This window comes from Triticum aestivum, chromosome 2D (genome assembly GCF_018294505.1).
Source record: "Triticum aestivum cultivar Chinese Spring chromosome 2D, IWGSC CS RefSeq v2.1, whole genome shotgun sequence".
In the NCBI taxonomy this organism is placed as follows: domain Eukaryota; kingdom Viridiplantae; phylum Streptophyta; class Magnoliopsida; order Poales; family Poaceae; genus Triticum; species Triticum aestivum.
In genome coordinates this window covers 453222610-453294698 of record NC_057799.1, presented here as the reverse complement: position 1 = coordinate 453294698, position 72089 = coordinate 453222610, and the positions used below count along the sequence as shown (strand labels likewise).

Genomic DNA, 72089 nt, shown 5'->3' with positions numbered 1-72089 from the left:
GAATCTATCACACCCGATCATCACGTGGTGCTTCGAAACAACGAACCTAGGCAACGGTGCACAGTTAGGGAGAACACTTTTCTTGAAATTTTAGTGAGGGATCATCTTATTTAAGCTACCATCGTTCTAAGCAAATAAGATGTAAAACATGATAAACATCACATGCAATCTAATAGTGACATGATATGGCCAATATCATTTTGCTCCTTTTTGATCTCCATCTTCGGGGCGCCATGATCATCGTCGTCACCGGCATGACACCATGATCTCCATCATCGTGTCTTCATGAAGTTGTCTCGTCATCTATTACTTCTACTACTATGGCTAACGGTTTAGCAATAAAGTAAAGTAATTACATGACGTTTATGTTGACACGCAGGTCATAAATAAATTAAGACAACTCCTATGGCTCCTGCCGATTGTCATACTCATCGACATGCAAGTCGTGATTCCTATTACAAGAACATGATCAATCTCATACATCACATATATCATTCATCACATCCTTTTGGCCATATCACATCACACGGCATATCCTGCAAAAACAAGTTAGGCGTCCTCTAATTGTTGTTGCAAATTTTTACGTGGCTGCTATAGGTTTCTTAGCAAGAACGTTTCTTACCTACGCCAAAACCACAACGTGATATGCCAATTTCTATTTACCCTTCATAAGGAACCTTTTCATCGAATCTGATCCGACTAAAGTGGGAGAGACAGACACCCGCTAGCCACCTTATGCAACTAGTGCATGTCAGTCGGTGGAACCTGTCTCACGTAAGTGTACGTGTAAGGTCGGTCCGGGCCGCTTCATCCCACGATGCCGCCGAATCAAGATAAGACTAGTAACGGCAAGTAAATTGACAAAATCGACGCCCACGACTACTTTGTGTTCTACTCGTGCATAGAAACTAACCATAGACCTAGCTCATGATGCCACTGTTGGGGTTCGTAGCAGAAATTTAAAATTTTCTACGCATCACCAAGATCAATCTATGGAGTAATCTAGCACCGAGGGGAAGGGGAGTGCATCTACATACCATTGTAGATCACTAAGCGGAAGCGTTGCAAGAACGCGGATGAAGGAGTCGTACTCGTAGCGATTCAGATCGCGGTTGATTCCGATCTAAGCGCCGAACCACGGCGCCTCTGTGTTCAACACACGTGCAGCCCGGTGACGTCTCCCACGCCTTAATCCAGCAAGGGGAGAAGGAGAAGTTGGGGAAGACTCCGTCCAGCAGCAGCACGACGGCGTGGTGGTGGTGGAGGAGCGCGGAACTCCAGCAGGGCTTCGCCAAGCACTACGAGAGACGAGGAGGGAGAGAGGTATGGCTGCGCCTGGGAGAGAATAACTCGTGTATCGGGCAGCCCCTAGATCTCAAATATATATAGGGGGAGGGGAGGGGGCTGCGCCCCCTGTAGGGTTCCCACCCCAAGGGGTGCGGCAGCCCCAGATCCCATCTAGGGTGGCGGCCAAAGGGGGGAGAGGGGGAGGCTCACCTGGGGTGGGCCTTAGGGCCCATCTGCCCTAGGGTTTGCCCCCATCTTCTCTTGAGGCGCCTTGGGCCTTGGTGGGGGGCGCCCCAGCCCACCTAGGGGCTGGTCCCTTCCCACTATTGGCCCACGCAAGCCTCTGGGGCTGGTGGACCCTTCCGGTGGTCCCAGTACATTACCGGTGATGCCCGGAACACTTCCGGTGGCCAAATCCTCACTTCCTATATATCAATCTTTACCTCCGGACCATTACGGAACTCCTCGTGACGTCCGGGATCTCATCTGGGACTCCGAACGACATTCGGTAACCGCATACATACTTTCCCTATAACCCTAGTGTCATCGAACCTTAAGTGTGTAGACCCTACGGGCTCGGGAACCATGCAGTCATGACCGAGACATATCTCCGGCCAATAACCAACAGCGGGATCTGGATACCCATGTTGGCTCCCACATGTTCGACGATGATCTCATCGGATGAACCACGATGTCAAGGATTCAATCAATCCCGTATACAATTCCCTTTGTCTACCGGTATAGTACTTGCCCGAGATTCGATCGTCGGTATCCCGATACCTTGTTCAATCTCGTTACCGGCAAGTCTCTTTACTCGTTCCGTAACACATCATCCCGTGATCAACTCCTTGGTCACATTGTGCATATTATGATGATGTCCTACCGAGTGGGCCCAGAGATACCTCTCCGTTTACACGGGGTGACAAATCCCAGTCTCGATTCGTGCCAACCCAACAGACACTTTCGGAGATACCTGTAGTGCACCTTTATAGCCACCCAGTTACGTTGTGACGTTTGGTACACCCAAAGCATTCCTACGGTATCCAGGAGTTGCACAATCTCATGGTATAAGGAAATGATACTTGACATTAGAAAAGCTTTAGCAGACGAACTACACGATCTTGTGCTAGGCTTAGGATTGGGTCTTGTCCATCACATCATTCTCCTAATGATGTGACCCCGTTATCAACGACATCCAATGTCCATGGTCAGGAAACCGTAACCATCTATTGATCAACGAGCTAGTCAACTAGAGGCTTACTAGGGACATGGTGTTGTCTATGTATCCACACATGTATCTGAGTTTCCTATCAATACAATTTTAGCATGGATAATAAACGATTATCATGAACAAGGAAATATAATAATAACCAATTTATTATTGCCTCTAGGGCATATTTCTAATAAGGCTGCCCTTTAGTCCCGGTTCATACCACGAACCGGGACCAATGAGGTGCCTATATATACCCCTCGCCCGCGAGCAGAGCACTCCAGTGCTCTGTTTTTCTCTGGCCGGCGAGGGGAGGGCTTTGTGGTGCTCTACCTCACCTCCTATGCACATGAGGTGTTCGATGAAATGCCCGAGCCACACTAGTTAAGCTTTTTCGTCTCGAAGCTCGACCTCAAAGCTCCATTTTCCTCGAGATTTGTCTAGGTTTAGCGGCCCGTCACGTCCCATTCCCGTCTTCACCGCCGTCGATCGCCGCCGATCTCGTCGCCGGCACCACCGTGGCGAGCCTCTTGTTCTTATGTTCTTTCTGAAAGAAAGAAAATTCTTACTTTAGATAGATACTTGTCTAATTTTCTTACTATTTTATTGCTTGTTATTATATAGTCCGATGGTTTTGGTATCCGCCCCCGTCGGCCCTCGTCCTGTCTATGATTCGAATGTGGTATATATTATCTTTATAACTATTGGTTCATTTATTGTTTATGAAAATTATGCCGACCAACGTGACATAGATTTTATTTATCTAGGAGGTATGTGAACCGGAAATTCCAACCGACCCTATTGTCGAGAGGTTAAATTTAGTTGAATAAGAAAACAATTTCTTGAAGGAAAAAATAAAAAAAATGAGGAGGAGAAGATGATATTGGAGTTGCATGTTGCGGATGTCGTCGATGATCACAAGATCAAGATGGATGCAATGCGCTTGCAGATTAGAAAGATTAGAAAATATGCCATTCATACCGAGGCTTGGTATCATTATGCCGCTGGATCAATTGTTACCTTGGTTGCGATTATGATCGCATTTGTTTTCGCATTGAAATGTTTTACATAGTTTCAATGTATGGTTCAATTAATTAGATGCTCTGGAGAGCTATATGTTGTTAGATGAGAACTATGTATGTACTTTGGTTTTAATGTGATGATGAACTTCTATTAATTTGGTCACTTAATTATCTTTTCATGATGTTCTGTAATGGTTTTTGACACACTTAATTATATATAATGCACGCAGATGAACCGGCAATGGATGTACGGTGACAGACACACCTCCGAGTACATTAAGGGCGTGCATGATTTTCTCGAAGTGGCTGAGGCAAACAAGCAGAATGGTTTTATATGTTGTTCATGCCCTAAATGTGGGAATACGAAGTCTTACTCTGACCGGAAATCCTTCACACCCACCTGCTTTACAAGGGTTTCATGCCACACTATAATGTTTGGACGAGGCACAGAGAAATAGGGGTTATGATGGAAGACGGCGAAGAAGAAGAGGACGATGACAACTATGTGCCCCCTGAATACGGTGATGCTGCAACGGGGGAAGCTGCTGAAGATCAAGAGGAACCAGGCGATGTGCCCAATGATGCTGCAACGGGGGAAGCTGCTGAAGATCAAGAGGAACCAGTGGCCGATGATGATGATCTCCGCCGGGTCATTGTCGATGCAAGGACGCAATGCGAAAGTCAAAAGGAGAAGCTGAAGTTCGATCGCATGTTAGAGGATCACAAAAAAGGGTTGTACCCCAATTGCGAAGATGGCAACACAAAGCTCGGTACCGTACTGGAATTGCTGCAGTGGAAGGCAGAGAATGGTGTGCCTGACAAAGGATTTGAGAAGCTATTGAAAATATTGAAGAAGAAGCTTCCAAAGGATAACGAATTGCCCGACAGTACATACGCAGCAAAGAAGGTCGTATGCCCTCTAGGATTGGAGGTGCAGAAGATACATGCATGCCCTAATGACTGCATCCTCTACCGCGGTGCGTACAAGGACCTGAACGCATGCCCGGTATGCGGTGCATTACGGTATAAGATCAGACGAGATGACCCTGGTGATGTTGACGGCGAGCCCCCCAGGAAGAGGGTTCCTGCGAAGGTGATGTGGTATGCTCCTATAATACCACGGTTGAAACGTCTGTTCAGAAACGAAGAGCATGCCAAGTTGATGCGATGGCACAGTGAGGACCGTAAGAAAGACGGGAAGTTGAGAGCACCCGCTGACGGGTCGCAGTGGAGAAAAATCAAGAGAAAGTACTGGACTGAGTTTGCAGCTGACCCAAGGAACGTATGGTTTGGTTTAAGCGCGGATGGCATTATTCCTTTCGGGGAGCAGAGCAACAATCACAACACCTGGCCCGTGACTCTATGTATGTATAACCTTCCTCCTTGGATGTGCATGAAGCGGAAGTTCATTATGATGCCAGTTCTCATCCAAGGCCCTAAGCAACCCGGCAACGACATTGATGTGTACCTAAGGCCATTAGTTGAAGAAGTTTTACAGCTGTGGAATGGAAACGATGTACGTACGTGGGATGAGCACAAACAGGAGGAGTTTAACCTGCACGCATTGCTGTTTCTAACCATCAACGATTGGCCCGCTCTCAGTAACCTTTCAGGACAGACAAACAAGGGATACCACGCATGCACGCTCTATTTAGATGACACTAAAAGTATATACCTGGACAAATGCAGGAAGAATGTGTACTTGGGCCATCGTCGATTTCCTCCGACCAACCATCAATGTCGACAGCAAGGCAAGCATTTCAAAGGCGAGGCAGATCACCGGAAGAAGCCCGCCATGCGTACCGGTGATCACGTACTTGCTATGGTCAATGATTTACACGTAATCTTTGGAAAGGGTCCCGGCGGACTAGCTATTCCAAATGACGCTGAGGGACACGCATCCATGTGGAAGAAGAAATCTATATTTTGGGACCTATCCTACTGGAAAGACCTAGAGGTCCGCTCTTCAATCGATGTGATGCACGTGACGAAGAACCTTTGCGTGAACCTGCTAGGTTTCTTGGGCGTGTATGGGAAGAAAAAGATGCACCTGAGGCACGGGAGGACCTGCAACGTTTGCACGAAAAAGACGGCATGCCTCCGAAGCAGTATGAAGGTCCTGCCAGCTACGCTCTTACGAAAGAAGAGAAAGAAATCTTCTTTGAATGCCTGCTCAGTATGAAGGTCCCGACTGGCTTCTCGTCGAATATAAAGGGAATAATAAATATGCCAGAGAAAAAGTTCCAGAACCTAAAGTCTCATGACTGCCACGTGATTATGACGCAACTGCTTCCGGTTGCATTGAGGGTGCTTCTACCGGAAAACGTCCGATTAGCCATTGTGAAGCTATGTGCATTCCTCAATGCAATCTCTCAGAAGGTGATCGATCCAGAAATCATACCAAGGCTAAGGAGTGATGTGGCGCAATGTCTTGTCAGTTTCGAGCTGGTGTTCCCACCATCCTTCTTCAATATCATGACGCACGTCCTAGTTCATCTAGTCGACGAGATTGTCATTCTGGGGCCCGTATTTCTACACAATATGTTCCCCTTTGAGAGGTTCATGGGAGTCCTAAAGAAATATGTCCGTAACCGCGCTAGGCCAGAAGGAAGCATCTCCATGGGCCATCAAACAGAGGATGTCATTGGGTTTTGTGTTGACTTCATTCCTGGCCTTAAGAAGATAGGTCTCCCTAAATCGCGGTATGAGGGGAGACTGACTGGAAAAGGCACGCTAGGAGCGGACTCAATAATATGCAGGGACGGGCATTCTTGGTCTCAAGCGCACTACACAGTTCTACAGAACTCTACCTTGGTGACCCCGTATGTCGATGAACACAAGAACAGTCTGCGCTCCAAACACCCGGAGCAGTGCGACGACTGGATTACATGTGAACACATCAGGACTTTCAGCAGTTGGTTGGAAACACGTCTCAGAGGTGACAACACTGTTTGTGATGAGCTGTACTCGTTGTCTAGGGGACCATCTTTGACTGTATTGACTTACAAAGGATACGAGATAAATGGGAATACATTTTACACGATCGCCCAAGATTAAAAGAGCACCAACCAAAACAGCGGTGTCCGCTTTGATGCAGCAACCGAGAGGGGAAAGGACACGTATTATGGTTACATAGTGGACATATGGAAACTTGACTACGGACATGATTTTAAGATCCCTTTGTTTAAGTGCAAATGGGTCAATCTGTCAGGAGGCGGGGTGCAGGTAGACCCACAGTACGGAATGACAACAGTGGATCTGAAAAATCTTGGGTACACTGACGAACCGTTCGTCCTAGCCAATGATGTGGCACAGGTTATCTATGTGAAGGACATGTCTACCAAACCGAGAAAAAGAAAAGTTAAGGAAGCGAATACATCATACGATGAGCCAAAGCGCCACATAGTTCTTTCAGGAAAAAGGGACATCGTGGGAGTGGAGGGCAAGACAGACATGTCTGAAGATTATGAAAAGTTTCATGAAATTCCTCCCTTCAAAGTCAAGGCTGACCCAAGCACCCTGATAAACGATGAAGATTATCCATGGTTACGGCGCAATAAGCAAATGACACAAGCGAAGAAAAAGTGAAGACTTTCTCCCGCAACTATTATGATGATACCATGCCAACTTTGTAACAGACGAGTATGATACCATTGTCCGTTTTGTACACGAAGTGCATCCAGTTTTTGCCGTAACCCTCTCAACTTTCTTGCACATGCTATGTGGATGAAATGATGATACCATGCCAACTTTCAACCTTTTCAGAGTTCATTTGAAATGCTTTTCAATTTCAGGGTCTTATAGCTCAAAATAATCAATAAATGCATGAAAAATAACAAATGAGGTCAGAAAGGGTTGAAAATTGATGAGGTGGCTTTGAATGGTGCATTTTGAATACACACAAAGTCAGCAGTTCAAATAAGTTTTAAAAAATGAAATCCCTTTATAACATACGAGTTTCCGTATGAAATCCTGATATTTCGAAAGAGATTGTCCGTTTTGTACACGAAGTGCATCCAGTTTTTGCCGTAACCCTCTCAACTTTCTTGCACATGCTATGTGGATGAAATGATGATACCATGCCAACTTTCAACCTTTTCAGAGTTCATTTGAAATGCTTTTCAATTTTAGGGTCTTATAGCTCAAAATAATCAGTAAATGCATGAAAAATAACAAATAAAATAAATAAGTAATTAGAAACAAAATAATATAAACTTTAATAAAATATATAAGTAGAAACAAAATAAAAAAAAAACTTTAATGACATAAATAAAATTTATGAAACTAAAATTATCAAAGTATTTTCTGTTCAAAACATTATAAGCAACCTCTAGTATTATTGAAACTAAAATTATATAAAATTGATGCAACTAAAATTATCGAAGTATTTTCTGTTCAAAATCATTGAAAGCAAAAAGAATTTTCATAAGAACTTTTTTTGTTAGAAACTTTAATAGCAAAAGGAATTATCATAAAGTAAAATAAATAAGTAATTAGAAACAAAATAAAATAAAATAAATAAGTTTTTTGTTGTAAGTAGAAACAAAACAAAATAAATAAAGAAAAAAAGAAAACAAAAACAGGCAAAAAATAAAAAATATGCCACCTACTGGGCCACCACGGCCTGAATACGACTAGAAACCCATCGATGGGCCAAGATTCAGGCCCGCAGAAGGCCCACTAGGCCCATCAGGCATAGCAGTGACAATTAGGCCCGTAAGCCTGCAATGGAGAGGAGCTCGAGAGGGGAGCGGCAGTGGGGCTTATAAACCACTGCGCGCCCCTCTCAACTAGCGAGGTGGGACTAAACTTTCGACGCGGGCGCAACAGCACAAGGCCTTTGGTCCCGGTTGGTGGCACCAACCGGGACTAAAGGGGTGCATTGGTACCGGTTCGTGGCACTAACCGGTACCAACTCCCCCCCCTTTAGTCCCGGTTGGTGCCACCAACCGGGACCAAAGGCCGCCGCTTCCCGCCCTTTGGGCTGCTGAAAAGAGACCTTTGGTCCCGGTTGGTGGCACCAACCGGGACTAAAAGGGGCATTGGTCTCGGTTGCTGCCATGAACCGGTACCAATGCTCTCCGTATATAAGCAGGACTTGTAAATTTTTCAGTTTCATCGACCATTTGCCCCCCGACGACACCGAACTCATCGACGCCGCCAGGCTGCCCGTGCTCGCCGTCGCCGCCCCGCGCCCTTGCTGCCCGTGCTCGCCGACGCCACCAGGCTGCCCGTGCTCGCCGTCGCCGCCCCGCCGCCCGCTCCTCGTCACCGCCCACTCCTCGTCGCCGTCGCCCCGCGCTGTTGCCCTGCCCCGACGCGCCGCCCCTGTTGGGGAACGTAGTAATTTCAAAAAAATTCCTACGCACACGCAAGATCATGGTGATGCATAGCAACGAGAGGGGAGAGTGTTGTCCACGTACCCTCGTAGACCGACAGCGGAAGCGTTATCACAACGCGGTTGATGTAGTCGTACGTCTTCACGATCCGACCGATCAAGTACCGAACGTACGGCACCTCCGAGTTCTACACACATTCAGCTCGATGACGTCCCTCGAACTCCGATCCAGCCGAGTGTTGAGGGAGAGTTTCGTCAGCACGACGGCGTGGTGACGATGATGATGTTCCACCGACGCAGGGCTTCGCCTAAGCTCCGCAACGGTATTATCGAGGTGTAATATGGTGGAGGGGGGCACCGCACACGGCTAAGAGATCTCAAGGATCAATTGTTGTGTTTCTGGGGTGCCCCCCTGCCCCCGTATATAAAGGAGCAAGGGGGAGGCAGCCGGCCAAGGGGAGAGGCGCGCCATAGGGGGGGGGGTCCTACTCCCACCGGGAGTAGGACTCCTCCTTTCCTTGTGGGAGTAGGAGAAGGGAAGGGGGAAGGAGAAAGAAGGAAGGGTGCGCCCCCCTTACCTAGTCCAATTCGGACCAGACCATGGGGAGGGGTGCGGCCACCTTTTGAGGCCTTTCTCTCCTTTCCCGTATGGCCCATTAAGGCCCAATACGAATTCCCTAACTCTCCGGTACTCCGAAAAATACCTGAATCACTCGGAACCTTTCCGAAGTCCGAATATAGTCGTCCAATATATCGATCTTTACGTCTCGACCATTTCGAGACTCCTCGTCATATCCCCGATCTCATCCGGGACTCCTAACTCCTTCGGTACATCAAAACTCAATAAAACTGTCATCGTAACGTTAAGCGTGCGGACCCTACGGGTTCGAGAACTATGTAGACATGACCGAGACACGTCTCCGGTCAATAACCAATAGCGGGACCTGGATGCCCATATTGGCTGCCACATATTCTACGAAGATCTTTATCGGTCAGACCGCATAACAACATACGTTGTTCCCTTTGTCACCGGTATGTTACTTGCCCGAGATTTGATCGTCGGTATCTCGATACCTAGTTCAATATCATTACCGGCAAGTCTCTTTACTCGTTCCGTAACACATCATCCCGCAACTAACTCATTAGTCACAATGCTTGCAAGGCTTATAGTAATGTGCATTACCGAGTGGGCCCAGAGATACCTCTCCGACAATTGGAGTGACAAATCCTAATCTCGAAATACGCCAACCCAACAAGTACCTTTGGAGACACCTGTAGAGCATCTTTATAATCACCCATTTACGTTGTGACGTTTGGTAGCACACAAAGTGTTCCTCCGGTAAATGGGAGTTGCATAATCTCATAGTCATAGGAACATGTATAAGTCATGAAGAAAGCAATAGCAACATACTAAACGATCGAGTGCTAAGCTAACGGAATGGGTCAAGTCAATCACGTCATTCTCCTAATGAGGTGATCCCGTTAATCAAATGACAACTCATGTCTATGGCTAGGAAACATAACCATCTTTGATTAACGAGCTAGTCAAGTAGAGGCATACTAGTGACACTCTGTTTGTCTATGTATTCACACATGTATTATGTTTCCGGTTAATACAATTCTAGCATGAATAATAAACATTTATCATGATATAAGGAAATAAATAATACTTTATTATTGCCTCTAGGGCATATTTCCTTCAGTCTCCCACTTGCACTAGAGTCAATAATCTAGTTCACATCGCCATGTGATTTAACATCAATAATTCACATCACCATGTGATTAACACCCATAGTTCACATCTCTATGTGACCAACACTCAAAGGGTTTACTAGAGTCAATAATCTAGTTCACATCGCTATGTGATTAACACCCAAAGAGTACTAAGGTGTGATCATGTTTTGATTGTGAGATAATTTTAGTCAACGGGTCTGTCACATTCAGATCCGTAAGTATTTTGCAAATTTCTATGTCTACAATGCTCTGCACGGAGCTACTCTAGCTAATTGCTCCCACTTTCAATATGTATCTAGACCGAGACTTAGAGTCATCTAGATTTAGTGTCAAAACTTGCATCGACGTAACCCTTTACGACGAACCTTTTGTCACTTCCATAATCGAGAAACATTTCCTTATTCCACTAAGGATAATTTTGACCGCTGTCCAGTGATCTACTCCTAGATCACTATTGTACTCCCTTGCCAAAATCAGTGTAGGGTATACAATAGATCTGGTACACAGCATGGCATACTTTATAGAACCTATGGCCAAGGCATAGGGAATGACTTTCATTCTCTTTCTATCTTCTGCCGTGGTCGGGCTTTGAGTCTTTACTCAATTTCACACCTTGTAACACAGGCAAGAACTCTTTCTTTGACTGTTCTATTTTGAACTACTTCAAAATCTTGTTAAGGTATGTACTCATTGAAAAACTTATCAAGCGTCTTCATCTATCTCTATAGATCTTGATGCTCAATATGTAAGCAGCTTCACCGAGGTCTTTCTTTGAAAAACTCCTTTCAAACACTCCTTTATGCTTTGCAGAATAATTCTACATTATTTCTGATCAACAATATGTCATTCACATATACTTATCAGAAATGTTGTAGTGCTCCCACTCACTTTCTTGTAAATACAGGCTTCACCGCAAGTCTGTATAAAACTATATCCTTTGATCAACTTATCAAAGCGTATATTCCAACTCCGAGATGCTTGCACCAGTCCATAGATGGATCGCTGGAGCTTGCATATTTTGTTAGCACCTTTAGGATTGACAAAACCTTCTGGTTGCATCATATACAACTCTTCTTTAATAAATCCATTAAGGAATGCAGTTTTGTTTATCCCTTTGCCATATTTCATAAAATGCGGCAATTGCTAACATGATTCGGACAGACTTAAGCATAGATACGAGTGAGAAACTCTCATCGTAGTCAACATCTTGAACTTGTCGAAAACCTTTTGCGACAATTCTAGCTTTGTAGATAGTGACACTACTATCAGCGTCCGTCTTCCTCTTGAAGATCCATTTAATCTCAATGGCTCGCCGATCATTGGGCAAGTCAATCAAAGTCCATACTTTGTTCTCATACATGGATCCCATCTCAGATTTCATGGCCTCAAGCCATTTTGCGGAATCTGGGCTCACCATCGCTTCTTCATAGTTCGTAGGTTCGTCATGGTCTAGTAACATAACTTCCAAAACAGGATTACCGTACCACTCTGGTGCGGATCTTACTCTGGTTGACCTACGAGGTTCAGTAATAACTTGATCTGAAGTTTCATGATCATCATCATTAACTTCCTCACTAATTGGTGTAGGTGTCACAGAAACTGGTTTCTGTGATGAACTACTTTCCAATAAGGGAGCAGGTACAGTTACCTCATCAAGTTCTACTTTCCTCCCACTCACTTCTTTCGAGAGAAACTCCTTCTCTAGAAAGGATCCATTCTTAGCAACGAATGTCTTGCCTTCGGATCTGTGATAGAAGGTGTACCCAACTGTCTCCTTTGGGTATCCTATGAAGACACATTTCTCCGATTTGGGTTTGAGCTTATCAGGATGAAACTTTTTCACATAAGCATCGCAACCCCAAAATTTTAAGAAACGACAACTTCGGTTTCTTGCTAAACCTCAGTTCATAAGGCGTCGTCTCAACGGATTTTGATGGTGCCCTATTTAACGTGAATGCAGCTGTCTCTAATGCATAACCCCAAAACGATAGTGGTAAATTGGTAAGAGACATCATAGATTGCACTATATCCAATAAAGTACGGTTATGACGTTTGGACACACCATTATGCTGTGGTGTTCCAGGTGGCATGAATTTGTGAAACTATTCCACATTGTTTTAACTGAAGGCCAAACTCGTAACTCAAATACTCTTCTCTATGATCAGATCGTAGAAACTTTATTTTCTTGTTACGATGATTTTCCACTTCACTCTGAAATTATATGAACTTTTCAAATGTTTCAGACTTATGTTTCATTAAGAAGATATACCCATATCTGCTCAAATCATCCGTGAAGGTGAGAAAATAACGATATCCGCCACGAGCCTCAATATTCATTGGACCACATACATCTGTATGTATGACTTCCAACAAATCTGTTGCTCTCTCCATAGATCCGGAGAATGGCGTTTTAGTCATCTTGCCCATGAGGCACGGTTCGCAAGTATCAAGTGATTCATTATCAAGTGATTCCAAAATCCCATCAGTATGGAGTTTCTTCATGCGCTTTACACCAATATGACCTAAACGGCAGTGCCACAAATAAGTTGCACTATCATTATTAACTTTAGATCTTTTGGCTTCAATATTATAAATATGTGTATCACTACGATCGAGATCCAACAAAACATTTTCGTTGGTGTGTATGACCATAGAAGGTTTTTATTCATGTAAACAGAACAACAATTGTTCTCTAACTTAAATGAATAACCGTATTGCAATAAACATGATCAAATCATATTCATGCTCAATGCAAACACCAAATAACATTTATTTAGTCTCAACACTAATCCCGAAAGTATAGGGAGTGTGCGATGATGATCATATCATTCTTGGAACTACTTCCAACACACATCGTCACCTTGCCTTTTACTAGTCTCTGTTTATACTGCAACTCCCGTTTCGAGTTACTACTCTTTAGCAACTGAACCAGTATCAAATACCGAGGTGTTGCTATAAACACTAGTAAAGTACACATCAATAACATGTATATCCAATATACCTTTGTTCACTTTGCCATCCTTCTTATCCACCAAATAGTTGGGGTAGTTCCACTTCCAGTGACCAGTCCCTTTGCAGTAGAAGCACTTAGTCTCAGGCTTAGGATCAGACTTAGGATTCTTCACTTGAGCAGCAACTTGCTTGCCGTTCTTCTTGAAGTTCCCCTTCTTCCCTTTGCCCTTTTCTTGAAACTAGTGGTCTTGTTAACCATCAACACTTGATGTTTTTCTTGATTTCTACCTTCGCCGATTTCAGCATCACGAAGAGCTCAGGAATTACTTTCGTCATCCCTTGCATACTATAGTTCATCACGAAGTTCTACTAACTTGGTGATGGTGACTAGAGAATTCTGTCAATCACTATTTTATCTAGAAGATTAACTCCCACTTGATTCAAGCGATTGTAGTACCCAGACAATCTGAGCACATGCTCACTAGTTGAGCGATTCTCCTCCATCTTTTAGCTATAGAACTTGTTGGAGACTTCATATCTCTCAACTCGGGTATTTGCTTGAAATATTAACTTCAACTCCTGGAACATCTCATATGGTCCATGACGTTCAAAACGTCTTTGAAGTCCCGATTCTAAGCCGTTAAGCATGGTGCACTAAACTATCAAGTAGTCATCATATTGAGCTAGCCAAACGTTCATAACGTCTGCATCTGCTCCTGCAATAGGTCTGTCACCTAGCGGTGCATCAAGGACATAATTTTCTGTGCAGCAATGAGGATAATCCTCAGATCACGGATCCAATCCGCATCTTTGCTACTAACATCTTTCAACATAATTTTTCTCTAGGAACATATCAAAAATAAACACAGGGAAGCAACAACGCGAGCTATTGATCTACAACATAATTTGCAAAATACTATCAGGACTAAGTTCATGATAAATTTAAGTTCAATTAATCATATTACTTAAGAACTCCCACTTAGATAGACATCCCTCTAATCCTCTAAGTGATCACGTGATCCATATCAACTAAACCATGTCCGATCATCACGTGAGATGGAGTAGTTTCAATGGTGAACATCACTATGTTGATCATATCTACTATATGATTCACGCTCGACCTTTCGGTCTCCGTGTTCCGAGGCCATATCTGTTATATGCTAGGCTCGTCAAGTTTAACCTGAGTATTCCGCGTGTGCAACTGTTTTGCACCCGTTGTATTTGAACGTAGAGCCTATCACACCCGATCATCACGTGGTGTCTCAGCACGAAGAACTTTCGCAACGGTGCATACTCAGGGAGAACACTTATACTTTGATAATTTAGTGAAGGATCATCTTATAATGCTACCGTCAAACAAAGCAAGATAAGATGCATAAAGGATTAACATCACATGCAATCAATATAAGTGATATGATATGGCCATCATCATCTTGTGCTTGTGATCTCCATCTCCGAAGCACCGTGCTTGTGATCTCCATCTCCGAAGCACCGTCATGATCACCATCGTCACCGGCGCGACACCTTGATCTCCATCGTAGCATCGTTGTCGTCTCGCCAACTTATTGCTTTTACGACTATCGCTACCGCTTAGTGATAAAGTAAAACTATTACATGGCGATTGCATCTCATACAATAAAGCGACAACCATATGGCTCCTGCCAGTTGCCGATAACTCGGTTACAAAACATGATCATCTCATACAACACATTATATCACATCATGTCTTGACCATATCACATCACAACATGCCCTGCAAAAACAAGTTAGACGTCCTCTACTTTGTTGTTGCATATTTTACGTGGCTGCTACGGGCTTAGCAAGAACCGTTCTTACCTACGCATCAAAACCACAACGATAGTTTGTCAAGTTGGTGTTGTTTTAACCTTCGCAAGGACCGGGCGTAGCCACACTCGGTTCAACTAAAGTGAGAGAGACAGACACCCGCCGGTCACCTTTAAGCAACGAGTGCTCGCAACGGTGAAACCAGTCTCGCGTAAGCGTACGCGTAATGTCGGTCCGGGCCGCTTCATCTCACAATACCGCTGAACCAAAGTATGACATGCTGGTAAGCAGTATGACTTATATCGCCCACAACTCACTTGTGTTCTACTCGTGCATAGCATCAACGCATAAAACCAGGCTCTGATACCACTGTTGGGGAACGTAGTAATTTCAAAAAAATTCCTACGCACACGCAAGATCATGGTGATGCATAGCAACGAGAGGGGAGAGTGTTGTCCACGTACCCTCGTAGACCGACAGCGGAAGCGTTATCACAACGCGGTTGATGTAGTCGTACGTCTTCACGATCCGACCAATCAAGTACCGAACGTACGGCACCTCCGAGTTCTACACACGTTCAGCTCGATGACGTCCCTCGAACTCCGATCCAGTCGAGTGTTGAGGGAGAGTTTCGTCAGCACGACGGCGTGGTGACGATGATGATGTTCCACCGACGCAGGGCTTCGCCTAAGCTCCGCAACGGTATTATCGAGGTGTAATATGGTGGAGGGAGGCACCGCACACGGCTAAGAGATCTCAAGGATCAATTGTTGTGTCTCTGGGGTGCCCCCCTGCCCCCATATATAAAGGAGCAAGGGGGAGGCAGCCGGCCAAGGGGAGAGGCGCGCCATAGGGGGGAGTCCTACTTCCACCGGGAGTAGGACTCCTCCTTTCCTTGTGGGAGTAGGAGAAGGGAAGGGGGGAGGAGAAAGAAGGAAGGGTGCGCCCCCCTTCCCTAGTCCAATTCGGACCAGACCATGGGGAGGGGTGCGGCCACCTTTTGAGGCCTTTCTCTCCTTTCCCGTATGGCCCATTAAGGCCCAATACGAATTCCCGTAACTCTCCGGTACTCCGAAAAATAGCCGAATCACACGGAACCTTTCCGAAGTCCGAATATAGTCATCCAATATATCGATCTTTACGTCTCGACCATTTCGAGACTCCTCGTCATATCCCTGATCTCATCCGGGACTCCGAACTCCTTCGGTACATCAAAACTCAATAAAACTGTCATCGTAACGTTAAGCGTGCGGACCCTACGGGTTCGAGAACTATGTAGACATGACCGAGACACGTCTCCGGTCAATAACCAATAGCGGGACCTGGATGCCCATATTGGCTCCCACATATTCTACGAAGATCTTTATCGGTCAGACCGCATAACAACATACGTTGTTCCCTTTGTCACCGGTATGTTACTTGCCCGAGATTTGATCGTCGGTATCTCGATACCTAGTTCAATCTCGTTACCGGCAAGTCTCTTTACTCGTTCCGTAACACATCATCCCGCAACTAACTCATTAGTCACAATGCTTGCAAGGCTTATAGTGATGTGCATTACCGAGTGGGCCCAGAGATACCTCTCCGACAATTGGAGTGACAAATCCTAATCTCGAAATACGCCAACCCAACAAGTACCTTTGGAGACACCTGTAGAGCACCTTTATAATCACCCATTTACGTTGTGACGTTTGGTAGCACACAAAGTGTTCCTCCGGTAAACGGGAGTTGCATAATCTCATAGTCATAGGAACATGTATAAGTCATGAAGAAAGCAATAGCAACATACTAAACGATCGGGTGCTAAGCTAACGGAATGGGTCAAGTCAATCACGTCATTCTCCTAATGAGGTGATCTTGTTAATCAAATGACAACTCATGTCTATGGCTAGGAAACATAACCATCTTTGATTAACGAGCTAGTCAAGTAGAGGCATACTAGTGACACTCTGTTTGTCTATGTATTCACACATGTATTATGTTTCCGGTTAATACAATTCTAGCATGAATAATAAACATTTATCATGATATAAGGAAATATATATAATACTTTATTATTGCCTCTAGGGCATATTTCCTTCAGCCCCGGCCCGTGTCCCTGCCCCGACGCGCCGTCCCGGCCCGCGCGCCCCTGCCCCGACGCGCCGCCCCGGCCCGACCCTGCCCCGACGCCGCCCCACGCCCCCGGCCTGCCCCGACCACACGCCGCCGCCACGTTCGGTCCGGCCGCCGGCCTTCCTCTCTGTTTTTTCATATATATGATATATTTTTTCAGATTATGTGCATATGTGTGTATATATGATTATATGTCTTGTTTTTTTTTAGATTTTTTGTTCATATATATGATGATTTGTTTTTTGCATTTTTATAAAAATGTATATATGTATATATGTTCTCTGTGCATATAAAAGTTAGATTTTTAGTACATTTGGGTACATTTTAGGTTAGTTTATCTATATATGTTCTCTGATTTAGTACATTTTAGGTTAGTGTCATTTTTAGAAAAGTTTTATATATTTAGGAAAAGAAGGAAGAGAAGGAAGAAGGAAGAAGAAGAAAAAGTTTTATATATGCAAAAGTTACATTTTTAGAAAAGTATTATATATCTAGCTAGGAAGATAATGAAGAAGAAGAAAAAGAAGGAGAGGAAAAAGGAAAATAAGAAGAAGAAAAAAGAAGAAAAAAAAGGAGAAGAAGAGAAAATAGAATATTTTATTTTCTCTTCTTCTCCTCTATTCCTTTCTTCTTCTCCTCTTTTTTTTCTTCTTTTTTTTCTTCAATCTTCTCCTCTTTTTATTTCTTCTTCGTCTTCTTATTTTTTATCGGATATGTCGTTGTCAATATACCCCGTGTCCCGATAACTTCAACACGAGGGGGGGTTCGACCTACCCCCTCCCCGATAACATTATTTTCCCATGTATGTATGTCGTCGTTGTCGATATAACCCCCTCCCGGATAACTTCGACTGTGATAACTTATACCACGGGACCCCCCGGCCCTCTCGTTCGACGAAAACTCTCGAGGACACCCAAACCCTATAAAAAACGATGTCGGTCTCCTATCCCCTCCCGCCGCGCCCCTACCCTTGAAGCGTTGCCGAGGCCACCCCAAACCCGGAATAAGCTAGGTCTACGTTTGCACTAATATATCCACCTGCTGTCATGTTGGTGTAATAATTGCCATGTTGTAATATTCACAGAAACAATGGAGCACAGACGAGACGAGGAAGCAGAAGAGGTGTTGGGGGACATAATCTTAGCCGGAGGTGATGTCTTGTTGTATCTTAACGACAATGATGGTCTGAAAGAACATGGTGAAGAAGCATGCTACGGTGATCGAAGAGTGGAGGAGGAAAGACATGATTATGATGGCTCCGGTGACCCAATGCTGGTGCAAGAAGGAGCCCGTGGTGACGGCTCCGGTGACCGAACAGAGTCCGGCCAGGTAAATATATTAGTTAAGCCTGTGCTGACTAGCTAATTGATGCATTCATTGTTTTGGTATGTACACATATTAATTAACTCTCGTCTTTCTTCTTTTTTCTAGCCCTCCGGATCGAGCACAACTTCGGTAAAGAGACGAGGCCCGAAGAGAAAGTTGCGCTCGGATGAAAGGTTTGAGACCACAGCAATCGCGCGCGTCGGCCAACCGATTGAACCCATCCGGACAAAGGAAGCATTTGCTGCTTAGTGCGGGGTTCTTGTTAGGGACAAGATCCCGATCAGCATCCACCAATGGTATAAGCCTAAGAAGGAAGACCCTGAGGTGTCTTATGTCAATGATATGCAGAAAGATGATCTTTGGACTGAGCTGAAGGCAAATTTCACCCTACCGCCAGAGGAGGATCCGGAGAAGCCAGTTAAAAGAGCAATTAGTCAAGTCTCATGCTCTTAAGAAGATGGCAGACCTATTCAGGAGGTGGAAGAATGAGCTGAAAACGTTTGTCGACAAAGAAGAGACACCAGAATTCATCGGCAAATATGAGAAGATCAGAGATCACTGGCCCGCATTTGTGGCCCACAAGACATCGGAAAAGAGTAAGAAGTTGTCAGTGACAAACAAGAAAAATGCTGCGAAGAAGAAGCTTCACCATCGCACGGGGTCAGGTGGCTACCTCAAAGCCCGGCCTAAGTGGGCCAAGGCTGAGAATGATCTGCTTGATAAAGGGATCGAACCAGAGACAATGAACTGGCCAGACCGTTGCCGGACTTGGTTCTTCGGGGCTGGCGGAACCTTGGACCCTGTATCAAGGAAGTGCGTTTGGACGGACGAGCTTTTGAGAATACCAGTCAAGAGGATTCAGCACTATATCGATGCAGCGCAGCAAGGGACGTTCGTTCCAGACAGAGAGAACGACGAGCTCACAATGGCCCTCAGGAATCCTGAGCACCCTGGACGGACACGAGGCACGCCAGGCTCCGTTCCGTGGAAGGCTGGTTTTTCGGACGCAGGCGGTTACAAATGCCAGGAGAGGAGGAAAAAAGTGGAGCAGACCCAAATTCAGAAGCTGCACGAAAGGGTTCAAGCGCTAGAGGAACGAGGCGTAACTCGCAACAAGCGACCTGCCGAAACTACCCCCAAAGCTACCCCGCCATCTCGCAGCGTGGCTTCCACCGAGCTGCTTTAGCCGGAGCATGTCTTGACGGCTCCTGCTAGCTACCCCGTGGATGCTATCACGGAGTCTCAACATTGCCACATTATGACGCAATGGCAGAACTACAAAGTCAAGGCGGCTGTCAGCTCTGTTCGACCTCCTGAACCCGGCGCAACTTTTCACTGTCGTCCGATTCCAGAAGGATATGCTAGGGTGACGGTGGACGAAATAACGAAGGGATTTGAGGACCTCCAGCTTGACCACCCTACCGGTGAAGGGGAGACTCGGCTGGGTTCTGCTCTGAAGACTCCATGCCTATGGCGGAAGGAGCTCATCAACCTTCCGAACTGGACGCCCCCTCCTCCGGCGAGTAAGGGCACTCCGCCTCCTCCTCCGCCTCCCCTCCGGCGAGTGATCAGGGCACTCAGCCTCCTTCTCCGGCGCGTGGCGGCACTCCGCCTCCTCCTCCGGCGAGTGATCAGGGCACTCAGCCTCCTTCTCCGGCGCGTTGCGGCACTCCGCCTCCTTCTCCGCCTGCGCCGACGCGCCCGAGCAGCCAACCTCCTCCTTCTCCGCCTCGTCAGCAAGGGCGGAAGAGACCCGCCGCCGCTCCGGCTGCTCCGGCGCGTCGTAGTCCTTCTCCTCCGCCTCGTAAGCAAGGAAAGAAGACAGCCGCAGCCGCTCCGTCTGCTCTGCCGGCGTCTAGCAGTACAGCCAGAGGCGGGAGGCAATACAGATTCGGTCCTTCTCTGAAGACTCCAGAGAAGTTACCATACGAGAGGACCGAGGAGGAAACCACGAAGATCGTGCGAGCCGAAGTGACGAACTTCTTTGAAGGGGTGAAAGCAAAGAAACATCCACCTCCGGAGGAGAAGGTAGATCCGGTGAAAGCGAAGCGCACTCTGGCTGCCCTGACAAAACCACCAAAGTCTCCGCCGAAAGGCAACTATGAGCGCATTATTGCAAAGACATTTGTCGAAGCGGAGCGGTCGGGAAGTACTGTCAGTGATCAAAGGTTAAAAGAACGACGAGCTGGGAAAAAAATTGCCCAGCTCGGCGAACAAGCGAACCAATCGTGCCCCCCGCTCAAGGTGTCTAGCGACATCGTCGCTAATGATCCGAGGATGGTGCCCGGTTATAGCAATCTTGGAGATTACCTGCCCGACGATGTACATTATGATTTCTTGGAGGTGGACGAACACAAATACCATTACGGGAAGCCTCTCGTCAAAGATGAAAGATCTCTAACAACGATGATGCGAAGATTACATGATTGGTACATGAAAACCTGCAGAGAGTCTGGGGGGAGGAATACTTTGACGCTGAGAGTTAAAGAGGAGCATGACCTCGTTGGAATTGAAACTGTTGAATGTTCCATTTGAGGAGTTCTTCCAGTTTTTCAATCAAAAGGCCCTCGATAAATCAACGATCACTTGCTACTGTCTGTAAGTAGTACTACTTCTGTCATTAAGTCTCTCTATATAGGTCAGCTCTTTCATTGCATGTATTTATAATTATCCTCACTATATTATGCAGATTGAAGATCGCCGAATTGAAGAAAAGACAAATCGGTGATATTGGATTCATTAACACAAATCTCATAGATGCAACTGAGGTTAAATATCATGCCGAAAATACCGAGGCCAACTTGCTACGATCGTTGGTAATAAATGAAAACAAAGATATAATACTCTTTCCTTACAACTTCAAGTGAGTGTTACTGTCTTGTGCATATTCGGTTTCCCTTATTAGTCCAGGTTATAGTAATGTAATTGATGACTTATGCATGCGTGCGCAGCTTCCACTATATTCTCCTAGAGATTAAGCTTGAGCAGGGACTAGTAACCGTCTTAGACTCGAGACGAAAAGATCCCCAGGACTATGCGGACATGACTCAAATGCTCGAGAAGTAAGTTAAATCGATCATTATCCACCATATCAGCAACTTTGTTCATTTCCTGATATCAAGTAATTGTTTTCTTTGTCTGGCAGGGTTTGGAGAAAATTCACCAAAAAAGCTCCGGGACTGCCGAAGAAGCTGCAATTTAGACACCCGAAAGTAAGTACTATAGTAGCATGTTCCGCGCATCTCCTAGTGATTCAAGCGCTAGTTTCATCAATACCATTTAGCATGCTTGCTTATCAGTTTGATTGACCTCTATTTCTTGTAAAGTGGTTGTGGCAGGAAGCAGGAATGATTACTGTGGATACTACGTTTGCGAGTCCATCCGCTACACGACCTGTGAGCGGGGCTACTCTGACGAACAATATGAAGTGCGTAAGCAATAATATTCATAATTTTATTTTATTACCATCATTTGTGTTGAGTTTCATTTATTCATATATATATGTATTGACCCCTTCTTCAAATTAGATCTTTCGGATGCGGGATGAACTCCTACCACCAGATCGTATGCGAGCAATTCAAGAGGAATTGGCGGCATTCTTCCTTGACCACGTGATCGCTGAAAACGGAGAATACTATGTGGACCCTGTGTACATATATAATTAGGAGATTATATTGTAAGAGATAATTATTGTATATATGTAGCCGGTAGTGTCGGATAGATATACGAGAACTTGTTGTTCGACCAATCTCTCGGAGAAGGAGAGGTGGTCGATATCACTTCTCTCTGTATGCATATATGTTCATGACGATCTTCTGTTTCCTTCATTTGCTTACTAGCTAGCGTGTCTAGTCCTCTCTATACGTATATAGTACGTAGTGTCGACCAAGCACAGAGATAAGAGAGGACACTTCTCTCTATTAATTAGCTAGCTAACACAATATATGAAACACCTAAATTAAGCCCCCAAAACCCCCAACCCCCCCCTTTCAAAAAAAACCCCAGCCCCTGAAATGCTGACGCGTGGATGCCTATTGGTCCCGGTTAGTGCCACCAACCGGGACCAAAGGCCCTCCTGCCTGGGCTCACCGCACCGGCCACGTAAAGGCCCATCTGTCCCGGTTCGTGTAAGAACCGGGACTAAAGGGCTAGGGCATTAGTAACGACCCTTTAGTCCCGGTTCAACAACCGGGACAAAAGACCCTTACCAACCGGGACAGAGGACCCTTTTTCTACTAGTGGAACATATCCGGTGCACCGGTGCTTATGGTGTTACCGGTGCACCGGACCTCCTAGCACATTTTGAAATGTTAAAAAAAATAAAAAAATTGAGCACATTCACGTAACATGAATGTTTGTTGTCATGAAATTTCAAATCAAAATTCAAAACATTGCTCAAGATATAAAAATAATAAATTTGACATCAATGTGATAATGGGCCAATCTGAAGCCCAACTTATATTACATACTATATAGTGTAAGATTTATCATTTTTGTATATCGAGAAATATTTCAAATTTTGATTTGAAATTTTGTGACAACAAACGTTGATGTTGTGTGAATGTGTTCAATTTTTTTCCATATTTTTTTGAAACATTTTAAAATGTGCTACGGAGGTCCAGTGCACCGGCAACACCACAAGCACCGGTGCACCAGATATTTCCCACGATCGCTACCGGAGTATATATGTTTCTTACTGTGATCGGATGCTCATGTTATTAAATTTAAGTTTATGTCAATCTTTCCATATGCACTATGGATTTCCCTTGCGATAATTATTGCACTTTGTTCTTGCCTGCCACTATCAACCGATCTGTTGGTTTAGTGTCAAAACATGTAGAGAAAAGACCTCAGAACTGACACAAAGTATCGAATGCATCTTTCGTGCACATGCTAGAAATTCGATGCATGCAGACCTTACTAAGTGCAGTTATTTGTTGTGGGTGCAATTCTTTCAGCTACATGACGTGTCCGTTAACTATGAGATGTTTGTGACGTTGTTGTTAATATAAAGATCTTTCAGCTCAGTCTTTTAAAAGTGCTCATAAAGATAAAATGTGTGCATAGACATTCATGAGGATGAGTCTATGTCGTGCATGTCGTCGTCTTTGGACGCAGGGGCACCTAAAGAATAAAAAAACTTAAGCCTGTGTCTGAATCCTGGCATGCGACCAGAACTAGCTCGCTTTTACTACTAGGTCGGTGTTTATTCCAGATGTGTCTTCTCCGGGTTGAAATTTGTTTTCCATTTCGTTTAATCGGACATAGACCAAGTTCTAGGAGCTCCTAGTCTTTCAGAGGAAAGTGAGTCAAGTCAATAATTTAGGGATGAGAAATAGACTTTTACCAAATAATTAATATATGAGCTCAACTAGCCCGGTCTCGTGACCGTCAACCGCCGTGGCCAGTCTTGGCAGCCACGGTCGGTGCATGCGGCAGCGTGGGCAGTTGAAGGAGCGCGCAGGAAGGGCGACCTGAACGTGTGGGTTAGCTACGGCGCGTGGTTTTGGTAATTTCCACTTGCCGGAGTCACGTGCACGTGCATGGCATGCATGGACACGTACGGTTGTCAAAAGCTTAAGAGAGCTTAAGCTGCTGGTTTTGACGACGATATCAGTTTTTACCGACTGCTGGTTTTGACGACGATATCAGCTTTGATCGACGGAGTCGGGAGTCGACGGAGAAAACGAAACGATTGTCGCCACAGGGGCGTGTGGTTTTGTTTATTCCTGATCAATTTGACAAGGCGCGTCAGGGATGTTCTTTCTCGTATGAGTCGTGAGAGAGAAAACCCAGATCAAAAGATCGAACAAAATAGTCTCTAGGGCAGTCGGTCAACATGACCGGCAGCGAACCTTAGGTATTGGCGGCGCGGCCACCAATGAGAATCATGAAGATCGACCGCCCCGGGGCGGCGCGGTGCGGAAGCGGAGTGGCGGCTAGGGTTTGGATCGGGGTTAGGCTGATACCATGTAGAAGGAATAGAGAGGGAATTGGTGAAATCGTTGATTGTATTGCTCGAACTTCGTGGGTATATATACAGGAATACATGACCATTGACGGAGCTAGATAGGATGTTCAGGGAGGTGAGCTATTAATATGGTTGTTTTGGGGGGGGGGCCAAAAGCTTAAAAAAATTAATCTAAACAGCCCCCAAATTTTTTCTTCAGGTTTTGTAGTGAGGCTGGGTTCATGGCTCCCTCATTTTTTTTTGTATGGTAACACGTGACCATGCAAAAAAGAAAGGGTCATGGCTCCTGCTGGCCCCAATTATGCTCCGCCGTTGTACATGATCATCATAGAGTACAAGACAAGATAGAGATAAATCCTAATCTATCTTATATTTCCTAACAATCACGATACTCAATATTTAGAGCATCTCCAGCCGTTGCCCCCTTAGGGGCACCTAAAATCGCCGTCTGGGGGTGAGCCGGCGCAAAAAACCGGCCTGGGGGCGAGTTGGTCCCCAGCTGCCGGCCCCAGGGCCGTTCCCAGGCGCGTTCAAAAAAAAATAGCAAAGTTCAAAGTTCGGCATATATTACATAATAGTCGAGGATTTTTATTATATAATATATCTAATTAAAAAAGAAACTGGCTGAACGCGGAGTAGTGGCCGTCGTCGTCGGGCTTCTCCTCCTTGATGCGGCCGTCCCTGGTGGACCCCTGACCGGTGTCGCCTACGCGGACTGGTGGCGGCGGCGCGTCGTCGTCGCTGTCCTCGATGACGACGACTCCTCCTTCGTCGCGGCCCCGACGGCGCTGCGCGAATCCATCTTCAGGGAGTCCGCGCGAGCCCATTCCAGGGTCGCGTCGTCGTCGAGCTCGACGTCGCCGCCGTGCTCCGTCTTCACCGCGGGGAGGCCCGGCTCCGTCTTCACCGGCGCGAGCCCCGGCTCCGTCTTGGGCTTGACGAAGCGCGGAGGAGCTGACGAGGGGGCGCGCCGGCCGCCCTCGTTGATGACGATGCCGGCGCTGCGAGTGCGCCGGCCGAGCGGCGTCTCCGCCGCGGGCTCGGCCTTGACGCCGAGCAGCGCCGGAGAGCCGAAGGAGTGCGAAGAAGAGCGTGATGAGGAGGAAGAAGAGGAGGCGCCGAACCTCCTGGGCAACCATTGCCCGTCGCGTCAGCAGTGAGCCGTGGCCGTGGCGGCCGCCCTCGCCGAGGGGTATGCCAACGGCGGGTCATTGCCGCCCTCGAGGTACGTGAGAACGCACTCGAGGGTGCGGCCGGGGACACCCCATCACAGGTGGCGTCCCTCGCTGTTCTTCAGGCCGGCCACCATCGGCGCGCCGTTGGTGGACGCCATCCTCTGCTGCTGCCGGCGCTGGAAGTATGCCGTCCACGCCGCTTGATTGTCGGCGGCGTACTCAGGGAGGGCGAGCTGGTCGTCGGTGAGGGAGGCGCGCACGACCTCGACCTCGTCGGCGAAGTACGAGGGTTTCGCCACGGCGTCGGGTAACGGGGGAATGGGCACTCCCCCGTTGCTGAGTCTCCACCCCGTCGGCCCGGCGCGCATGTCCGGCGGCGCCGGGATGTTCGCCTGGAACAGGAGCCAAGACTCCTGTTGGCGGAGCGAGCGGCGGCCGAAGCCATTGGCCGCCGCCTCATCTCCGGGGAAATGCTCGACCATCGGGAGAGGGAGGGCTCGACGGCGGCACTCGGGAGAGGGAGGGCTCGGCGGCGGCTCTCGGGAGAGGTAGAGCGCGGCGGCTAGGGCTAGGGCTGGTGTGGCCAGAGGCGAGGGAGGCCACCGGCTTATATAGCGGCGCCGCGCCCGTGTGTGCGCGTGCGAGGGAGAGGAGGCGTCGGCGCGCCGCCCCGTGATGCGCCGCCTGTGAGGAATCAATGGTAAGGCTGACCGGCGGCAGCCTTGCCATTGATTCCCCGCGGGAAACCGAGGCGTTGGGGGAAGACGACACGCGGTGTCGCTGACGCGGCAGGCCCGCGGCTCTTTCGCGCCAAAACCGCTCGCCCCGGCGCCCCCGAGCGCCCCCAGCGCGCCGGGTTCGGCCTGGGTCCGCCGGCGCTAATTTCGGCTCAGGCCGGCGAAAATCGGGCTTCTGGGGACGCGAGTGGGCCGATTTTTTTGCGCCGGCGCGAAAAATCACCCGGAGAGGCCTTTCTGGGAACACGGCTGGAAATGCTCTTAGGACCATAATATCAGAGCGTTTTTTTCTCAGTGAATACCAAACGTCTCATGTCAAATCAACTAAAGTTGTCATGGCAACTTTATAGGATTTGCGATGATCCATTGCCATGTAGCGTAAAAGGGCAGGAAAAAAGGCACGTTTTACAGAAAAGATGACGTTGGTTTGATCGTTACCAGACTGCTTTGGGGAAGTTCTCTGGGATGCCCAAAAAATATGACGTTTGCCAGGAATCATTTTCCCTTTTAAGATTTGTGGCCCTTATTACTCAAGACGAGTGGACAAACGGAACAACGTTATGTTTTTAGGTATCTATACCAATACTAGAAGAACGTCCGTGCGTTGCAACGGGTCCACATTAACTTTAAGAGTTTAATATTAATATTCTCATACATATCAAGTGACATTGGCGACCTTTTTTATCATCAAATCCTCACACACACTCTCTCTCCCTCCCTCTTCCTCACTCTCTCTCCCCTCTCCCTCTCTCTCTAACAGACACACACATATCCATCTTATTGGGTACAGGACCATAATCCATCTATTTCACACACACACGCTAGTGCATAACAATATGGATTATGTGTATTATATTTGCCACCACAACTGAGGGAATTAATTTCATGTAAATCGGCCAGCCACAGCTCCAAGAATACGCGGAGGAGGTGGCCCGGGTCGGCGTCGGCACCGTCCGGCGCGGGCCACGGGCCCGCTTCCAAGTGCGTCTGCGTGCCGGCCGCCCACGCCGGGTCCTTCAAGTGCCGCTTCCACCGCACCAACTCCCAGGGCCAGGGAAGCCGCCCTTCTTCGCCCCCTTCACCGGCCGCGGCCAACGCGGTGCCGCGGCACCCGGCCTCGCCGTCCTCGTCCTCCGGCACCGTCGCGACCTAGTGACGCAGCCGAAGCATCGGCCTCAAGAATCAAAAACGCTCGACAACGGAGAGGGAAGGGAATATCATATACTTGTCATAAGAAGGGGAGTTTATTTACTGCTCCCTCGATGTATTGTTTCCTTTGTTTGGAGATTGATTACCATCCGTGAGTTAAGGTAAGGTTAACGTGATTGGGCGATTTTTCTGAAAATCAATTATTTGTTTTCTAATTAATGTGATTGAGTGATTTAAGGTAAGGTTAATTAATTTAGATTTGATCTTTATAGATTGTTCGTGATTGATTCTACATTACTAAATAACTTGCGCCAGTATGGAAAGTTCTGATTTGTTCATTTTTTTTTGTTGTGTGAGAGGATGACGCGAAAATAAACCGATGAAGTGGGGGGAGGGGATGAAAAAAAATCTACGAAAAAAACCAGCGAAGATGTGAGGAGGTACCAAAAAACCATGGGAGGTGGGACGAAAAAAACCCTGGAAGCGAGACTACCAACTGCTCCATTAGGAGTAGAGATAAAAAGGCTCAAAGGGGCAGATTCAGTTAATCTAGATCATCAAATCATGTCAATCCAACGACCTAAATTGTTTCAATGTCGGACGCTCAACACGTTTAGCATACAGTTAATTTCATACCAAATATAGTGCTAATCACATAATAACACGCAAATAATATCCTACTTAATCTCCGCATGCACTTAATATACTTTCAAATTAACATGCATTGCATGTACACATTAACTAATAGGTACAAACACCTCTTCTCCTCTTCCCCACATGCACACAAAGGAGAAAGGCTGATGTCATACTAAATGGATAAGCCCTGGGGAAGCCATTAGCGAACGATTGTGTTCGCTAGTACATACGTGCGAAACCCTTTTGGGCTACTATCTATCAAAAGATCCAGGAAAAAAAATCTCTACATAAAAAGAACAGAGGAAAAAAAGGTAAAAAAGCATTGGACCAACAGAAAAATACTAAAAACCAGGAAATCCATAAATGTATGTCTACACTTTTTTGCCATGCTCTAGTGATTAAAACTACCACATATTTTGGAAAAAAAATGTCATGCTTGCAACATGCAACATTAAGTTGCTCTACAACATGACAAAATCTTTATTTTTTGGTTAAGAAGTCCCATGGAAAATTTATGAAAATTCTTGGTCTCATACATGGCAAAAAAAGTACTAACAAAAAAAAATCTAAAAATTACATGGTAAATTAAGGGGAAATTGTTTCCTAAAAGTGAATGTATGTAAGTTTGCCATGATGACAAAATTAGTGTAAATTTGTCGTGTATGAGATAAAGAATTCTCAGTTTTGCCACAATAAAAATGCCATAATGTTAAAAATAAAAATGCCATGATACGAATATTAAAATTGTCATGGTGTGTATTTTCTTGGTAAAAACAAAAACACACAAAAATAAAATAGCCGTGATTAGAAAGTTATAATTTCCATGCATTAAAAAAATAGAGTAACCATGCTACGTATATGAAAATGCTATGCTCTTAATAGGAAAAAAAAACCTATGCTCTTAAATAACAAAATTGGCAACATAAATATTAAAATTTGTCATACTTTGTATTTCACTTGGTCAAAACAAATCGCAAAGAAGCGAAATTGCCGTGAATAAAAAAATTAAAATTGACATGCCATTAAATATAAATTTACCGTGCTTCGATAAAAAAAATTCCATGACCTTGTAAAATAAAAATGCCATGCTCTTAACAATAAAAATGTCACCATCTTAATAATAAAATTTCCATGCTCTTAGTAATAAAAATGACATGATCTTAATAAAAATGTCATGTTATTTTTATAAAAATGCCAATAAATTGCCATGGTTCTCAGAACACTTCTCTCTTATTTTTTTATGGTCTAAAAACAAACAATTTCAACATATGGCAAAAAAACTATTTTGTTAGTAAGAAAATTTAGTATAAATTTGTTGTGTGTGAGAATATTAAATTCTAATATTTGCCACAATAAAAATGGCATGACATAAAAAATAATGTCATGATACAAATATTAAAATTTCCATGATGTGTGTTTTCTTTGTCAAAACCAAAAAAACACAAAATGAAATTGTCATGATTCAAAAATTAAAATTTCCTTCCATTGAAAAATATATTTACCATGCTATACATAAGAAAATGCCATGTACTTCGTTGTATTAATACCATGCTCTTCAGTAATAAAATTGCTATGATACAAAAATTATAATTGCCATACTATGAATTTCTCTTTGTCAAAAAAATCACAAAAGAAAAAATTTGTCTTGAATAAAAAATTAAAATTGCCGTTCCATTAAAAATAAATCTAGCATGCTATAGATAAAAAACGATGATCTTTCAATAATAAATATTCCATGGTAATAAAAAAAATGTCCTGATCTTAATAATAAAGTTGCCATGCTCTTAGTAATAAAAATGGCATGTTACTTTAAAAAAAGCTATGCAATTTACAAAACAATTGCCATGGTTTGCAGAACACTTATCTCTTGTTTTTGACATGGCTACAACAAACAATTTCAAAACATGACAAAATGCTTTGGAAACAAACTATCTATAAAAAGCATAACGAGCAATATCCAAAAGTGCCATGTTTTTGAAGAAACACACAATAGTTTTCAAGGCAGAAAACATCAAAAAACCATCAAGGGTCATGGTAGTTTCGTTGATTAGGACATGGTAGTGTTATTGTAGGTGCAAAATGGCACTATCTATTGTATGTGCCATGGTAGTTTATTTGCCATTTCTCTATAATGTTTGCTCAAAATATGTAAATAAATTTTTGTTCAATTTTTTAAAATAGTTGTTGCATTTTCAAAAACCGACACAGAAACAAGAGCAAACCTAGAAAAAACACTCCATCTAGAAGAAACGGGCGAACCCAAATGACATGTCCATGACGCGCCCTTTGCGCCATCAAGGCCTGTCATATGTTAGGCAATTTGCCATCGTTTTTGTTATCGAGCAGTGTACTCTTTTGGGTTTTATATATTCTTCTCCAATAGTTCATTCACTTATTGAGTTGCTGAGTCATTTATAAGAAAAAGTGTGTGAGCATTTTGAAATTACATGAATTTTTTGTGCAAATGTGTGAACCTTTAAAAAAATGTGTGAACATTATGTAAACATTTTATAAAAACTGTAAATTTACAAATTTGTGAACATTATTTAGAAAAATTTACATTCTCTATCAATTCTAATTTTTCTTTGATCTTGTTTTTTAAAATATGAATATTTTTATAAATAAATAAATATTTTTGATTATTTTTTCGAATGCATATTTTTCCCCAAAAATGTTGAACATATAAAAAAAATACTCACGGACATCTTCGAAAGAAATAAAAATCTAAAAATAAAATGAAACAAAAAAAAGTAAAAATCTAAAAGAAATAATCAGGAATAAAAGAAAAGAATGCTAGTGGACTAAAATGAAAAGAAAGACTAAAAAATCAACCAGACACAAAACGGAAAAAATCACTACCAATAACAGGAAAAATCTCTGGCCTCTCTCCTTTTCGTTGGGCCTGGCATACGCAGCCATCCCTTGCAATTGCACGGTACTTTTGTGCATTTCCTATTTGGCACATGTGGCGCCCATTATCTCTACTCCTATAAAAGACTCAGTTGATCATGATGGTGTGTCTGTCACCCATCATTTCTGACCATTAGATCTGCAACTAACGATTGCGATGTAAGTTGTGGCCTTTTTTCAATAATATCTCACTTCTCTCTTCAATTTCTAGAAAACCCCTTAGTATTTTGAAACCAACAACATTCCTCCCTTGCCTCATCAAAACAGCCTGAGGAATATATTTTGAGTGAAACATAAGATATTTTTAGTGATATATGTATATCAAAACTAGACTGTTTTCTTTTAAATTTGTGAACATGTACTATTCTACTTTGGATCTGTTGCAACGAACGGGCACATTACTAGTATAGCTATAATGGTACAGAGCGCACCCCCCCCCCCCCCCACCCAAATACCCCACCCATTTGACAGCTTATGTATGGGCTGGCCCGTACAAAGCATTACCTGCAAATGGAAGCAGGTTCCAGATTTTTTCTTCTTGTTTTAGGAAGCTTCTAGTAGCTTCCAACCCTTTCCCTGTTGGTTTTATGTGTTTGTTTGGCTGGTTTTTCTTAGTTTTTCTAAATTTTACTTTTCTTCAAATCGTGAATTTTTTTGACTTCATGAACACTCTCAAATTTGTGAACATTTTTTTCAAATCCGTGAACTTTTTTTAAATTCATGAACTTCTTCAAATTAGTGAACTTTGTTTTAGATGCACAACCATTTTTTAAAATTCATGAACCTTTTCTTATATGCACATTTTTTTCAAATTCATGAACTTTTGCTTAATTCACGAACTTTCTTTGAAGTCATGATTTTTCAAACTTATAATGTTGAGTTTTTTCGAAATGATGAACTTTTTATGGATTCATGAACTTTATTCAAATTCAAAATCATGAAATCTTTTCAAATCCATGAACGCTTTCTAAATATACGAATTTTATTAAATGTCAATTGGTCAACTCGTCTATGACCTAATGGTCAAATGAAAAAAAACTGAACAATCACGTTAGAGCGAGCACTGGGCCGCGGCCCATGAAGGGGAGCTGGGGCCGCTAAAGAGGTTACCTGGCGCTAAAGGCACCTAATAGAAGGTCTCGTCATTTTGGCAGTGAACAAAAAATAGGAATTGGCCATTTTTCCTTAGACAGATAGACTGCGGATGCTTCACCCACGGCCCACCTCCTGCGCCTCTGCCGTCGTGCAACCAACGTCACTTGCGTTGCGTAGAAGAAATTATGAAGGTATAGTTTGGCGAAGTATTCTTTTGTCTTTAAATCTAGGTAGACATGTTTGCCTACTTGAGCCCCATTATTCTGTACACGTTTTGAGCAATAAAATGCAACATTTAGGATTGGTAAAAAAAACTTGCGTTCCCTCCACCTTTATTGTGGCCGCTAGAGAGAAAGAGTAAAATGCACTTATGGTCATTAAACTTATCGTATATGTTTACTTTGGTTACTGTACTCAAGAATATGATTACTATATGTGTTGAGATAAATATATGCTCATTGCAAGATCGTATAGCTCCATATTTCATTTATTTGATGGGCCATACAATCCATATTGCGCCTCGTCAACTCATTTTCTCTATCTGTTTATGCAGGGCCTATCTGTCAGTGAGTGGAAGAAAATAAAGGAGAAAAAATATGTGCTCGAACCACAGATGTCATGCCCAGGAGGCTAGTCAGCTGCACCTGCCTCATGTTGTGGCTAACTAGAGGAAGACATCGAAATCACTAATTAAGGAGTATTCCTTTCAAAGATCACTCCCACCTTCCCAACTTGCGACAAGTGGCGCATTGCATGTGCGCTACTTGTCGCGAACTATGAATTTTACCTTTTTCATACATTCGTTTAATCAAAACGTTTTATCTCTTAAAGCGTGCGTCTAAGTCTCGAACCATTTTCAACATTGAATTTCTCGCGTCGAGATCTTTAAAACTAAATCCCATGTCGATAGGTTTTGACCAAAAAAAATTCACGAAAAAATCGGACAAAAAAACCGAATCGGGAGCATGTTTTTTCCCTTTTCGAAAGAGGCACAACCATGCCTCTTGCGAAAGCACAACCGTGCCTCTTGCGGAATAAAAAAACAGAAAACATGTTTTTTTCATTTTCGAGAGGCATGACCGTGCCTCCCGCAAAAGCACAACCGTGCCTCTCATCGAAGCAAAACTGTCCCTCTCGCGAAAGGAAAAAAAACAAAGAACATGTTTTTTTCGTTTCCGAGAGGCCATGCCTCTCGCGGAAGCAAAACCGTACCTTTCGCGAAAGAAAAAAAAACAGAAAACACGTTTTTTTTGTTTCCGAGAGACACGGCCATGCCTCTCGCGAAAGCAAAACCGTGCCTCTTGTGGAAGCAAAACCATGTCTTTGACGGAAGAAAAAAAAAGGAAATATATTTTTTTCCCGTTTCCGATAGGCATGGCCGTGTCTCTCGCAGAAGAAAAAAGCCGAGTTTTTCTTATAAAAATATTATTTTTTTGAAAAAAAACTTTTGGTCCAAATGCTAAGGAAGACCCAGAGAAAACCAAAAAAGTCATAAAACCCGAGAAAACCTGTTTAAAAAGCCAAAAAAACATGAAAAAAATCCGGAAGAAGCGCACAGAGCGTGACACATAGCGGCGGCTAGTTAGGAGGCCCCCGAAGGAGCGCTCGTCAACTAGTTGCTCCAGGAAGACATTCTTTTATATCATTTCTGCATTCACATGACAATCATTAGGATTCATCTCCAGTTACGATGATGCTATCTCCTTCTACAGTGCCCGTCGAGTTGACGCTGTCGTGGAGTTGCGAACTGGCATGCGCGCTCGTCGTCGTGCGGGGAGCCTCCTCGTCTGAAAAGCTAGCAGGGCAACCTCGCCTAGGCCTGCTCCTAATAACCGAAAAATTGAGTTTTTTTGGGTGTGCATGAAGTGTTGAAAATAAGAAGAGGTGAGATCTTTTGGTGAAGAAATCATGCAACAAGTTCAATCTAGTATATGGTCAAAATGGCATGCATGGTTTGTTCATCTCCGGCGCGGACCACACCGGGCGCTTGACCACAGAGCATGGCTGCTCACTGTGCATGCACGCCGGGGCACTTGGGCTAGCTGTACGACAAGACAACCGATGGAAGGAAAAAAATATGATCTGGCGGTGACTGTATATGATCGCCGGATAAGACAACTGACAAGAAATGTATGACCTCCGGTTGCTGGAAAAACCGTCGTGCAGCTGCGCCACGGAGCAGAGATGCAGACATGCGCATCCCTAAAGCATGCATCCGCCATCATTAATTATTTTTTGGTAGTAGTCACCGCTCTCGTTTAGTGGAGTAAATTTTTTACTCCAACTCCCAATATCCCCAAATCTTTACTTTTACTCACTCCCGCGGCCCGAGTAAAACTTGCGCACCTCTCTTTCTCCCACCCCGTGTTGTGTGCCGCGGCCACCGATGACCATCCGGCCGCACGAAATGGATAGCCCGGACCCTTCCCTCACCCCACCGGCTGCGCCGCTGCCCGGCCGAAGAAGAGTTTGGGATTGAGAAAAAACCACCAAGTCCAAGCTCCTCCTCCACCCCCCCCCCCCCACCAATGACCTTCGCGGTGGCCACCGCCCTCCCGGCGCACCCGCCGGAGGCAAACGAGCTCGAAAGCCGACGGCGGCGGCGGCGACGCTCGTCGAGGCGGCCACAAAGAAGGCCAAAGTGGCGCCCCGTCCTAGGCCGGCGACTCGTGCAGCTACTCCGGCGCCCCCTACGGCCACTGCTCCGGCGCGAGCGGCCGCCGCATCCGGCAACAAGCATCGCGTACGCCAAGTGCTCGATGAAATGCCTACAAGGTAAAAACAAAAACCTCGTGTGTTGTTGGTATTTGATAGTGATTGTTGGTGGCTGGTAGTGATTGTTAGTGGTGTTTGCTTTGTTTATTGTATTGCGGATGAACACGGTCGAATTCCTCGCTTCCTTGGAGTCCTCGGCCGAAGTTGGACTTGATGAGCTCAACTACGACTCATTTTGGGATCATTCGTAGGCCACCCAAGACATGGAACAAGAGGTGACCGGGGAAGAGGAGGAGGTCGAAGAGGTGGTGGCCGAGAAAGAGGAGGTTGTGGAGGTGACCGAAGCAAGCACGAAGGTGCCAAGGTGCCGCACCCAAAACTACAACCAAAAGGAGGATATTGCTCTTTACGATGCTTGGTGCGCGATTTGTATGGATCCACCGATCGGAAGGGATCAAATCAAGACCATGTTTTAGAAGAGAATTACCGACCAATACCAACAACTTCATGGATGTGCGATCAAGCCATACTCAAGGTTCTCTTGGGCATCGTTGGAGCACCATTCATGACCAATGGAACCGATGATCCGGTTGCATCAACCAAGTGAATCATGCACCACTGAGCAGTGTGCAAGTGGCGGAGTATGGCCCCTACATCCAAGAACTATTCAAGCATAGAAATACCAAGTTCGGCCACAAGTCCTTCACGTTGTATCATTGCTATAAAGAGCTATGCAAAAACGAGAAATGGATCCAAAGAATCACGGAGACCACTCCAAAGAGATCAAGGTTGAGCATTTCCGTTGAGGAGGACGAGGAGATTGACGAAGATGCCAACAATAGGTCGGAAGGAAATAAGATTGCAAAAGAAAGAAAGAAGAGAAATGCAGTCGGTGGCACTTACAAAGAATTTGTGGCAATGATCGAGACCAAGAAGATGTTGGCGGTCGAACGCAAAGAAGAGAAGATGACGAGGTGGAATGAGCTCAGGGCGTTGGAGAATGAGAAATGGAAGACCAAGTCGGCGGCAGCTGAAGGTGGAGGAGTGTAGACTTGCACTCCAGGAGGAGAGGATTCTGATGCCAAGAAGGCTGAAAAACGTGCTATCATGTTCATGAATCCAAACACAATGGATGAAACCACAAGAAAGTATTGAGAGCTCACCTGTGGAGAAATCTTGGAAGCCTCTCTTCGCAATGGTGGTGGTGGCCGAGGGGATGGTGTTGATGGTGGTGGCCGAGGGGATGATGATGTTAATTGTGGTGGCCGAGAGGATGGTGGTGGTGATGGTGGCCAAGAGGATGGTGGTGGTGATGGTGGCTGAGAAGATGGTGGAGTTGATTTCTTCGCCGAAGACATCGTGTGAGTGGTGGTGGCCGAGGGGGCGGTGGTGCATGCCATTGGTTGGCTCGATCCACAACATATACATGCTATGTTTGTGGTGATTTTGGATCAAACATTGTGTTTGAGGTGTTGTCTTTTGGGTGAACTTCGCATGTTTTAATTTGAAAACGCGATGGTGAAGCTTTAGGTTATGACTATTATGTTATGCATGTTTTAATTTGAATGTTTTTAAGATATGTATTGTGTAGTGTTTGAAGTTTGTGCTGCTAGGACATAAAATCTACAATTTTATTTTTACTCCACTAACTATAGGGGATCGGCTAGGTGCGGCCACCGTTACTGAAGTAAAAATGTATTCCACTAACTTTACTTCACTGGATACTTGACTAACTTATAGGGAATCGGTTAGAAATGCCCTTAAAGCAGTAGCTACTAGCTTAATATTTCCAGCCGTACGGACGCAACGGACCTCTATCCCTACTGGAGTTTGAAGTTTTGAACTTTTTCTTCGAGAAACTTCCAATCTATTCATTTTCAATCATGGCAGTACAAAGAACAACGGAGGTAATAAAAACTACAACCATGTTCGTGGACCACCTAGCGACGGCTACAAGCACTGGAGTGAGTCGAAGGCGCGGCGCCGTTGATAACCCACAAGTATAGGGGATCAGTTGTAGCCTCTTTCGACAAGTAAGAGTGTCAAACCCAACGAGGAGCTAAAGGTAGAACAAATATTTTCTCAAGTTCTATCGACCATCGATACAACTCTACACACGCTTAATATTCGCTTTACCTAGAACAAGTATGAAATTAGAAGTACTTTGTAGGTGTTGTAGGATAGGTTTGCAAGATAATAAAGAGCACGTAAAATAAAACTAGGGGCCATTTAGATAAAGAAACAATTATGTTAGTTTAACGAGTGTGGAAAAGTGGTGGTAGGAGTTGCGGAATTGTCCCTAAGCAATTGATAGACCGATAGCAAGTTTTATGCGGGAGAGGCCACTTCTAGCATGTCATCCCTTACTTCGAATTCTATGCACTTATGATTGAAACTATTAGCAAGCATTCGCAACTACTAACGTTCATTAAGGTAAAACACAACCATAGCATTAAGATATATTGGTCCCCCTTCAATCCCGTATGCATCAATTTCTATGCTAGGCTGAAGCTGATATCCCCCTTGCCCTCCAACACATAGTCCTATCAACATACAACTAACTCTATGGTGTGATCCACACGTGCGCTCATATGATGGGCACCAAAGGAGAGCAACATAACCACAAGAAAATTAAACCAACCATAGCAATTCATCAATCACCGATAGGACAATAAAAATCTACTCAGACATCATAGGATGGCAACACATCATTGGATAATAATATGAAGCATAAAGCACCATGTTCAAGTAGAGGGTACATCGGGTTGCGGGAGAGTGGACCGCTGAATATAGATGGGGGAAGGTGATGAAGATGTTGGGGAAGATGACGGAGGTGTTGGTGTAGATCGCCGTCACACGATGATTCCCCGGCGGCCGGCGTTCCGGCGCCACTGGGAGAGAGGGGGAGAGAGCCCCCCTCCTTCTTATTCTTCCTTGACCTTCCTCCTAGATGGGAGAAGGGTTTCCCCTCTATTCCATGGCCTCCATGGCGGCGGCGGGGCGGGAGCCCCTCCGAGATTGGATCTCTCTCTTGTTGGGTAACGTAGTAATTTCAAAAAAATTCCTATGCACACGCAAGATCATGGTGATGCATTGCAACGAGAGGGGAGAGTGTTGTCCACGTACCCTCGTAGATCGAAAGCGGAAGCGTTAGCACAACGCGGTTGATGTAGTCGTACGCCTTCACGATCCGACCGATCAAGTACCGAACGCACGGTACCTCCGAGTTCAGCACACATTCAGCCCGATGACGTCCCTCGAACTCCGATCCAGCCGAGTGTTGAGGGAGAGTTTTGTCAGCACGATGGTGGGGTGACGATGATGATGTTCTACCGACGCAGGGCTTCGCCTAAGCACTGCTACAGTATTATCGTGGTGGACTATGGTGGAGGGGGGCACCGCACACGGCTAAAAGGTCAAACGATCAATTGTTGTGTCCTTGGGGTGCCCCTGCCCCCGTATATAAAGGAGCAAGGGGAGGTGCTGCCGGCCAGGAGGAGGCGCGCCAGGAGGAGTCCTACTCCCACCGGCCAGGAGGAGTCCGAGTAGGACTCCCTCCCTTCCTTGTTGGATTAGGAGAAGGGGGGAAAGAGGAGGGAGAGAGGAAGGAAAGGGGGGCGCCGCCCCCTTCTCCTTGTCCTATTCGGACTAGGGGGGAGGGGCGCGCGGCCCTTCCCTGGCCGCCTCTCCTCTTCTCCACTAAGGCCCACTATGGCCCATTAAGCCCCCCGGGGGGGGGGGGGGTTCCGGTAACCCCTCGGTACTCCGGTAAAATCCCGATTTCACCCGGAACACTTCCGATATCCAAATATAGGCTTCCAATATATCAATCTTCATGTCTCGACCATTTCGAGACTCCTCGACATGTCCGTGATCACATCCGGGACTCCGAACAACCTTCGGTACATCAAAACTCATAATAGTCATCGAATCTTTAAGCGTGCGGACCCTACGGGTTCGAGAACTATGTAGACATGACCGAGACATGTCTCCGGTCAATAACCAATAGCGGAACCTGGATGCTCATATTGGCTCCCACATATTCTACGAAGATCTTTATCGGTCAGACCGCATAACAACATACGTTGTTCCCTTTGTCATCGGTATGTTACTTGACCGAGATTCGATCGTCGGTATCCCAATACCTAGTTCAATCTCGTTACCGGCAAGTCTCTTTACTCGTTTCGTAATACATCATCCCGCAACTAACTCATTAGTTGCAATGCTTGCAAGGCTTAAGTGATGTGCATTACTGAGTGGGCCCAAAGATACCTCTCCGACAATCGGAGTGACAAATCCTAATCTCGAAATACGCCAACCCAACAAGTACCTTCGGAGACACCTGTAGAGCACCTTTATAATCACCCAGTTATGTTGTGACGTTTGGTAGCACACAAAGTGTTCCTCCGGTAAACGGGAGTTGCATAATCTCATAGTCATAGGAACATGTATAAGTCATGAAGAAAGCAATAGCAACATACCAAACGATCGAGTGCTAAGCTAACGGAATGGGTCAAGTCAATCACATCATTCTCTTAATGATGTGATCCCGTTAATCAAATGACAACCCATGTCTATGGCTAGGAAACATAACCATCTTTGATCAACGAGCTAGTCAAGTAGAGGCATACTAGTGACACTTTGTTTGTCTATGTATTCACACAAGTATTATGTTTCTGGTTAATACAATTCTAGCATGAATAATAAACATTTATCATGATATAAGGAAATAAATAATAAATTTATTATTGCCTCTAGGGCATATTTCCTTCAGTCTCCCACTTGCACTAGAGTCAATAATCTAGATTACACAGTAATGATTCTAACACCCATGGAGTCTTGGTGCTGATCATGTTTTGCTCGTGGAAGAGGCTTAGTCAACGGGTCTGCAACATTCAGATCCGTATGTATCTTGCAAATTTCTATGTCTCCCATCTGGACTAGATCCCGGATGGAATTGAAGCATCTCTTGATGTGCTTGGTTCTCTTGTGAAATCTGGATTCCTTCGCCAAGGCAATTGATCCAGTATTGTCACAAAAGATTTTCATTGGACCCGATGCACTAGGTATGACACCTAGATCGGATATGAACTCCTTCATCCAGACTCCTTCATTTGCTGCTTCCAAAGCAGCTATGTACTCCGCTTCACACGTAGATCCCGCCACGACGCTTTGTTTAGAACTGCACCAACTGACAGCTCCACCGTTCAATGTAAACACGTATCCGGTTTGCGATTTAGAATCGTCCGGATCAGTGTCAAAGCTTTCATTAACATAACCATTTACAATGAGCTCTTTGTCACCTCCATAAACGAGAAACATATCCTTAGTCCTTTTCAGGTATTTCAGGATGTTCTTGACCGCTGTCCAGTGATCCACTCCTGGATTACTTTGGTAACTCCCTGCTAGACTTATAGCAAGGCACACATCAGGTCTGGTACACAACATTGCATACATGATAGAGCCTATGACTGAAGCATAGGGAACATCTTTCATCTTCTCTCTATCTTCTGCAGTGGCCAGGCATTGAGTCTTACTCAACTTCACACCTTGTAACACAGGCAAGAACCCTTTCTTTGCTTGATCCATTTTGAACTTCTTCAAAACTTTGTCAAGGTATGTGCTTTGTGAAAGTCCAATTAAGCGTCTTGATCTATCTCTATAGATCTTGATGCCCAATATATAAGCAGCTTCACCGAGGTCCTTCATTGAAAAACTCTTATTCAAGTATCCCTTTATGCTATCCAGAAATTCTATATCATTTCCAATCAACAATATGTCATCCACATATAATATCAGAAATGCTACAGAGCTCCCACTCACTTTCTTGTAAATACAGGCTTCTCCAAAAGTCTGTATAAAACCAAATGCTTTGATCACACTATCAAAGCGTTTATTCCAACTCCGAGAGGCTTGCACCAGTCCATAAATGGATCGCTGGAGCTTGCACACTTTGTTAGCTCCTTTTGGATCGACAAAACCTTCTGGTTGCATCATATACAACTCTTCTTCCAGAAATCCATTCAGGAATGCAGTTTTGACATCCATTTGCCAAATTTCATAATCATAAAATGCGGCAATTGCTAATATGATTCAGACAGACTTAAGCATCGCTACGGGTGAGAAAGTCTCATCGTAGTCAATCCCTTGAACTTGTCGAAAACCTTTCGCAACAAGTCGAGCTTTATAGACAGTAACATTACCGTCAGCGTCAGTCTTCTTCTTGAAGATCCATTTATTCTCAATGGCTTGCCGATCATCGGGCAAGTCAACCAAAGTCCATACTTTGTTCTCATACATGGATCCCATCTCAGATTTCATGGCTTCAAGCCATTTTGCGGAATCTGGGCTCACCATCGCTTCTTCATAGTTCGTAGGTTCGTCATGGTCTAGTAACATAACCTCCAGAACAGGATTACCGTACCACTCTGGTGCGGATCTTACTCTGGTTGACCTACGAGGTTCAGTAACAACTTGATCTGAAGTTCCATGATCATCATCATTAACTTCCTCACTAATTGGTGTAGGCGTCACAGGAACTGGTTTATGTGATAAACTACTTTCCAATAAGGGAGCAGGTACAGTTACCTCATCAAGTTCGACTTTCCTTCCACTCACTTCTTTCGAGAGAAACTCCTTCTCTAGAAAGGATCCATTCTTAGCAACGAATGTCTTGCCTTCGGATCTGTGATAGAAGGTGTACCCAACAGTCTCCTTTGGGTATCCTATGAAGACACATTTCTCCGATTTGGGTTCGAGCTTATCAGGTTGAAGTTTTTTCACATAAGCATCGCAGCCCCAAACTTTAAGAAACGACAACTTTGGTTTCTTGCCAAACCACAGTTCATAAGGAGTCGTCTCAACGGATTTCCATGGTGCCCTATTTAACGTGAATGCGGCCGTCTCTAAAGCATAACCCCAAAATGATAGCGGTAAATCAGTAAGAGACATCATAGATCGCACCATATCTAGTAAAGTACGATTACGACGTTCGGACACACCATTACGCTGTGGTGTTCCGGGTGGCGTGAGTTGCGAAACTATTCCGCATTGTTTCAAATGTAGACCAAACTCGTAACTCAAATATTCTCCTCCACGATCAGATCGTAGAAACTTTATTTTCTTGTTACGATGATTTTCAACTTCACTCTAATTTTTTTTGAACTTTTCAAATGTTTCAGACTTATGTTTCATTAAGTAGATATACCCATATCTGCTTAAATCATCTGTGAAGGTGAGAAAATAACGATACCCGCCGCGAGCCTCAACATTCATCGGACCACATACATCTGTGTGTATAATTTTCAATAAATCTGTTGCTCTCTCCATAGTTTCGGAGAACGGCGTTTTAGTCATCTTGCCCATGAGGCACGGTTCGCAAGTACCAAGTGATTCATAATCAAGTGGTTCCAAAAGTCCATCAGTATGGAGTTTCTTCATGCGCTTTACACCGATATGACTTAAACGACAGTGCCACAAATAAGTTGCACTATCATTATCAACTCTGCATCTTTTGGCTTCAACATTATGAATATGTGTATCACTACTATCGAGATTCATCAAAAATAGACCACTCTTCAAGGGTGCATGACCATAAAAGATATTACTCATATAAATAGAACAACCATTATTCTCTGATTTAAATGAATAACCGTCTCGCATCAAACAAGATCCAGATATAATGTTCATGCTCAACGTTGTCACCAAATAACAATTATTTAGGTCTAATACTAATCCCGAAGGTAGATGTAGAGGTAGCATGCCGACGGCGATCACATCGACTTTGGAACCGTTTCCCACGCGCATCGTCACCTCGTCCTTGGCCAGTGTTCGCTTAATCCATAGTCCCTGTTTCGAGTTGCAAATATTAGCAACAGAACCGGTATCAAATACCCAGGTGCTACTGCGAGCTCTAGTAAGGTACACATCAATAACATGTATATCACATATATCTTTGTTCACCTTGTCATCCTTCTTATCCGCCAAATACTTGGGGCAGTTCCGCTTCCAGTGACCAGTCTGCTTGCAGTAGAAGCACTCAGTCTCAGGCTTAGGTCCAGACTTGGGTTTCTTCTCTTGAGCAGCAACTTGCTTGCTGTTCTTCTTGAAGTTCCCCTTCTTCTTCCCTTTGCCCTTTTTCTTGAAACTGGTGGTCTTATTCACCATCAACACTTGATGCTCCTTCTTGATTTCTACCTTCGCCAATTTCAGCATCGCGAAGAGCTTGGGAATTGTTTTCGTCATCCCTTGCATATTATAGTTCATCACGAAGTTCTACTAACTTGGTGATGGTGACTAGAGAATTCTGTCAATCACTATTCTATCTGGAAGATTAATTCCCACTTGATTCAAGCGATTGTAGTACCCAGCCAATCTGAGCACATGCTCACTGCTTGAGCTATTGTCCTCCATCTTTTAGCTATAGAACTTGTTGGAGACTTCACATCTCTCAACTCGGGTATTTGCTTGAAATATTAACTTCAACTCCTGGAACATCTCATATGGTCCATGACGTTCAAAACGTCTTTAAAGTCCCGATTCTAAGCCGTTAAGCATGGTGCACTAAACTATCAAGTAGTCATCATACCAAGCTTTTGTCAAACATTCATAACGTCTGCATCTGCTCCTGCAATAGGTCTGTCACCTAGCGGTGCATCAAGGACATAATACTTCTGTGCAGCAATGAGGTTAATCCTCAGATCACGGACCAAGTCCGCATCATTGCTACTAACATCTTTCAACTTTGCTTTCTCAAGGAACGCATTAAAATTCAATGGAACAACAACACGGGCCATCTATCTATAATCAACATAGACAAGCAAGATACTATCAGGTACTAAGTTCATGATAAATTTAAGTTCAATTAATCATATTACTTAAGAACTCCCACTTAGATAGACATCCCTCTAATCCTCTAAGTGATCACGTGATCCAAATCAACTAAACCATAATCGATCATCACGTGAAATGGAGTAGCTTTCAATGGTGAACATCACTATGTTGATCATATCTACTATATGATTCACGCTCGACCTTTCGGTCTCAGTGTTCCGAGGCCATATCTGCATATGCTAGGCTCGTCAAGCTTAACCTGAGTATTCTGCATGTGCAAAACTGGCTTGCACCCGTTGTAGATGGACGTAGAGCTTATCACACCCGATCATCACGTGGTGTCTGGACACGACGAACTTTGGCAACGGTTCATACTCAGGGAGAACACTTTTATCTTGAAATTTAGTGAGAGATCATCTTATAATGCTACCGTCAATCAAAGCAAGATAAGATGCATAAAAGATAAACACCACATGCAATCAATATAAGTGATATGATATGGCCATCATCATCTTGTGCTTGTGATCTCCATCTCTGAAGCACCGTCATGATCACCATCGTCATCGGCGCGACACCTTGATCTCCATCGTAGCATCGTTGTCGGCTCGCCAATCTTATGCTTCTACGACTATCGCTACTGCTTAGTGATAAAGTAAAGCATTACAGGGCGATTGCATTGCATACAATAAAGCGACAACCATATGGCTCCTGCCAGTTGCCGATAACTCGGTTACAAAACATGATCATCTCATACAATAAAATTTAGCATCATGTCCTGACCATATCACATCACAACATGCCCTGCAAAAACAAGTTAGACGTCCTCTACTTTGTTGTTGCAAGTTTTACGTGGCTGCTACTGGCTTAGCAAGAACCGTTCTTACCTACGCATCAAACCACAACGATAGTTTGTCAAGTTGGTGCTGTTTTAACCTTCGCAAGGACCGGGCGTAGCCACACTCGGTTCAACTAAAGTTGGAGAAACTGACACCCGCCAGCCACCTGTGTGCAAAGCACGTCGGTAGAACCAGTCTCGCGTAAGCGTACGCGTAATGTCGGTCCGGGCCGCTGTTGGAAATATGCCCTAGAGGCAATAATAAATGGTTATTATTATATTTCTGTGTTCATGATAATAGTCTATTATTCATGCTATAATTGTATTGTCCGGAAATCGTAATACATGTGTGAATACATAGACCACAACCTGTCCCTAGTAAGCCTCTAGTTGACTAGCTCGTTGATCAACAGATAGTCATGGTTTCCTGACTATGGACATAGGATGTCATTGATAACGGGATCACATCATTAGGAGAATGATGTGATGGACAAGACCCAACTTAAGCATAGCATAAAAGATCGTGTAGTTTTGTTTGCTAGAGCTTTTCCAATGTCAAGTATCTTTTCCTTAGACCATGAGATCGTGCAACTCCCGGATACCGTAGGAGTGCTTTGGGTGTGCCAAACGTCACAACGTAACTGGGTGACTATAAAGGTGCATTACGGGTATCTCCGAAAGTGTCTGTTGGGTTGGCACGGATCGAGACTGGGATTTGTCACTCCGTGTAAACGGAGAGGTATCTCTGGGCCCACTCGGTAATGCATCATCATAATGAGCTCAATGTGACTAAGGCGTTAGTCACGGGATCATGCATTGCGGTACGAGTAAAGAGACTTGCCGGTAACGAGATTGAACAAGGTATTGGGATACCGACGATCGAATCTCGGGCAAGTAACATACCGATTGACAAAGGGAATTGCATACGGATTGATTGAATCCTCGACACCGTGGTTCACCCGATGATATCATCGTGGAACATGTGGGAGCCAACATGGGTATCCAGATCCCGCTGTTGGTTATTGACCGGAGAGGCGTCTCGGTCATGTCTGCATGTCTCCCGAACCCGTAGGGTCTACACACTTAAGGTCCGGTGACGCTAGGGTTGTAGAGATATATGTATGCGGAAACCCGAAAGTTGTTCGGAGTCCCGGATGAGATCCCGGACGTCACGAGAGGTTCCGGAATGGTCCGGAGGTGAAGAATTATATATAGGAAGTCCAGTTTTGGCCACCGGGAAAGTTTCGGGGGTTATCGGTATTGTACCGGGACCACCGGAAGGGTCCCGGGGGTCCACCGGGTGGGGCCACCTGTCCCGGAGGGCCCCGTGGGCTGAAAGTGGAGGGGAACCAGCCCCTAATGGGCTGGGGCGCCACTTTGGGCCTCCCCCCCATGCGCCTAGGGTTGGGAACCCTAGGGGGGGAGTTTCCCCTTGCCTTGGGGGCAAGGCAACCCCTTCCCCCTTGGCCGCCGCCCCCCCCCTTGGAGATCCCATCTCCAAGGGCTGCGCACCCCCCCTTGGGGGCCTATATAAAGGGGGGGGAGGGAGGGCAGCACACTACAGCCTTTGGCGCCTCCCTCCTCCCCTGCAACACCTCTCTCTCGCGCGCAGAAGCTCGGCGAAGCCTTGCCGGAGAGCCGCTACATCCACCACCACGCCGTCGTGCTGTTGGATCTCCATCAACCTCTCCTCCCCCCTTGCTGGATCAAGAAAGGAGGAGACGTCGCTGCACCGTACGTGTGTTGAACGCGGAGGTGCCGTCCGTTCGGCACTCGGTCATCGGTGATTTGGATCACGGCGAGTACGACTCCGTCATCCACGTTCATTGGAACGCTTCCGCTCGCGATCTACAAGGGTATGTAGATCCACTCCTTTCCCCTCGTTGCTAGTAGACTCCATAGATGCATCTTGGTGAGCGTAGGAAAATTTTAAATTATGCTACGATTCCCAACAGTGGCATCATGAGCCAGGCCTATGCGTAGTTACTATGCACGAGTAGAACACAAAGAAGTTGTGGGCGTTGATGTTGCCAATTCTTCTTGCCGCTACTAGTCGTTTCTTGTTTCGGCGGCATTGTAGGATGAAGCGGCCCGGACCGACCTTACACGTACGCTTACGTGAGACAGGTTCCACCGACTGACATGCACTAGTTGCATAAGGTGGCTAGCGGGTGTCTGTCTCTCCTACTTTAGTCGGAACGGATTCGATGAAAAGGGTCCTTATGAAGGGTAAATAGAAATTGGCAAATCACGTTGTGGTCATACGTAGGTAAGAAATCGTTCTTGCTAGAAACCTACAAACCACGTAAAAAACTTGCAACAACAATTAGAGGACGTCTAACTTGTTTTTGCAGCAAGTGATATATGTGATATGATATGGCCAGAAGATGTGATGAATGATATATGTGATGTATGAGATTGATCATATTCTTGTAATAGGAATCACGACTTGCATGTCGATGAGTATGACAACCGGCAGGAGCCATAGGAGTTGTCTTTATTATTTTGCATGACCTGCGTGTCATTTGAATAACGCCATGTAATTTACTTTACTTTGTTGCTAAACGGTTAGCCATAGAAGTAGAAGTAATCGTTGGCGTGACAACTTCATGAAGACACAATGATGGAGATCATGATGATGGAGATCATGGTGTCATGCCGGTGACGAAGATGATCATGGTGCCCCGAAGATGGAGATCAAAGGAGCATGATGATATTGGCCATATCATGTCACTATTCGATTGCATGTGATGTTTATCATGTTTTTGCATCTTATTTGCTTAGAACGACGGTAGCAAGTAGGATGATCCCTTATAATAATTTCAAGAAAGTGTTCACCCTAACTGTGCACCGTTGCGAAGGTTCGTCGTTTCGAAGCACCACGTGATGATCGGGTGTGATAGATTCTTACGTTCGCATACAACGGGTGTTGACGAGCCTAGCATGTACAGACATGGCCTCGGAACACACGCAATACACTTAGGTTGACTTGACGAGCCTAGCATGTACAGACATGGCCTCGGAACACGGAGGACCGAAAGGTCGAGCATGAGTCGTATAGAAGATACGATCAACATGGAGATGTTCACCGATCTTGACTAGTCCGTCTCACGTGATGATCGGACACGGCCTAGTTGAGTTCGGATCATGTTTCACTTAGATAACTAGAGGGATGTCTATCTGAGTGGGAGTTCATTAAATAATTTGATTATATGAACTTAATTATCATGAACTTAGTCTAAATCTTTACACTATGTATTGTAGATCAAATGGCCCACGTTGTCCTCAATTTCAACGCGTTCCTAGAGAAAACCAAGCTGAAAGATGATGGCAGCAACTATACGGACTGGGTCCGGAACCTGAGGATCATCCTCATAGCAGCCAAGAAAGATTATGTCTTAGAAGCACCGCTAGGTGAAGCACCAATCCCTGAGAACCAAGACGTTATGAACGCTTGGCAGCAGCGTGCTGATGATTACTCCCTCGTTCAGTGCGGCATGCTTTACAGCTTAGAACCGGGTCTCCAAAAGCGTTTTGAGAAACATGGAGCATATGAGATGTTCGAGGAGCTGAAACTGGTTTTTCAAGCTCATGCCCGGGTCGAGAGATATGATGTCTCCGACAAGTTCTTCAGCTGTAAAATGGAGGAGAACAGTTCTGTTAGTGAGCACATACTCAGAATGTCTGGGTTGCACAACCGCTTGTCTCAGCTGGGAGTTAATCTCCCGGATGACGCGGTCATTGACAGAATCCTCCAGTCGCTTCCACCAAGCTACAAGAGCTTTGTGATGAACTACAATATGCAGGGGATGGAAAAGACCATTCCCGAGGTGTATTCAATGCTGAAATCAGCTGAGGTAGAGATCAGAAAAGAACATCAAGTGTTGATGGTGAATAAAACCACTAAGTTCAAGAAGGGCAAGGGTAAGAAGAACTTCAAGAAGGACGGCAAGGGAGTTGCCGCGCCCGGTAAGCCAGTTACCGGGAAGAAGTCAAAGAATGGACCCAAGCCCGAGACTGAGTGCTTTTATTGCAAGGGAAGTGGTCACTGGAAGCGGAACTGCCCCAAATATTTAGCGGACAAGAAGAAGGCCGGCAACACCCAAGGTATATGTGATATACAAGTAATTGATGTGTACCTTACCAGTACTCGCAGTAGCTCCTGGGTATTTGATACCGGTGCGGTTGCTCATATTTGTAACTCAAATCAGGAACTACGGAATAAACGGAGACTGGCAAAAGACGAGGTGACGATGCGCGTCGGGAATGGTTCCAAGGTCGATGTGATCGCCGTCGGCACGCTACCTCTGCATCTACCCACGGGATTAGTTATAAACCTCAATAATTGTTATTTAGTGCCAGCTTTGAGCATGAACATTGTATCTGGATCTCGTTTAATTCGAGATGGCTACTCATTTAAATCTGAGAATAATGGTTGTTCTATTTATTTGAGAGATATGTTTTATGGTCATGCCCCGCTGGTCAATGGTTTATTCTTGATGAATCTCGAACGTGATGCTACACATGTTCATAGTGTGAATACCAAAAGATGTAAAGTTGATAACGATAGTCCCACATACTTGTGGCACTGCCGCCTTGGTCACATTGGTGTCAAGCGCATGAAGAAGCTCCATGCAGATGGACTTTTGGAGTCTCTTGATTACGAATCATTTGACACGTGCGAACCATGCCTCATGGGTAAGATGACCAAGACTCCGTTCTCCGGAACAATGGAGCGAGCGACCAACTTATTGGAAATCATACATACCGATGTGTGCGGTCCAATGAGCGTTGAGGCTCGCGGAGGATATCGTTATGTTCTCACTCTCACTGATGATTTAAGTAGATATGGGTATGTCTACCTAATGAAACACAAGTCTGAAACCTTTGAAAAGTTCAAGGAATTTCAGAGTGAAGTCGAGAATCAACGTGACAGGAAAATAAAATTCTTACGATCAGATCGTGGTGGAGAATATTTAAGTCACGAATTTGGTACACACTTAAGGAAATGTGGAATAGTTTCACAACTCACGCCGCCTGGAACACCTCAGAGAAATGGTGTGTCCGAACGTCGTAATCGCACTCTATTGGATATGGTGCGATCTATGATGTCTCTTACCGATTTACCGCTCTCATTTTGGGGTTATGCTTTAGAGACTGCCGCATTCACTTTAAATAGGGCACCGTCTAAATCCGTTGAGACGACACCGTATGAATTATGGTTTGGGAAGAAACCTAAGCTGTCGTTTCTAAAAGTTTGGGGATGCGATGCTTATGTCAAGAAACTTCAACCTGAAAAGCTCGAACCCAAATCGGAAAAATGCGTCTTCATAGGATACCCTAAGGAAACTATTGGGTATACCTTCTACCTCAGATCCGAAGGCAAGATCTTCGTTGCCAAGAACGGGTCCTTTCTAGAGAAGGAGTTTCTCTCGAAAGAATTGAGTGGGAGGAAAGTGGAACTTGATGAGGTGATAGTCACCCCTTCCGAACCGGAAAGTAGCGCAGCGCGGGAAAATGTTCCTGTGGTGCCTACACCGACTGGGGAGGAAGTTAATGATGATGATCATGAAGCTTCAGATCAAGTTACTGAACTTCGTAGGTCCACAAGGACACGTTCCGCACCAGAGTGGTACGGCAACCCTGTCCTGGAAATCATGTTGTTAGACAACGGTGAACCTTCGAACTATGAAGAAGCGATGGCGGGCCCGGATTCCGACAAATGGCTAGAAGCCATGAAATCCGAGATAGAATCCATGTATGAAAACAAAGTATGGACTTTGACTGACTTGCCCGATGAGCGGCGAGCCATAGAAAACAAATGGATCTTTAAGAAGAAGACGGACGCAGATGGTAATGTGACCATCTACAAAGCTCGACTTGTCGCTAAGGGTTATCGACAAGTTCAAGGGGTTGACTACGATGAGACTTTCTCACCCGTAGCGAAGCTGAAGTCCGTCCGAATCATGTTAGCAATTGCCGCATACTATGATTATGAGATATGGCAGATGGACGTCAAAACGGCATTCCTTAACGGCTTCCTTAAGGAAGAGTTGTATATGATGCAGCCGGAAGGTTTTGTCGATCCTAAGAATGCTAACAAAGTATGCAAGCTCCAGCGCTCAATCTATGGGCTGGTGCAAGCATCTCGGAGTTGGAACGTTCGCTTTGATGAGATGATCAAAGCGTTTGGGTTTACACAGACTTATGGAGAAGCCTGTGTTTACAAGAAAGTGAGTGGGAGCTCTGTAGCATTTCTCATATTATATGTGGATGACATATTATTGATGGGAAATGATATAGAATTCTTGGAAAGTATAAAGGCCTATTTGAATAAATGTTTTTCAATGAAGGACCTTGGAGAAGCTGCTTATATATTAGGCATCAAGATCTATAGAGATAGATCAAGACGCCTCATTGGTCTTTCACAGAGTACATACCTTGACAAGATATTGAAGAAGTTCAGTATGGATCAGTCCAAGAAGGGGTTCTTGCCTGTATTGCAAGGTGTGCAATTGAGCACGGCTCAATGCCCGACCACGGCAGAAGATATAGAAGAGATGAGTGTCATCCCCTATGCCTCGGCCATAGGGTCTATTATGTATGCCATGCTGTGTACCAGACCTGATGTAAACCTTGCCGTAAGTTTGGTAGGAAGGTACCAAAGTAATCCCGGCAAGGAACACTGGACAGCGGTCAAGAATATCCTGAAGTACCTGAAGAGGACTAAGGATATGTTTCTCGTCTATGGAGGTGACGAAGAGCTCGTCGTAAAGGGTTACGTCGACGCTAGCTTCGACACAGATCCGGATGACTCAAAGTCACAGACCGGATACGTGTATATTTTGAATAGAGGAGCAGTAAGCTGGTGCAGTTGCAAGCAAAGCGTCGTGGCGGGATCTACATGTGAAGCGGAATACATGGCAGCCTCGGAGGCAGCACAGGAAGCAGTCTGGATGAAGGAGTTCATTACCGACCTAGGGGTGATTCCCAATGCGTCGGGCCCAATGACTCTCTTCTGTGACAACACTGGAGCTATTGCCCTTGCGAAGGAGCCCAGGTTTCACAGGAAGACCAGGCATATCAAGCGTCGCTTCAACTCCATTCGTGAAAGTGTTCAAAATGGAGACATAGATATTTGTAAAGTACACACGGACCTGAATGTAGCAGATCCGTTGACTAAACCTCTCCCTAGGGCAAAACATGATCAACACCAGGACGCAATGGGTGTTCGATTCATCACAATGTAACTAGATTATTGACTCTAGTGCAAGTGGGAGACTGTTGGAAATATGCCCTAGAGGCAATAATAAATGGTTATTATTATATTTCTGTGTTCATGATAATAGTCTATTATTCATGCTATAATTGTATTGTCCGGAAATCGTAATACATGTGTGAATACATAGACCACAACCTGTCCCTAGTAAGCCTCTAGTTGACTAGCTCGTTGATCAACAGATAGTCATGGTTTCCTGACTATGGACATAGGATGTCATTGATAACGGGATCACATCATTAGGAGAATGATGTGATGGACAAGACCCAACTTAAGCATAGCATAAAAGATCGTGTAGTTTCGTTTGCTAGAGCTTTTCCAATGTCAAGTATCTTTTCCTTAGACCATGAGATCGTGCAACTCCCGGATACCGTAGGAGTGCTTTGGGTGTGCCAAACGTCACAACGTAACTGGGTGACTATAAAGGTGCATTACGGGTATCTCCGAAAGTGTCTGTTGGGTTGGCACGGATCGAGACTGGGATTTGTCACTCCGTGTAAACGGAGAGGTATCTCTGGGCCCACTCGGTAATGCATCATCATAATGAGCTCAATGTGACTAAGGCGTTAGTCACGGGATCATGCATTGCGGTACGAGTAAAGAGACTTGCCGGTAACGAGATTGAACAAGGTATTGGGATACCGACGATCGAATCTCGGGCAAGTAACATACCGATTGACAAAGGGAATTGCATACGGATTGATTGAATCCTCGACACCGTGGTTCACCCGATGATATCATCGTGGAACATGTGGGAGCCAACATGGGTATCCAGATCCCGCTGTTGGTTATTGACCGGAGAGGCGTCTCGGTCATGTCTGCATGTCTCCCGAACCCGTAGGGTCTACACACTTAAGGTCCGGTGACGCTAGGGTTGTAGAGATATATGTATGCGGAAACCCGAAAGTTGTTCGGAGTCCCGGATGAGATCCCGGACGTCACGAGAGGTTCCGGAATGGTCCGGAGGTGAAGAATTATATATAGGAAGTCCAGTTTTGGCCACCGGGAAAGTTTCGGGGGTTATCGGTATTGTACCGGGACCACCGGAAGGGTCCCGGGGGTCCACCGGGTGGGGCCACCTGTCCCGGAGGGCCCCGTGGGCTGAAAGTGGAGGGGAACCAGCCCCTAATGGGCTGGGGCGCCACTTTGGGCCTCCCCCCCATGCGCCTAGGGTTGGGAACCCTAGGGGGGGAGTTTCCCCTTGCCTTGGGGGCAAGGCAACCCCTTCCCCCTTGGCCGCCGCCCCCCCCCCCTTGGAGATCCCATCTCCAAGGGCTGCGCACCCCCCCTTGGGGGCCTATATAAAGGGGGGGGAGGGAGGGCAGCACACTACAGCCTTTGGCGCCTCCCTCCTCCCCTGCAACATGTCTCTCTCGCGCGCAGAAGCTCGGCGAAGCCTTGCCGGAGAGCCGCTACATCCACCACCACGCCGTCGTGCTGTTGGATCTCCATCAACCTCTCCTCCCCCCTTGCTGGATCAAGAAAGGAGGAGACGTCGCTGCACCGTACGTGTGTTGAACGCGGAGGTGCCGTCCGTTCGGCACTCGGTCATCGGTGATTTGGATCACGGCGAGTACGACTCCGTCATCCACGTTCATTGGAACGCTTCCGCTCGCGATCTACAAGGGTATGTAGATCCACTCCTTTCCCCTCGTTGCTAGTAGACTCCATAGATGCATCTTGGTGAGCGTAGGAAAATTTTAAATTATGCTACGATTCCCAACAGCCGCTTCATCCAACAATACCGCCAAACCAAAGTATGACATGCTGCTAAGCAGTATGACTTATATCACCCACAACTCACTTGTGTTCTACTCGTGCATATGACATCTACGCATACAACCTGACTCTGATACCACTGATGGGCAACGTAGTAATTTCAAAAAAATTCCTACGCACACGCAAGATCATGGTGATGCATTGCAACGAGAGGGGAGAGTGTTGTCCACGGACCCTCGTAGACCGAAAGCGGAAGCGTTAGCACAACGCGGTTGATGTAGTCGTACGTCTTCACGATCCGACCGATCAAGTACCGAACGCACGGTACCTCTGAGTTCAGCACACGTTCAGCCCGATGACGTCCCTCGAACTCCGATCCAGCCGAGTGTTGAGGGAAAGTTTTGCCAGCACGACGGCGTGGTGACGATGATGATGTTCTACCGACGCGGGGCTTCGCCTAAGCACCACTACAGTATTATCGAGGTGGACTATGGTGGAGGGGGGCACCGCACACGGCTAAAAGATCAAACGATCAATTGTTGTGTCCTTGGGGTGCCCCCTGCCCCCGTATATAAAGGAGCAAGGGGGAGGTGCGGCCGGCCTGGAGGAGGCGCGCCAGGAGGAGTCCGACAATCGGAGTGACAAATCCTAATATCGAAATACGCCAACCCAACAAGTACCTTCGGAGACACCTGTAGAGCACCTTTATAATCACCCAGTTACGTTGTGACGTTTGGTAGCACACAAAGTGTTCCTCCGGTAAACGGGAGTTGCATAATCTCAAAGTCACAGGAACATGTATAAGTCATGAAGAAAGCAATAGCAACATACTAAACGATCGAGTGCTAAGCTAACAGAATGAGTCAAGTCAATCACATCATTCTCCTAATAATGTGATCCCGTTAATCAAATGACAACCCATGTCTATGGCTAGGAAATATAACCATCTTTGATCAACGAGCTAGTCAAGTAGAGGCATACTAGTGACACTCTGTTTGTCTATGTTTCCGGTTAATACAATTCTAGCATGAATAATAAACATTTATCATGATATAAGGACATAAATAATAACTTTATTATTGCCTCTAGGGCATATTTCCTTCATCTCTCTCTCTGTTTCCTTCTGTTTCTGCGTTCCCAGATTCTGGCCTTTCACCGTTTCTTAAATTTTCGGAGATCTGTAACTTCGATTGGGCTGAAATTTTAACACGATTTTTTTCTGGATATTAGCTTTCTTGCGGCGAAAGAAGGGCACCAACCGCCTTACGGGGTGGACACAAGCCTTGCAGGCGCGCCCAGGGTAGGGGGCGCCCCTAGGGCTTGTGGGCCCCTCGGGCATCGTCTCTCGTTGATTCTTTTTCCCAAAAATCAAATATATTCCAAAAAAAATCTCCGTAAGTTTTTATCGTGTTTGGACTCCGTTTGATATGAATTTTCTGCGAAACAAAAAAACATGCAACAAACAGGAACTGGCACTGGACACTGTACCAATATGTTAGTCTCAAAAAATGATATAAAATGTTGCCAAAAGTATATGAAAGTTGTAAAACATTGGCATGAAAAAATAAAAAATTATAGATACGACGAAGACGTATCAGCCGTCATCGCCCCTCCCTCACCGGAGCCGGGCGAATCATGTCAGGCATATCAGTTTGAAGATCGGTCGCATCCACCCATTGCCATACGTCCAGAAATTGACAAAGCATGGTGGTCGTAAGCTCGGGGTCCAATGTTAGATGCCCAAATATGATCTATCAGAGCCTTGACGACCGTGCGGGTGGATCTAGCTTGTCTTGATACCTTCATATAGAGCAGAGGCGCCAGCTCCTCTATCCGATAGCCGTGGAGCCATCTGTCCTCCCAAAAGAGCGTTACCTCGCCCTTTCCCACCGTAGGTCTGTCGCTGCTCGAAAGAGGGCCGTCGATTCCGCCGGCACCGAAATCTTGAATTCAGACCACGACCTTGATTGATCAGTCCGTTGCAGCCATGGCCATCACGCCAACATGGCAGTGTTCAGCCATCGTAGGTTTCGTATTCCGAGGCCGCCGGCCCATCTAGGGCGGCATACCAAGTCCCACGCCACGGCGCAGTTGCCGTCCCAGCCTCCATCTTGCTGCACCACAGGAACCCTCTGCATGATTGAAGAATAGTTGAAGTTTTGAACTTGGGAGGCGTTCTATCGCCAGCCGATCCCTCCCGCCCGTGACGCCGGCCGGCCGTGTCGCGTTGTCTGCAAATGCCGAGCCCCGCGACCGTGAGCGCACCGGAGCGCGCAACTTGCCACCGACAGACAGGGCAGCCTCTAGCGCCGTCAGCCAGCGGCCGGCGGCAACGCATGCATGCACCCGCTCATCGGTGTGCGTGCACCACTGGATGGACGTGCCACACGCCCACGTGACGTGCACGAGTACACTGCGGCCGCAAATCCTGCTCGTGCGGTAGTAATAAATAAAATGTAGTAAAATGTAAAAAGGTACAAACTTAAAAATGGTTTCCAGAGCCTCAAGCGTTGTTACTCAATTTTTGCTCCGCACGGGCAATGGAGGTACAAGTAGTTGCATGCGCTCATTATGTTGTCCACCACATCTTTGTACGCTTTTGTTAATTTTTGATGAATCACGGCCACCTAAAAGTTGAGAATACAGTGCCTAAAATTGCACTATTTACAGCCTTAACTTCGGTGAAAGTTAAACACAGTTATTTCGTTTGTACTACTATGTAGAGGGTGGCTTGGAGAAAATGATTACTACTGGATCAATGCACAACTCGTTGAGTTTTGAGCGCCCATCCATTGCGTATGCAGCTGGATTTTCCATTTATGTTTGGTTCGATCAACATCACTCTTTATTAGATTCTCACATGATGGCCCTTCGCTATCTCTATCAAATAATACTACAAATTTATGGCTCGGCAATCACCTGTCGTTCCCTCTCACCAGGGCTTATCTCCTCGCGCTGCCATAGTTGTCGTCGAGCAATCTCCTCCCGTCTGATCTTCCCGGACGGTAGTTCTTGCTCGGACTGATCAAGGGGCATCCTCTGTGGCACTGCCAAATCTTGGCGATTAGTTGTGGGGTCCCTCGACATCTGGATCAGGCGCTAGGGCTTTGTTACGTCATGACTTCGGATGTATCTGGTTCGGCTGGGTGTGCAGAAGGCGACCCATGAGGAAGAGGCTAGGGATCCGGTGCTCCGCGAGGACCTCAATGATGTGGTCCTCAAGGAAGAGAAACATCCGTCGACGGATGCTACCCGATGGCTAGCGATCGCAAGGGTCTATATGGAGAAAGATTTCAGTGAGTTTTAGTTTTACAAGAACATGTGTAATGCATGGGATTTAGCTTATAATGTAAAGTTCGGATCTTTGGATAATAAGCTATACACCATGCAAATTTTGGCAGATCTCAATGCCGAATTGTTGTATGGCTAGGTTCTGATCCATGGGATGCCTTGGAATTTGTGATTGTAATTCTTAAGTTTTGAGTAATGCAGAATTTTTTCCAAAAAAGTAACTATAAATTCATGATGTTTCCGGATGACACTGCATCTATTCAGTATTTTTAGCTGGAGGCAGTACCCTCCGGCGGTGATTAACTGATGAAGGTAGATACGTCAATAGTAACCATACACTCACCCACCGCCATTTGGTACTCTTACCACTGTTCCTGTAATCCTTTTGTAGTACCTATGCGAGTAACACAGTACTCTCGTGGATCCTTTTTACTCTGCATATAAAAATTATCTGAAGTCTAACTTCATAATGTTTAACCATATTTATATGAAAAAGTATTAACATCTACGATGATAAATTTATACAATATGAAAACTAAAGTCATGACGCATCTAATGTTGTTGGTTACGCATCATGAATGTTGGTATATTCTTTAATAAATTTGGTCAAAATTTACGAGGTTTGACTTCAGATAAATTTTATATGCGAACTAAAAAGGACCGGAGGGAGTATAGATCTCTTGATACTGATATGAGAGCAACTCTAGCAGACCCCGCATTTTGCCGACCTGTAAAATTTGTTTGCAGGTCGCACGGGGGCGGTTATGCAGGCCGAATTTTGCGCGGCAGACTAGAAACCACAAACAAACCCCTATTTTTTTTAAAAAAGTTGTTTCGCGCGAGAAATTTAAGCAGCAGCTCGCCGGAGCTCGCTCGCATAGATGGTTCTTCTTCGCATAATAAGTTCACTCGGAGGAGGCGCGACGGCAGCGGGCGCGCTCGAGCTCAAACTCGTCGAGCTCGCGCCGGTTGAATGCCGGCGGCGGCCGGGCACCGTGGTTGAGCCACCGACGCGCCCCCCGCTTGCGCGCGACGTCAGATCTGGCGCGGCGGCGGCGCTCCGCCTCATCCCCGAGTCGGCCATGATGGTTCAAGGCTCGCCGGGGGCGAGAAATCGAGCGGCGCAGTGGGGAATTGGAAGGGAACGCGGCTGCGGGAGGATAGGGTTTCGACCCACACCTACCCGCAAAACCGCAATTATAGTGGCTCGGGGGTTCCGTTTGCGTGCTGCGGCAAAAAATTTACGGGCCGGACACCGATGCGGGCTCTGGTCTGGCCAGAAAAATGGGCCAAGCTCGTATAATCATCGGAATTATGCGGGTTTGCGCCGGATGCGGGGTCTGCTAGAGTTGCTTGACACGCAGTTGGAGTACACAGTTCTGTCCGCAAAAAAAAAGTACACAGTGCAGTCACATGCATGGGCGCCGTATTCTCCTTGAGAACATTAAATCGGCACCGAATATAGACAGCTCAAACCAACACGCCGCTACTTATTAATCCGGAGTACGTACTCCCATTCTCATCTTTCCTGCGAGTTTTCTTTTCTTTTGCATTGCACATTAACTGCTGCATGTTCTTGCCACTAGAAATGAAACACGCTGTTAACAACTCGTCCATCTATCCGATGAAAATGCAATCTTAATCCCACCACTATGCTCGATTATCAATATTGGAGTACTGAAAAAATCATGCCAATTTACTTCATTTCATCTGAATGAATTCATGTTTCCGCGAGAGATTTACAGTAATTTGAATGCGATCATTCGTATGAATTATAGGAATGTCGATCAGTTCGTGTTGAACGCCGAGCACTCGTCTCTGATCTCCCCGGCGTCGCCGGTGATGGCGCCGATGGCGCCCATCTTGATCATGGCGCCGACAAAATCCTGCGCGAAGCTGGAGGACGCCGCGCCGAGGTAGGCGCCGACGAGCGCGCCGGTGGCATTGCTGGCCTCGAGCGCCGCGTCGGAGGCGATGGGGACGAGGCCCGCGCGGATGTTGCGGAGGATGGAGTCGTCGAATGTGCCCTGGCTGCCCCGGTCCAGCGGCACGCGCGTGTTGAAGTCGCCGGGCGCGCACCGGGCCTTGAGCTCCGACAGGAACGCCGCCGGGATCGACGGGTCCGACCCCGTGCGGCCGCCCGGCAGTGGGTAGCTGTAGAGCCGGTCCTTGACGAAGAAGCACGCCGTCGTGCCGATCGTGTGCGCCGCTGCGTATGCATGTCGCGGCGGAGGACGCCGTCGCGTGTCAGCGTATGACGTGCATGTCGCGGAGTACTAGTATGTAAGTGGGGTACGTACCTGTCAGCAGAACGAGGTCGCGGTCGTTGAGGCCGCTGGCGGCGAACTTGGAGCGGAGCACCTGTATGGAGTCGCTCACGTCCGGCAGCACGTCGGCGTCGCGTACGTTCGACGACAGCCCGTCGCGCCGCCCCGTCGGCACCTCGAACGACGGCCCGTTCGTCTGCCATGGCGCGCGTCAGACAAATACAAGCAGCATCTCGATCGTCAGTGGCACTCACCACGCATCACGAGTTCCCGACAAGACTACAGACAAACACAGCCTGCATGCGGCACGAGTCGAACACCTCGTGTTAACATGACGTACGTACCATGGCTATGGCGTCGCGTGCGGCGAGAGCGATGATGTCGGCGCAGGAGACGACCCCGGGGCACTGCTCCTCGAGCTCCGCCTTGGCGCGGTCAACCACGTCCAGGCCGCGGAGGCCCTGGTGCTTGTTGTTGTTCACCTCCGCGGCGCTGCCCGCGCTCGTGATCAGCACCGACGCGTCGCATCCCTGCAGCAGCCACGCACCTAAATCACTCACTCGCTGCTACCCTGACATCTCGACGCAGCTAACTGCATCGGCCATTCAGCCGAGCTATCTGCGCTCACTCTGACGAAGCAGTCGTGGAACTGGAGGCGGACGAGGGCGGGGAGGATGGTGGCGTCCGAGGCGGCGGCTTCCTGGACGGCGGCGGTGACGATGTCCTCGGCGCCGGGGCAGGAGTCGGAGTAGAACCCCGTCTGGAGCTGACCGTGCGCGGCGCTGATTGTTCCAAGGAGCAGCAGGAACGCCACTGTCAGCGCTGCCGGAAGGACGCCGTCGGCCATTCCTGGCAGACACGGCAGCTAGCACAACACTGCACAGGGAAATATTCTTGTGTCACTAACTCGGGATAGAGCAAGTGATGGGGAGTTGCATAAATGAGGGCTAATTTCATTTATAGAGCTTAATCTGGGCACTGCTGGCTGTCAGTATGGGGAGCCTGTCTTCAGCGCTGTGTGAGTGTGATGCTCTACCACGAATGCGTTTAAGTTGGAATGAAGACGAGATTAAGGGCGTGTCGGATTGAAGACGTCTCAGCCCGAACCGGAATGAAGCCCAAGGTTCTGGTGAGGAGGCCACATTTCTTATTTGCAGAAAAGGACTCTAATCAGCTGGCTGGATGTGGGAGGACGCCATTCAATTATAGCCGCATACATTCCGCATTTTAACTAACCGGACAAAACTTATGCAAACCGGCCGATATTCATCGAAATTCGGATAAAAAAAGCACAAATCATCCACATGTAACATGCAAATAAGTCTAGTACAACAATGTCTCAAATTCGACTAGATTAATCAGATGTCCAACAAGTTTTTCATTAACGGATCATGTCGTCCCACACATACTGCCCCTTCAGCTTCATCCAACAGTGTGTACGTAAATACTCGTCCCTCTGTCTTGTGGTACACCACAGCAGCGTGTGCGGGCTACATATGGCGTGTAGACCAATATTGAGTGAATGAATCAATCAACAAGTTCAGCAAGAGGAAGTAGCACTTACAATCTCGTCCTCTGCCACGTGCAATGGTCACCTTGCCTCGAGCTGACGAACCATATCGCAAAACTTGGTGACGCTAATCTGGATAGCGTGCCAGCGACACGACAACGACTTCACATTGCGTGGTTGAATGATGTACATGTCGTAGGGCGCAATGTTCTTTCGTGCGTGAAACTTTTCACGCACTTGCTCCCAGAAGGGCTCCCCTCTGTTCCTGCCTACGAAATCCATGGATACGGCCAGCCACGAATCGCACAACAACTCATCCTCCATTGTCGAGTAACTCACCATCCTCCGTACTCTAAAAACGACATAGCATTTGAAAATAAGCTCAATGGCATTTGACCAAACACCTGTCGGGCGTGGTGTCCACCATGGAGGTCGTTGACAGGGGGCAGAGTGTATCTGGGTACAAACGGCTTCAGGGTGGACAACTCCGTCGTAAAAGGCGAGCGGGCGCGTTGGTGCTGGTTGTGGGTATCCAGCAATACCTCTGTGGCTGCCAGAGACGTACAGCAACGGCGACGAATGTGGAGGGTGCGGATGAAAAGCAAGGGGGAGAAGAGGCGGAGAGGAAGGAAATGGGACCGGGAGGGGGGATTGGGTGGGCCGGGTGTCGGAGTCCTACATTTCGGGTGTCCGGACTCCCCCCACTTTGTCTCCAATTTGCAGGAGAAAAAAAGCATCTGGATCGTCCCGCGGACCGATACAGGACCGCGTTAAATGGTTCCAGCGATCCGGACAGAGCGGTTCGGATGGATGCGGGCGGTTTGCGGGTCCGCCTTGGAGACGCCCTTATCTTCTTCTCGCCTCGCCTGTGCTACAGCCAATCAACGACAACACCACAGGTTTGGCGACCCTGCCACTGTTGGTGAGATCCTCTACCGCTGGCCCTCCTCTCTCCCTCGCGTGCCATGGACGGCCTATTTTGTGCCTGCTTCGGCAGCTCGACCACCACCCTCTTGCTGCTCTCCTCTCCCCATCGTTCGAGCTCCACCTCCCTATGAGCCGCGCGAGCCCTGCTCACGCCCGACCTCACTTCCCTCCGCCGCATCAGGGTGGTTCAGGGAGCCACGGTCGCATGTGACACCTCCTCCATGCCGTCCATGGCCATCACCGGTCGCTCGAGCGGCGGCGGTGCTGTCAGCAACTACGGCAGCGATTCTGTAACATCATCTTTGTTGCAATTTTTTTGTAACATCCTCTGTGTTGCAAAAATTCCTTCGACAATATCACCTCCATTGCAAAAAGAAATAAAATCTATAACAAGAGCTCTGTTTCAAAAAATATTCTGCAATACAATCTTTGTTACAAATGTTTCTGCAACAAGATCCGTGTCGCAAAAGGATTCTCGTAACACGACTTCTGTCGCAACACGACTCCTGTTGAAAAAAGTGAGGACGACTTTCGGCCGTGGGACTGCGTCTGATCGGACGGCTCACAAACTGTCCGGCCAACACGTAGCATCCCCCATATTTATATTTATATTTGTAGGGGTGTGCTACACATCCGTCGGCTGATATTTTTAAAAGATCAGCCGGGTTGTGAGCTGTCAGATTTACCGCATCAAACGGCCGAACGTGCCTCCACTACTGCAACACGGGTCTTATTGCAGAGTTTTTTTGCAACAACAATTTTGTTGCAAATTTTTTTGCAACTAAGGTTTTATTGATTTTTTTTTGCAATTGAGGTCTTGTTGCAGAAAAATTTCGCAAGAGAAGTTTTGTTGCAAAATATAGACCCGTCATAGAGCATTGCAACACCGCATATGTTTCAGAAGCATAACTCCTATTGTAGAAGCAAGTTCATTGAAGGATAGTATGAGCTCCCTCACTTGGATGCGTGTCATGCAGGAAAGGTGGCGGGCGTGGCCCTATGGTCCGCTGGGTGATGCTAAGTGTTTCTCATATTTGTAACGAGTAAATCGGACAAAACATAATACTAAGTATTTTAGGTTAGGGTATTACCAAACCATCAGTTTATTAAAATCACAAAAGACCATCATGTTTAAACCACCACTCACTCAGGCCCCCCATGTCAGGGTGGTATGCCATGCATATATGGATACTGTTTACTTCTTCCTTCACTTTCCATGGGCATTTCAGCGAGTAGCTTCTAGCTCTAGGCGGCCCCTCTGCTTTTGTAGCGATCGGGACCTTGCGCTGTTGCGCAGCCCAACTACTGTAGCCGTGCTGAATAGGTTCAGCAAGGCACATGACACGCTAGTGAGGCCGCTGTACCTAGCTGTTGGGGTACGATTTAAAAGAAGTTAGAGCATCTACGGCTGGACTTGACAAATCTGGCCTCTTATACGCCCGTGGGCGCGTTCGCGGACAGCGCCGTGCGGCCCGTCATATGGGCTGCCGCACATTCACACACCTCAAATGCGAAGCCTCAAATCCATACAATCCATGCAAGTCGATCATATGACCCACACACCCCCTTGCCTTCGATGAGTAAAAGTATTTGCTTTGTGTGTGTAGATACTATTTATTTGTTTCTCGTGAAGTTTTTTATTGGTTCGATAAACCTTGTTTCGTAACTGTGAAAAATACTTCGCTATTGTGCTATATCACCCTTCCTCTTCAGAAAAATCCCAACGAACTATTTAAGTAGCTGTCATTGGCCGGCAGGACTCAGGTGGACCGTGGCCAGGCTGACGAGGCGGTACATGGCGACGGACGACAAGGGCCGGTCCATACGCAGGGCAAAAAGGGCGACCGCCCTGGACCCCGAGAGTATCAAGGCATGAATACTAAATTGTGTTAGTTATAACCATACTATTATACATTATGGAAAAAACTAGCAAAAGAGCCCATGCGTTGCAGCGGGAGAAAACATCAATTACCGTGCAAACTCAAGGTAACATTTAGTTCACTCATCTTCTTCCTCAACCCCCTCCCCCAAAACCCAATCTAAATTTGCCACTACCATTGATGGATCAACTGGCTCAAACACATCGCACTCAAATTTGTGCAACAATATAGATACTCAAATATCTTTCGACAGCTCCAATCTGGACGAACTATTTCAGTGAGCAGTGAGAACTATGTGAATGTGTCTTATTTAAGGCCTGTTCGGCATCCCTCCGACTCCACGCTCTCGCTTCCGAAGTTGGCGGAGCTGAAGATAAAAAGTACGGAGCAGGGAAACAGATACTGCAGATCCTTAAATTCCAGGGAGCAGTGGATTGCCGAACAGCCCCTTATATTCCGTTGGGGCCTAGGCGTCTAGGTGCAACACTCGAGATCCACATCGTCTCGTGGTCGGGAGTGACCTAGTCGGCGGCGGCGGCGCGTACAACGCCGATGCCTCCGCCTTTGGGAGCTAGGTCGGGGTCGTGCGCCGCCCTGCAGTCCTCGCTACAACCTTATTCATGGCCGCATTGGAGCTGACGCGAGTGCCCACTGCAGCGTCTGAGCCGGTGCCGGCCATATCGATCTTGTCCTTGTATATATATGAATACATTCTTTAATTAGACCATACCTTGTGGCACGTATTGCATCATGCATTTCACAGCTTTTTAATTAGCTCGGCACGTAGCATGTATATGCCAACATGCATGTGTCATGAATCGATGTGGAGTCCTTAAGCCAATTTGTGTACGTCCGCTCTCTAATCGCTTAGGCTAGAATCCGTTCGGAAGCCAGCTTCCACGTAGGAGCAAATTTCATACATGTATTTTAACTGGTGCGATTAGATCTATCGGAGTGAGGTGGGACTAACAGCAACTCCAACGCACGGACCCAAAACGTCCGCCTGCGTCCGTATGCGTCTGCGCGGATAAAAACGAACGCCCAACACACAGATCAATTTTCATTTTACGTCCGTTTTGTGTCCGTTCGGATTCATTTCAGTCTCAAATTTGGGTTGTATTTGGGTCCGAGGCGGACACAAAGCGGGCGTTTTTTGCGCCCGCCTCGTCCAGGCCCACCTGCCACCCACCCAACGACCTCCTTTCCTTATTTTATTCGCTGGCCCACCCCCACCGAGTAAATTGCACGAAACCACCACTTTGAAGGCTAGGTTTACGAAAAACACTATAATACATTTTTTTAAAAAACACCACGTCTACGGTAATCTTTTTGCAAAAAACACTGATCGTTGGGTCGGGCTCAGTTAAGCGAGTTTATAACAGATTGAGCCCGCTAGTTAGGCTGACGTGGCACTGCCTAAGTAACGGTGATGTTGCCTAACATTATTATCATGTGTGGCCCTGTGGGGTCCACCTGTCATTGGAAAAAAGAAAAAAAACTGGTGCTCGACAACCTCCCGCCGCTGGACCAATTCCTCCAGATCGGCTGCTGCTCGTCGCGGCCGCCGCGCCCGCTGCTTGCTCGCTGCTCGCCGCGCCTGCTGCCTGCTGCGCTGCTCACTGCCGGTGCCCGTCCCAACCCCGGCCGAGGTCGCCCGTCCAACCTTCCTCCCCGGGCCGCCGGCCGTCCCCAAACCACCCTCCGCCGCTGGCCATCCCCAAACCTTCCTCCTCTGCCGGCCAGATAGCCCCCGCACTTCCGACGCCATGCCCCATGCCGGATCGGCGGCCGACGCCTCAAATCCTCCTAGCACGCTGTCTCCGATGCCACGTCGCTCTCAGCCCGGTCTCCCCACCAAGATCCCGACGGCGCCTCCTCTGCCTCGCAAACGCGGTGTCCGCTGCATCTCCCGCAAACAGCAACGACGTCTAGCACGCAGGCACAATGCTTGGTGTTGCATGAAGTACGTCGTCTAATGCAGATCCAGGTGTGTGTTGATTGATTCTTCCCAGCCGGATGCGGATGTATAAACAACGGTGGCCTTTGTCCGCCGGCCTGTGCACTGCACGCAAATTGCTCGATCGAGTGCCAAAGAGCGGCTTGTTAGGCTGACAAGCGGGCCCCATGTCCAGCAAACGTTTCATGTAACGGTGTGAGAAATTGGTGCCACGTCAGCCTGACTAGCGGGCCCCATTTGTCAAAAACACACTTAACTGAGCCCGATCCGTCAATCAGTGTTTTTTGCAAAAAAATTACCGTACACGTGGTGTTTTCTAAAAAAGAAAATATTGTAGTGTTTTTCGCAAATCTAGCCTTCAAAATGGTGGTTTTGTGTAATTTACTGACCCCACCTCATCTTTCTCCTCCTCTGCGCCGACGCCAATGCGCACTGCTCCGACGCGCCCGCCGCCCCGCTCGACCACCTTCTGCTTGCCGCCGTCGACTGCTAGGGCGCGTGCATGTTGTTCCGCACGCGCAGAGAAGCGCGAGCTTGCGGGGTGCGGCACGCGCGAGCGGGGCACGGGCAGAGCAGCGGTTGCGGAGGCAAGCTGTGGGGCGGGTGAGGCTACCGGGGCGAGCGGCGAGGCGCACGAGTGGGCGCGGCATCCGCGGCGAGTCACGGGGCGGGCGAGCGGAGGCGGCGAGCTGGGGCGGATGGCCATGGGCGCATGCGGGCGCGGGTGCGGCGGAGTGCGGCCTCGAGCACACGGGCGGGCACGAGAGCAGGTCACGCCACCGCAACGCTGCTCGGGAGCAGGTCAGATACAAGTCACGAGCACGTCAGATACTAGCCTGTCGCCGTTGGCTGAGCTGGCCGCTGCGTGCGAGCGCAGCCACAGCCGCATGCTAGCTAGCTAGCAGCTAGCCACGCGTGCGTGCAGTAGCTGTGCGTGTCTGCTCGCCGTTGGAGCACTGGAGCTCGCGCCCTGCCGCCTCGCGGCGCCCGCGGTTCCTGTCCGGCCTTGCCTCGCCGCGCCCAGTCGCGCAACGGCGAACTCCCTGCTCGCGTCCTCCCTGCTTGACGCATACCCACGTGTAGTACAGGCATCCACACGAGCCATCCACACGACCAGCTAGCTCTGCTGGATGGTGGGTGCCGGCCGTGCATGGCGCCCCACCCGAGCTAGCTAGCTTCGCTGCTGCAGTCGTTGGCCTCGCGTCTCGCCCACGCCCGTGCCCGATGCTCGCCATGCCACGCCGTGCCCGCCTTGCCTTGCTGCAAGCTCCCCGCCTGCTACGTGTTTGGCGAAATGCCGGGACGGACATACAAAAAATGCGTTCCCCTGTGAACAAAACGCGCGTCCGTTTGGGTCGGCGCGTTGGAGTTGCTGTAAGTCACAAACTGAATCAGCTCAGCTGGTTGTAGCCTTTACGTGTTGCCTGAGAGATAGCAAGGTCAAGATACAATAGGGTAGTATTTTTATCTATTTTTGTTGGCCCAGTGGGGACGTCACATGGTCTGGCTTCATTCGTGGGCTGTTCGCAGACGAATTTTAGAGCCAACCGTTTTTTCATTTGTACTAGGGTAATGAGTATCACCTTGTGTATAAGACATCTATAATTTATAATATTTAAATAGTTCATCCTCATTAATCTTTTTTTTAACATGCAGCCCATCCACATCATCAAGTAGGTCCCATGTGTAAAAAAGTTTTCATTCTCTCAATAATCTTCCTATAATAACTTCCATCACGTTGCATGTCATGTATTGTGCGTGGAAGACAAAAGGAGGGCCTCTCCATCTTTCCATCCACTATCTACAGGCTCATCGTTTCTCACACCTCCGGGCCCTCTGCTCTTTGAACAGTTTCAATCTGTATCGCCACATCGTTTTAATTACGACACATCAGTTCCTCTTCCTTCTTCTAATAATCGAGCAGTTCTGAAGATCGGTTGAGGACACATCGTTTTATCCTCATCTCACCAGTCCTCACCACATGGAAGATCGGCAGTCTGCCCTGCTCCATGGCAAACAACCCAGCCTCAAATGGATTCCCTGGCAGCCAACTTTTGGGTGCAGAAGAGCAACTCCAACGGGCCGACCCAAACGAACGGCGATTTCGTCCGCTTTTTGTCCGTTTGGGTCGGCCGCCCGCCCGGCGTCCGTCATGTTTTTCATGTGGGTCGGTAGCGCGCCAACGCGCCGACCCATATGTGCAGGCGTGGCCGGCTGGCCGCCCAATTTTGCATTGATTTGCATTCAAACATATTGTGAAATGAAATAACAAGCAAAATAGTTTAGCCGCCCAAATAAATAGTATATAGTTTTACAAGCCAAATACAAATAAAAATGTTCCACATAGTTTTGCAAACGAATAAAAGAAGATACATTTATTGGTTGCCAACATGAGTCCACATATGCTCAACCAAATCATTTTGCAGTTGCACGTGAGTTTCCCAATCATGCATGTCTTCATGAAACTGAGTGAACTGCTCAAATGTTGCCGCTACTCCATGCTCAGGCACAACATTCTCACCCTGAAACTAAAAGCCTTGATCGTACAGACGTTCCGGGCGCTCGTCTTCTACTATCATATTGTGCATGATCACACAAGCAGGATACCGAACGATGCCCCATCGAGATTGCAAAACACCTAAGGCACGCTCGACATCCTTTCTAGCACTCTCTTGCTCTTGGGCAAATCTTTTCCTTTTCTCTCCGACAGGGTTGGGTATTGTCTTGATAATAGTGGTCCACTGAGGATAGATACCGTCACTCAAATAGTACCCTTTGTCGGAGTTGTGGCCGTTGACAGTAAAGTTCACCGGTGGGCTGTTGCCTTCGGCTAGCCTAGCAAACACCGACGAGCGCTGAAGCACGTTGATATCATTGTGTGATCCAGCCATGCCAAAGAAAGAGTGCCAGATCCAGAGATCTTGAGACGCCACGGCCTCTAATATGACAGTGCAAGCCCTGATATGTCCCTTATACTGTCATTGCCAAGCAGAAGGGCAGTTTTTTCACTCTCAGTGCATGCAGTCTATGCTGCCAAGCATCCCCGGGAAGCCCCTGCTGGCATTTATCGCCAACAAACGGGTTGTATCTTCAGCTGTCGGCTCTCTCAAGTACTCAGGGCCAAACACAGCAATCACAGCCTTGCAGAACTTATACAGGGACTCTAGGCATGTAGACTCGTTCATACGGATGTACTCGTCAATGAGATCACCGGGCACTCCGTATGCAAGCATTCGGATGGCGGCAGTACATTTCTGATAAGAGGAGAAACCAATCTTGCCGACGGCATCCTCTTTGCACTCGAAGTAGTCATCATAGCCGACCACTCCCTCTCTAATACGGTTGAAAACATGCCTACTCATACGGAACCGGCGGCGGAATTTGTGATGTTTGAACAACGGGTTTATTGTATCAAAGTAGTCCTTCCAGAGAAGGAAATGCCCGCTCTCTCGGTTACGATTCAACGCCGGAAGGTGGCCCGGAATGGAGCCACGGAACAACGGCCGCTGGTTGTTGAGGTGGTGATGGACCAACACGGCAGCCAATATCTCCTCCTCGTCGTCGGACGACGAATCGTCGGAGTCGCAAAGGAAATTGTGGAAAAAGAACTCGTCGGCGGAGTCCATTTTCGTACCTTGGCAAACTGTTGAACAACTTTCGGGCGTCGAAGAAGGAGACGGCCGGCGAGGGGAGACGCGACGCCCACAGACCAGCTAGCTGCCCTGCCGGCGTCCGACGAGCATGCCGGTCGGATGTGGCGGGGGCGGCGAGGTGTCTTCTTGGTCGCGGGCGGCTGGGGGCAGGGGCGGCGTGCTGGGCGGATGTGGAGGCGGCGGCAGCTGGAAGAGTCGCCGGCAAAAATGGGCGGCGGCGTCGGTGACGGAGGAGGCGGGACGAGGGTTGCTTGTTGGCCGGGGGGTGAGAGGGGAGGCCAATGTGCCACAGACCAGCGGGCCCGGGGAAAGGAGTAGGCGAGCGCGCGCGCGTCCGTCCTGTGTCCGTGCCAACGCAAATCAGGCTAAAAAATGGGCCAGGAATGGGTCGCCGCGGACGAAAAACGGACGCGCGTCCGTTTGGATCTGCACGTTGGGCCGCCTTTTCTGTTCGCGCTGATTCAAACGGACAGCCGCGGATGAAATGGGTCGCCCCATTGGAGGAGTTGCTTGAAGCGGTACTACGAACAGTCGGACGGCCAGGCTGCCGTGCTACCAGTTCCAGCCAGGCGGCAACATGAACTCGGCATAGTTGTCGCTTCGGCCTTTGTTGTGGAGGACGGGCGCCATAGACTTCCCCAAGTACCCTTGAATGGATCGGGTAAGTTGAATTGTCGCTCACCCAGTACCGTGCGTACTGCCCTTACCCTCCAGGTCCCAGCGCTGATTGCGTCCACGTTTCTTCCCCATGGCAGCACATCGATGCACAACTTCCTTTCTTCTTCCCAGGCCATCCTGTTTTCTCCACGGACCAAGACATCACTGGAATCTCCAAGGCAGCGGTATGTGTTCTCCTTCGTAGCCCCTCTCCCTCTTCACCTTCTCTATTCTCCAACAAATCCCATTACGTGCTTGCAATAGAAACAGATGGATTTATGCCAAAAAGAAGGAACAGATGGATGTACTCCTCCGTCCTAATCTCATGTATGGGTAACCAACACATTTAATCCCCATCGCCTGCGAGTGACATGCGTGTTGGCAGGGACAGAGATAATTGCACGTATCGTCTTTGAAGTCGGCGGCAAGGTCCAACATGGTCCTCGAGGTTGAGAAGTGCTTCAATACAGTCCCGGTACATGAAAATACGTGATCAATACGGTCCTGATACATGGAACGACGGTCCTGGCTCTACACATCGCATACGTATTGCATAACGCGCTGCTGGAGAACAGGTCAACTCTCTCTCTCTCCACCTGTGTGGGACCTGCCTGTCAGTGAGCGCGAGGAGAAAATACAAGTAAAAATTGCTATTGCCTAGCGAGTCGAACACACGACCAGGCAGAATGCATGTTCGCTCGCTCGCTCGTGCTAGCCAACTCAACCAGGGCTATCGATATTAATAAATAGATTATTCCCTTCTTATGAGCACTAGTGCGCCTGCATGTATTTTCTTCTTAAAAATCCTTAATGAGGCCATTTCAGGTTGGTTCGCTCACTGATAACCAGAAGCTAATAATGAAAGAAACATTAATTTTATTATTCGACCACGTAAATCATCAAATCCACAAGGATCCGATTTTTTTACTTTGGAATTTCACAACCATGACAAATGGAAGAAATATATGGATTACTTCTAATGATATATGTAAGCACATTCCGAAATCAACATGTGCTTTCAGGGTTGAAAACTTAAACACATAGTTCCGCAAAAAAATAACTTTAACACATAACACTGAATGGTACATATATATAGCACATCCGGAAAACAGCATGTGTGTTTTTTTGCGGTGTAAACTTGGCACGGTAATCTATCAAACATGAGATTAATTTATTATGTTTTTGCATATTTAGAATAGAAAACTAGCGCTTGAAAATCTACTAAAATCAGTTCACTGACACAAATGAAAATAGATATGAAATGCGAAGAAATTGTCCAAAGTGTGCCTTCACTTAAACAATAAAATTTATCTTACCTACAACAAATTTAGAAGAACTTCTATTTTCCATAAGTAATCATTTGTTTTTAGTTTCTGACATCTAAGTAAATATTTTTCATGCATAAGGACAAGGTAAAATGTGACAAGCTAAAGTTATTAGTCCAACAAAATGACAGGTTATACAAAAATATAAATCCATTTTCTTTGTCTGTTTGTCTAAATATAAAACCATGTGCATCTTATTAGGAGCAAATACTACTGTTTTTCGCGACAAAAACAAATACTGCTGCCAGCTTAATTTGCTAGCACGCGCGTCCTCAGGGGAAAAAAGTGTGTGTGTGCTACAGCGGAAAAGACAATGAGGTATATATAATAGGAAATACATCCCTACAGCGATCAAGAGAAAACGCTTGTCTGGTGGCTAAGCAAACGCGACGTATGTGCCGAGGTCGCAGGTTCGAAACCCCCCACCGCCTTTTGTTTCTTCTATTTCTGGCGCCCACTGACACATGGGTCCTATACGGACGTGGCCCCGTGCTGACATGTCGTACGCGAGAATATGCAATATGTATGCAACGTGTAGAGCTAGGACTGTCGTTTCAACTTCCAGGACCGTATTGATCACGTATTTCCATGTATCAGGACCGTATTGAAGCACTTCTCAACTTCCAGGATCATGTTGGACCTAGCCGTCGACTTCCAGGACGATACGTGCAATTATCTCGCAGGGACATATCTGCAACCGTAGACGTTCCCTCCCCTCTCCATCGTAAGTTCTCTCTGCAGCCTGTTCGCCGTGGAGTCCGTTTGATTCTGCCCTCGACATCCAGTTTTTGCAGGCTCAA

At 46.7% G+C, this 72089-nt stretch overlaps 1 protein-coding gene and 1 pseudogene across 1 annotated transcript; one reads left to right on the top strand and one right to left on the bottom strand.

Moving 5' to 3' along the window:
• Window positions 1-35420: 35420 nt before the first annotated feature.
• LOC123055835 (uncharacterized) lies at window positions 35421-36777 on the top strand (annotated as a pseudogene).
• A 22005-nt stretch (window positions 36778-58782) lies between these two features.
• LOC123049562 (peroxidase 43-like) lies at window positions 58783-60356 on the bottom strand. Its single transcript, XM_044472463.1, has 4 exons — window positions 60009-60356; window positions 59725-59910; window positions 59414-59576; window positions 58783-59322 (listed from the first exon to the last, which is right to left on the bottom strand). Exons 1-4 carry the CDS (start codon window positions 60225-60227, stop codon window positions 58901-58903), a joined length of 990 nt encoding a protein of 329 aa, XP_044328398.1. The 5' UTR covers window positions 60228-60356; the 3' UTR covers window positions 58783-58900.
• Window positions 60357-72089: the final 11733 nt, after the last annotated feature.

Coding starts and splice junctions, on each gene's coding strand:
- LOC123049562 (XM_044472463.1), bottom strand. CDS start 60,227: ATGGCCGACGGCGTCCTTCCGGCAGCGCTGACAGTGGCGTTCCTGCTG. Junction 59,911..60,008: donor TCCACGACTGCTTCGTCAGA/GTGAGCGCAGAT, acceptor TGGCTGCTGCAG/GGATGCGACGCGTCGGTGCT. Junction 59,323..59,413: donor CGACCTCGTTCTGCTGACAG/GTACGTACCCCA, acceptor ATGCATACGCAG/CGGCGCACACGATCGGCACG.